Here is a 58,528-nt window from a genome sequence, read left to right as displayed (position 1 = left end):
TTGTCATGGTCTACGCTGGAGCAAGGAGTGAGGAGAACATTCAAAACTTCTTTTAATGAAGACTCCAAGGAGTAAACACATGGTGCATGGGGTAAGACAAACAATACCGGATGGGGAAACAATGCAAGACACAGGGCTTTTATAATAAACATAACAGGGGACTAAAGGGACACACCTGGAATCAAATCAAACTAAACGAGAACAGGAAACAGGAAAAACCAAATAAGGGCAAACAGGAACACATGCGACAAAGATTGAACAAAGGTCTAGTGATGATGTTTATGTGTGTTTTTCTGACATTGGTCAAATCTATTGATTGATTTTCAGTGTTATAGAACTATGAAAGATATTTCCACCTTTGAACAAATGTGGTGCAGTCATGGGGCTTTGTGTGTGTTATCTGAAGATATTTTGGTGTTCTGGTTTCTCTAATGTGTTCTTGTGGTATGCATTATCTTAAATCTTTTGTAAAGAGTCTTTGAGTATTTGTAAATAAAACTTTTTTCAAAATAAAAAAATCTCTCTCTCTCTCTCTCTCTCAAATTCAAATTCAATTGAGCTTTATTGGAATAACTTGCACAGTATTGCCAAAGCATTGTCCATTACATGAATAAGGAACAAACGATTATATAATACATAAAACAAGAATAGATCTGTGAAATAATTAAGTAAATAAGTACATGTATTTTTTCTTTCTTTTTTTTCCACAAACAACAAAAATATTTAAGACATTGTTTAAAAATAAGTAAATAAAAAACATTTGTACAGCATGTAAGAAATGATCTTGCTTCAGTTTTGTCCACTGGCTGATAGTCTTAGTTTGTGACAGGCTGATACATGTCTTGCTGCTGTTGTGTTCATTTTGGAATTTTCCCCTAAAATGTGACTTAATTTTTCTGCATTTGGTAATGCCATAAAATTTGGTTTAATTTGTTGGAATTTGGGGAAATATGCAGCTCTAATGTTGTGATAGTAATCACAGTCCAGTAAGAAATGTTCCTCTGTTTCCACCTCTTTCTGCGAGCACCGTGAACACAGTCTCTGTTCTCGTGGCTGCCATCTTTGTTTGTGTCGTCCTCTCTCTATAGCCAGACAGTGATCACTCAGTCTGTACTTCGTTAGTGTAATGACTCATCACTCAAAGTGGGATCCATTTGCAGTTTTATTGGTAACTGAATCAGACAAGCAGGAGTCAAGACACAAATAAGGCAGAATAATAGTGTGGTCAAAGAGGTAAACATTGAGCAGACCTAAGATCGGGGCAGGCGGCGGACAGACAGAAACTAAGACTGGCGTGGGTCAGGGCAGGCGGCAATCCAATAAGAAGAGTCCATGAAACAAGGCAAAAGTCAACAGGGCAGGCAGCAATCCGACGAGAAGACGATGAGCAGTCAAGTAATAAACACAAGGCAGTCCGAAGGAAACAGGAGTAACGCTTAGCACGGTTCACCAGGGCAAAACAATACTTCGCAAGGGACCTAGGTGACACAGTTCTATAAATAGTCCAGATAAGAACAGGTGGGGAAATTAGTATTCAGGTGATGGAGCCCTCTGAGGCCCGAAGAGGGAGTTACAGGAGCGCTCTCCATAACAGTTAGTGTCTTTCTTAATTTGTGATCTTTTATACAGCTCAGGTATTCTGCTGGTTTGTAGTCTCTTTTCAGGTGTAAATACAGCTCCATCTTCTTTTGTATTTTAGTGGCATTTTTCCAATAGGCAGTGTAGTTTTGTTTTTGTCACTGTGTGATTTGGTTTGGCCTGGTTGTGCTGTGCTGGTTTGGGTGTAGTTTGAGTACCAGCTGTAAAAGTGCGCTCTTCTGTTCCTGCCACTGCAGAGCTTCAGCGTGGTAAGAGCTTGGATCACTGCATTTCAGGTGCTGGTGGAATTTCACAGCTCTCTTTTGAATATTAATTAATAGAGGGTATTGTCTTAAGCTCTGCAAGACTTGTTCAGGGTTGCTCTGTTAACATTTAAGATATTTTTACAAATTTGGGTGTGCATTATTTCAATTTCTTCTTTTTCCCATTTAGAGAAATCTTGGGTTTTTAGAGGTCCCCATATCTCACTGCCATATAGTGCAATTGGTTCGATTTTTAGCCAGGATTGAATTGGAATTTCATCCTGAATTGTATTTTTGATCATGTAGAAGACTCTCAGTGTCTTTGCTTTCAGTGCATTCACAGCCAGATTAAAGTTTCCTGTTGAGCTGATTTTTAATCCCAGATAGGTGTATTCATGGGTGTGTTGGAGGACCTCTCTCTCTCTCTCTCTCTCTCTCTTGTAATCTTCCTCATGATCCCTTTAAGGTAAGATCTTCCGACCAGTGACAACATGCAAAATATTCTTCAATGAAAATGAGCTCTTTGAATATCAAAGCTGTCTTGTCATCAAAAATCAGCATATAATTTAAATTTAGACCTTTTGCATTTTTGCTTTGAGTGAATATAACATGCTATTGTGCAAACTGAAGCTCCTCATCTCATTCTGATAATCAATTCTTAAATTTAAATGCTAACAGAATTGTAATTTGGGGTGATGGAAATTGTGAAATTTTATTGGAGTAAAATGTGTTATATGATGCAGATTGCTTGGTAACTGGAAGCATCAACACATTTGCCAAATGGATTTGTTAGACTAAATGGCTATAAGTCTGGTCCAAATTGCAGCTTATTCTGTTCTGGCCAAGAACCACCCATTTAGAGGCATGTTTATGTGAAATCGGAGAGCGGAGAGTTTTGCAATATGGGGTGAGTAACATCATCAGTTTAACCAATGAGAAATTGACTACAGGAAATCACTCTTTAATGTCTCCACCACCCTCCTCAGGTGTAGGTCGAGGCTGAAAGTCTCAATGTAAAAATATAAAGGATTTACAGGCAAAAAGAAACAAAAAATTAGGTAAGACATAAAATTACATCTAAGAATTGATTTGATTTGTTTATGTTAGTGGGTGTTAAATAGCAGATCTAGAATAATATAATATAATAATAATGCACCTAATATTGATTTGACTTACTTGCTTTGCAGCATTTGTTTTTCATATGTGCCTAAACATTTATAGCACACTGATAGCACTGTAGTTTAAAAATATTGTTGGAGAACCACCACAGTGTTTCTTAGATGATCTCCTTTGCTTCTGTCTCTTTATGTAATCCAAGACTGAGATGGTGAGATCAAATTTGATTTCATGATCTCTTTGTGAGGCATACCATCTGTTGGGGTCGTCTTGTTCATACATAAACCTCTCAAAATAATTACAACATTCACAAAAAGGATGTTTGGATATTGATAATTGATATTTCCATCTGGCACACTAAAGCAACATACAGGTGCATCTCAATAAATTAGAATGTCATGAAAAAGTTGATTTATTTCATTTATTTAAATAAATTCAATGCACAGAGACTGAAGTAGTTTAAGTCTTTGGTTCTTTTAATTGTGATGATTTTGGCTCAAATTTAACAAAAACCCACCAATTCACTATCTCAACAAATTAGAATACTTCATAAGACCAATAAAAAAAATTTTTTTAGTGAATTGTTGGCCTTCTGCAAAGTATGTTCATTTACTGTATATGTACTCAATACTTGGTATGGGCTCATTTTGCTTTAATTACTGCCTCAATACGGCATGGCATGGAGGTGATCAGTTTCTGGCACTTGAGGTGGTATGGAAGCCCAGTTTTCTTTGACAGTGGCATCATTGTTTGCAATTTTTACGTTTACCATTTTAAATTAGAATGTTTATCATGAAGCGAGGGTTGCGTGGGTGTAGTTAGGAAGATGGCATAATAATTATACTGTAACGTTATGAAAGGTTTTATCCTTCATTTATAAATTTTAGCTTTAGGGAACCAAATCTTAGAAATTCGGTTTTGATCTGATTAATTGATATTAATCAAAACTGTATAATTTATACCTTATTAACAACTCGTCCAGCGAGTATTAATAAAGTATACATTCAGCAATGCTTCTTATTACTGATAAGAATACAGAATTAATTGGGAAATTTTGCTTCCTTAATCTTAGCACTCAGCATACCCGCTTAAAAAAGTCACCGCTCGCCACTGGATTAAGGTAATAAGAAAACTCTCTTACAATGTTCCTTTGCAAGTTTATAGTATTGTGGGAAGTTAAATAACTCTGGAGTGTGCTTTTTGATATCACTAACATTTACCTATCCAAAACAACTTGCACTGCTTTCAGAGTATACTAATACTAACTCAGAGCTACTAGCCCATGTATGTAGCCATCTCATGTTTACAGTGCTTTTATGCTTTTTTGTCATTCACCACACTCTACTTACCAAATTGTGATAAAGAAAATGGATGATGTGTTTGATCATCTCTTAGAATACACCAGTGAGGATCTGTGTGAGCAGTCATGGATGGGAGTCTGTTTTTGCTGCTGCTGTCAGGTTGGTGTGCTCATTTGGAATCTGTATTTATGATGATGTGTTTACATGGTTTTCTCAGGGAAAGCAAGAGCTGATAAAATGTAAAAACTGTAACTTGAATGCAATGTAAGTCGCTTTGGATAAAAGCGTCTGCTAAATGCATAAATGTAAATGTAAATGTAAATGGTTTAAAATGTTGATTTTAACAGGGCTCTTCTGGAACAGTTCTGCTGTTTCTCGTCCATACCACTATATAAATACAGCAATGTCATGGTCAGAGGCTCAGAGTTACTGCAGAGAGAGATTCACTGATCTGGCTACTGTAGACAGCATGGATGATGTGAACAGGCTGGTAAATGTAGTGGATGCTGGATACAGTGGATCAGTGTGGATTGGACTGAAGAGAGGGACACACAAACAATGGAGTTGGTCTAATGGAGAAAACACAACTTCTCAGTACTATAACTGGGCTTCAGGACAGCCAAATGCGGATGGAGATTGTGTAGCTATTTTTTATGGAGTTTGGCATGATACAGAATGTAGCAATATGCGATATTTTGTATGCTATAGTGAGTTCCCTGTTCTTTTAAATGTATTATTGTGCTATTTAGCTGAGAAAGAAGAGCTGAGAACAGATACCTTCTTTGTGTCCCTCAATAGAAAATGATGGATATATTTTAGTACAAAGTGCTAAAATCTGGACAGATGCTCGGAGCTACTGCAGACAGTATCACACAGACCTGGCCACCATCCACAACTCAGAGGAAAATAACCAGATAAATCAAATTATTTTTTCTGGATATTACATCTGGTTTGGTCTGTATCTGGACTCTTGGGAATGGTCTGATCAGTGGGATCTGAGGTTCAGACACTGGGTAGAAGGTCAACCATCCATGAGTTCAGAATCTGGTAACTGTGTTGGCATGTCAAGAAGCAACTCTGGCAGATGGTCTCAATACAGCTGTGATGTAAAGCAGCCTTTTATCTGCTATGGAGGTGAGTTTCTCTAGTTAACAGAATTAAATGATTCAAATGGTTTATAGATCACTCTTACAACAGACATCACAAACAAGTAAAATATGTTTCCTTCATTGATGTATCTTCCATGTTGAGCATAACTACATGTACAGTATTTTTTAGATGACAAGAGAAAACAAATTGTGAGATTGAAAGTGACCTGTAAGGGAAGATGCGCATTGAATGATCCTTCACTACAGTCGGCCATTCTGAATGAGGTTTGTATCTTTAATGAATGAGGTTTGTGCCTTAAACAGTGTTTAGTGTCAACTTCTGGTGCAACAACACAATTTTGCCAAGTATGTGCACTCGATGAAACAGCTCAAGAAGAATGCATTAAATTACCTTAAACCCAATAAGCACCACTCATATCATCATCATTATTATTGCTGGTTGGGTTGTTATTTAGGGCTATATATAATATGAAGCCTATATATGACGTGATTTGTCAGATTTAATTTGATTCTTTCTTGCTGGTCTTCCAGATAAGTGAAAAGCTGAAGAACATGAGGTTGGAAAGTGACAGCAAAATAAGCTGGAGAAAGGGGGAAGATGGAGAGGTGTTTCATCAGGAGAGCAACCATATGGTGCATTTAGATAATAAATGTAATAGGCATCTGTAATGTGTTTTTTAAAACTTAAACACAGTTTAAAAAATATATATATCAAGTAATGTTACTATATTGTTTTGAGGAACTGGAAAATAGTAGTAGTAGTGCAATACAATATTAACAAAATTGATGAATGTAGCCTAACATTAGCTAGAAATAGCCTACTCACATTCTTACAAGACTATAGGCTACTTTTCTTTCAACAAATTTAATTAAATTAATTTCCTACAATTCCATTAATTACATTTTCCTTTTAATAATGTAGTTTAAATTCACTGTGATTTTTTAACAGTACTCAGGTTCTAGTATATGCAGAGAAGATTGTGAGATATACTGTATGTATATGTCCTTTTTTAATAAGTAAAATATGACGATATAATTGACATAAATGTATAGTAAATTCAGCTGCAATAATGCAGTGCATATTTTTCCTGTTTTAAGATTACTCCTATATGTCAGAATTTAAATTGTAAAAATACAGTGCTCTCTTCTTTTAGATTTGTTACATTTAAAACAATAACTTATAGGGATTAAAGCCATTCTGTAGTTTATTTAATTGTGTGCTTTGTGTTCTTGCCTTGTTGCATCACCCAACCTCTCTAAAGCTAAAGACATAAAGTGCTGTCCTGACATTCTTCTGTAAATTGTCTTGATACACTTTAGAATTTGTTGTTTCTTCTGAATAAATACTGTACTGTACTTAAAAAGTAAAAAAATAAAAATATGTAAATAAAAATCATTTAAAAATATAATTTAGCCACCTTGCAAGCGTTTTAAAAGTGTTAACATTAACATCAATTTATATTTAATTCAGTGATTCCTCTACGTACCACTAGAGGGAGAATCAGTGTTCTACACTGCTTATTCATTCTCCTAAACACAGTTCCTGGTTCTATAAAGCCCCTCCCTCAGAAATACGCAATGGGCTCAGATTGGTTAGGTGGTCCAGTGTGTTGTGATTCGCCAACTGCCCAGTGCACATTGTCCGGAAACATCACACCCCTTACCTACTTTTTCCAGGGGTTTCAGAACAGCGTAATCGAAATTGCGTCATCAGGTAGGTGTGGCCTATTTGAGAATCTGCATAGGTCACCGATCATGCGCAGTTGGGGAAAAGCCATTTACTTCAAATACCTGTCCTGATCTCGGGTGTTTTGTGTCAGATTAAATTCATACTGTTATAACTTCAGATACCGTGTCAAATACCTTTTATATTATATACAGTAACTTCAGATACCTGTCCTGATCTCAGGGGTTTCGTGTCAAATACCTTTTATATTATATACAGTAACTTCAGATACCTGTCCTGATCTCAGGGTTTCGTGTCAAATACCTTTTATATTATATACAGTAACTTCAGATACCTGTCCTGATCTCAGGGTTTCGTGTCAAATACCTTTTATATTATATACAGTAACTTCAGATACCTGTCCTGATCTCAGGGGTTTCGTGTCAGATTACATTTATACTGTTATAACTTCAGATACTGTGTCAAATACCTTTTATATTATATACAGTAACTTCAGATACCTGTCCTGATCTCAGGGGTTTCGTGTTAAATACATTCTTTATTATATACAGTAACTTCAGATATCTGTCCTGATCTCAGGGGTTTCGTGTCACATACCTTTTATATTATATACAGTAACTTCAGATAACTGGGCAACTGTCTACTGTCCACTTAACTGATTAATTGATTGTGAAAGGACTGTTACAATTATGTGAATCGACTGTCTATTGTGTTTCTGCTTTTATTTTATTCTATATATTTACTCAGTTGAGGAAAAAATAAAAAATAATAATAATAATAAACACCAATTAATTCGTTCAGATTGGGTCAGTACTAAAATTAATCATGGTTTATTATAGTAAAAGTGTGGTAACCATGTTTTTATTTTTTACCGGATTTATTACCATTGTATAGGTTATCCAGTTTTACTACAAATAACATGTTTAATCTATGGCTAGTTTACCACAACCGTTATTATTTTGTGGTTGTAAAACCATGGTTAATTTTCGTAAGGAGACTGGCTACAACTAACGTTACAGTAAAAACGAAATTACTATTGACGGTTACTGCACGTTTTACATTTCTTCTGGTAGTTTGTTTTCGAAAATCATAAAAAAAAAAAAAACCTGTATGACTGTTTTGTTCTTCATTATCCATCATAGGTATACTCACAACCAGCGCAATGTCATAGAATGTCTCTGAACAGGTTCACGCCCACTTTTGGGGGAAAACAAACCGCCATACAGCATCGGATCGAGGAAGTGAACTAACCTTACAACATGCCAAAGAGTTGTTGTGTGGTTGGGTGCACCAATAATGTTTGTAAAAACCCAAATTTAGCCCAGGCTACCTGCCATCATCATCCATATCTTGCTGTTATGGAAATATCATGAATTAGGGATGATGCTATCGAAAGCTAAGCCAGGCTAGTTGTATGGCTGGACAGAAAAGTGCACTCAGTACTCTAAATATAAGGACATAATATATACATTTAAAGATGTTTACTTTCAAATACGAAGTAAAATCATTCACTGGTTTACCTGGTGATTAGATTAGGTACAAGTAAATGTCCCTGTTTTGATTGGAGGCTCCAAGATGGCAGCGTGTTAAGATCACTTTTAGTAGCTCTGCTGACAAAAATATTATAACTCACGTAAACCGTCTACTTTCAATTGGTTGCCTTACACATCCGTTGTGTGTTTTATTAAGGATGTAATTGTGGCGTAAATATGCCAAAAAGTGCTGAAAAACGTAAAGTACGGGCGAAAAGTCTGATGGATATATCTGTAGATATGCACGACTATGCACTTTCTGTTGTTGCTGATCCCGGGCCTGGGCCTACTCTGGATAGTCTTTGCTCAACTCATCTTCCCGACACTCCAACTAAGCCTGCTTCTAAGAAAGGGAAACTTTGGAAGATGTGGTCGTAATGTTATCATCCATTTCATCGCTGATCAACGAGCGCTCTGATTCTCTCGAGAAGTTGGTGAGTAACAACGCTATGAAAATTGAGGGCTTGAAAAAGACTGTGGACTTTGTCTCTGCTGAAGTCAAAGATGTGAAAGTCAAAGTTGACCAGCTAGCTTCTCGGTTGCAACTTGGGGAGCAGCGAATTGAGACGTGTGAAACTCGTTTAGCTGACCTGGAGAGATACTCGAGGCGCTGGAATCTTCGGCTGAGAGGGGTTCCAGAAAAGGAGAGGGAGAACATCAGGGATGAAGTCATTCGCATATGTGAACAAACATATCCTGAAGGGAAGGGCAAATTCTCTTTTGCTATAGACTCAGTTCACAGATTGGGGAAAAAGCCAAATGAAATTGGCAACAAGTCTGTCCCTCGTGCTATCATAGTGCAGTTTACCTCACGAATTATCAGGGATGCTGTGTGGAAGGCAGCGAAGTCTTCGGCTTATCTAAAAGACAATGAGATGCGGTTTATGGAAGACCTTACTCCACTGGACAGAGAAAGACGAAAGAAGTTGTGGCCTATGGTAGAAGAAGCACGTGCAGCTGGAAAAGCTGCCTACTACGTCGGTGCACGCGCCTTCATTAATGGTACTGAGATACGTCTGCCTGCGTCTGCTGAAAATAAATAAAAAAGAAAACTTAGACTTTCTTTTACGAACATAACTCCCTTTTGCGGACCAGTTTATCGTCAACGAACTTTACGATCTTTATCTAAGTTTTCGATTACCAGCTACCTTCACATCTACGGATGATGCTTCTGTATTATTACGGCCCGTGTTTTTATTAATGTACGTTACTTTCTTTCGGCAACCAGTTGTCATGTTTTGACGGTAGGACTTTTTCTCAGTATGTTCAGCTGAGCTACGTTTCTCAGGTTTATACTTAGTACTTATTGTGCTCTTTTTGCACTTACTGTAACTTTTTTTGTTCATCAACTTGTTCATTATTTCTATTTCTGTTATCTCTCTAAATGCCAGGGGTTTGAGAGATTCTGTGAAGCGTAAAGCTCTTTTTCTTTTTGGGAAAAAATACAATACCGACTTCTGTTTCTTTCAAGAGTCTCACTCAACTGTTAATGACTGTAACTTCTGGAAATCACAGTGGGGAAATGATGCATGGTTTTCTCATGGATCTGAACGTTCGGCAGGTGTTTTAACACTAAAGAATAAGTTTGCTGGTGATGTTCTACACTATTACTGTGACCCTTGCGGGCATTTTATTTTTTTGGTTCTTTACACTAATAACATTTTCATTTTTTTGATTAACATGTATGGTTACAATTCTTCGAATGAAAATAGGGCTCTGTTTGAGGTGATTGAAAACAAAATTTCCTCATGGCTAAACAAATATCCATCTGGTATAATTTGTATTGGAGGAGACTTTAATATTGCTCCAGATAATATGCTAGATCGTATACCACCAAAGAAAACTCCATGCAACTTGCTATTAAAAACCTTTATGGAGAAATATGACTTAATAGACATCTGGAGGCAAAAATATCCAAATAAAAAACATATACTTGGTGTAATACTGATTTATCCAGGCAATCAAGAATAGATTTTTGGCTTACATCTAGGAATGTTGACTTAAATAGTATTTCTGTTGATGTATTTCCAACCCCTCTTACTGACCACAAAGCAATTTTTCTCAATATGCAGATATCAACTTTTTATAATCCTGCAAAATCATCTTATTGGAAACTCAATAATTCTTTACTGAAAGTCGAATCAGTAAAACTAGAGATTACACGTTTCATTAAGTATTTTTTTTAAAAGGCTAATACAGAAAAATCATATTGTACTAATTGGGAACTTTTTAAATTTGATTCTTCTAAATATTTAAGACATGTTGGCAGTCATCTTGCTAAAGTTCATAAAGAACAGGAAGATAAAATTATATTTGGAATTACCTCACTCCTAAACAAAGGGTCTAATAACTTTTCAGATATAGATAAAACAAATATGGCAGAATTACAAAGCAAACTAGACAACATCTATAAAAAAGGCTGAAGGAGCCTTTATAAGGTCTAGGAAAAGATGGCTGGAGGAAGGTGAACAGAATACCTCCTACTTCTTTAGACTAGAAAAGAGTCACGCTACATTAAATACTATTCATCAATTAAAAACTAATGATAAAATATCAAAGGACCCTAAAGAGATTTCAGAGTATTGCTCCACCTTCTACTGTAATTTATATGCGTCACAATATGATGCTAAAACCTCAAATGATTTCTTAAATTCAGTGGGAGTGATTAAAAAAATTAATAATTTAGATAAAGCTATGTGTGAACCCAGAATACCAACCTATTAGTTTAGAAGAAATAACCAATTCAGTTCATAACTTAAAACATAATAAGTCTCCCGGAGCTGACGGTCTAACCTCAGAATTGTATAAGTTATTTGCGGAGCAGCTAGCCCCTTTTCTTCTTTCAGTTTTTTGTGAAAGTTTATCTAAGTCCAGCCTCCCATCTACCATGACTCAGGGGTTAAGTACCCTTATTCCTAAGCCTAAAAAAGATTTGACTATAATTGATAATTGGCGGCCAATTAGTCTTTTGAATAATGATTATAAATTAATTGCCTCTATATTTGCTAAAAGCATTAAGAATGTATTGGAATATATTATAGATGAAACTCAGTCAGGTTTTATGAAAAACAGGCACATTTCGAATAATGTAAGGTTGGTTTTAGATACATTAGATTATTCATACTTGATGAAAATAGTTTTATTTTATTTTTAGATTTTCACAAAGCTTTTGACACTGTGGAGCATAATTTTTTATTTTCTTCTTTAAAGGTTTTTGGGTTTGGTGAGTTCTTTTGTACAGCAGTTGAAACCCTGTATAATAAGGCAAATTGCTCAATCAAACTCAAACAGGGAACTACCTCTAGATTTGATTTAAAAAGAGGTATTAGACAGGGCTGTCCTATTTCTCCGTATCTTTTCCTGCTTGTAACCCAGTTATTATCTATGCACTTTAAAAAAAGTATTCTTAAAGGTATCTCAATTGCAAATAGAGAAATTATTATAAGCCAGTTAGCTGATGATACAACCCTTTTTTTTAAAAAAAATAGTGACCAAATTCCAATTGCAGTTAATGTTATTAATAAGTTTTCTAGAGCCTCTGGTCTCTATCTCAATATTAATAAGTGTGAGCTAATGGCTGTTAAAGACTGTGATTTAACAAGTATTAGTAACATTCCTGTCAAGGATAATGTTACATACTTGGGTATAATTATTGTTAAAGACCAACTGAAAAGATGTTCTCTGAATTTTAACCCGATAATTGATCAAACTAAAAATAAATTCAACTTCTGGCTTCAAAGAGATCTCTCCCTAAAGGGGAGAGTTCTCCTTACGAAGGCTGAAGGTATAGCCGACTGACATATGCCTCCTTATCTTTGTATCTTGATAACCTTACTAGTAAAAATATTGATAAAATGCTATTTGATTTCTTATGGAAAAATCGAACACACTATGTTAAAAAGACTGTAATTATGAATACATATGAGAATGGTGGCCTTAACTTCTTAGATTTCACCACAATAAACCATACCTTTAAGATTAATTGGATTAAGTATCACTTAAAAAAAACCACTTCTGTCTGGAATTTTATTCCTAAATATGCTTTTTCAAATATTGGTGGTCTTAGTTTTGTTTTGTTGTGTAATTATAATATAGATAAAATTCCATCTAAGTTATCCGCTTTCCACAAACAAGTGCTCCTATCTTGGTCATTAATATAGAAGCACAATTTTTCTCCGCATCGCTATTTCATCTGGAATAACAGAAATATGCCTTATAAACACAAATCTCTTTTTTTAAAGAACTGGTTTGACAACAATATTAAATTGGTTAGTCAGTTATATAATAAAGAAGGAACACTCTTTTTTTATGATGAATTTCTTTCTTATTATAAAATACCAGTTACTCAAAAAGAATTTGCAATGGTTTTTGGTTCAATTCCTTCAGGTACACAAATGCTATTTAGAGGTATTGATAAAGACCATTCTCCCGGTTCAGTGTCTTTTGACGTTACTAAATCTTATGTTGGTGAAATTTGTTTTTCATCATACCCCAAGAGTAATAATAGAGCTATTCGTACTCTTTTCCAAAGGGAAATTGTTACTGTACCTTATATTTTGTCTCACTGGGTCTCCTCATTGAATGGAAAACTGATTTGCTGGAGAAAAGTATGGTTGTTACCTCAGAAATATCATCTTAGAAACAAGATTAAAGAAATTTCTTATAAGCTCATTCACAGATTTTATCCAGCAAATCATTATTTACAAAAATTTAAAAAAGGAATAAATATAAATTGTACCTTTTGTAATGAATATGAGGAAACTGCCTTACACTTATTTTGGCACTGTACATTTGATTTTATATGTGTGTATATATATACATACAGTACATACATGTATATGCAGTGGTGGAAATGGCCATAATTCACTGGGGGGACTCGAGCTTTTTTTTTTTTTCGTTTGCATTTAGTTTTTAATATTACATTCGTGAGGACTCTATGCTTACATTTCTTTTCAGGAGCACTAGTGCTCCTACTTCAAAAAAAAAAAAAAAAATAAAAAATAGGAACAGACCTTCTGATCAATGGGATTCGGTAACATTTCAACTTTTTCAACTTCTAAATACCCCACATCATTAGGCACATATCAAACCTCCAAAAAATATTCATCATATTTTAATATATCATATTCAAAATATCATATTTTCCCACCTCGGGCATTAAAGACCTTTTATCAATTTGAGTTTTTTTCCAGCTTTTTTTTTCTCAACCCTGTAACGGACAAAATGGGATTGGTTTAAAAAGGATTTTACACAGAAATTGTTATAAAACAAACGTCTACCTACTGCTCTTGTGTCCCTGATAACAATTTAATGATAACATTTACCATCATTTTCACATTTTTATAGGACTGAAGCTAAAAATACACAAATTGTGTGTCTAAAGTCTCTTTATTTTTGTAAAAAATATTTTTAATTTAAAATTTTAACTAAAAACACAATTTTATTGTTTTAGCCCTTAACATGTCAGATGGTAATCAGCAAGAAATACTTTTGTTCTTAATTGTCTTCCCTATATTTTTCTAAAAATATTAATGTGACAAGGTATGATGGGGTTGAAGACTGTAACACATTTGAAGGGATACATTGCCTTAAATTAAAAATTTTGGTTTTGTTTCTCTCTCATATTGTCCCCTTGTTTCTGGGTCAACATATCTGCATGGCCAACATTGTCTTTCTGCTGCAAATGTGGGCACAATTTCTGATGTATGATGCTTGTCCACGTTTAAGTCTACATATTACATAAAAAATTCTATTTAAAACAAAAAATATGAGTTGTCATGATTTTGGAGTATATATATTTACTGAAACCATAACTATTTTATATTTTTTCATTAAAATGATTAATAAATGAAGCAAATAACTCAACCCTGTCACAAGTTTACAACCCTGTAACAATGAGAAATACATATATTTGTGACAGGGTTGTGGTTTTTCACACAAATTGGCCACTGCTGCTCATAGGAGAGTAGACCATATATGGCAGCAATAAAATAAACACATTGTATATACTTATGAATGAAAATAAAATGTTGTAAAAGTAATAATTTTCCATCTTAATTTTATATGACGGTGTTGAGTTGTTAAGCTTGCCCTCCCTGACCATAACATGCCTCAAAAATATGAATAAAAAGTATGATACCACTAACCATTTTCTGCACCACTATTAAAGAGACCTGAATGAAGTCACATATGAGTGGAGACTAAATTATTATGGGCAAAGAATGGTTAGTGTGACGGGGTTGAGTTCAGACTGAGAGACATATCTTTACAGTCTGTTTTTTAATCAAATATTTTGCATTTTTTTTAGAAAATATTTTTTACAAGAAAGGAACACAAGTAAATGCTTACATTGTTGCCAAAAATCACAGACACTATGGACATTTTGTTATTAATTTTCTAAGTACAAACTCTACAAAATGCTTGGTTCAAGATAGATATAAGACATTATTTTATGCTAAAAATATAAAAATGCAATAATTATTTTTATTAATTATAATGGGCATCCCAAAGTTTTGTGAAAAGCTTCTAACAATTCATTTTCGTGAACCACCACTTTAGAAACTCTGGGGGACTGAAATATGACCGAATCCCAGGAATGACCCAGAAATTAACCTTTCTATTGATATTTGACTCCTTAAAGTTTTTTATTTTTTGTTTTGTTTTTTTTAAAACCTTTGTAATGCCATTTTTCTAACTTTATTAAATGTATGTCATATTTTGTGCCAAAAAAATTTGATTTATAAACTTTTATCAAAAAATTTTAATTAAACAATAAATTAAATGAAAATAATAAGATATAACAGAAGAATATGTTTCCAGTCAAATGAAATCAGCATCAACAATTCATCTTTGCATGGCACAGAAGAGCACAAATGTGGCATTAAGCAATATTTACAGAATTTAAGAAATTTTTGACAAGACTCAGAGGTGGCATTAATGCATCTCATAATAACAATGTTATGAGATTAATGTTTTAAATATATAAATTTCAATGAATTAAATGACTATAAAAATGAAACAGAAACCGCCAGTAGGTGGCATTAAGTCACTGTCTTTGTCACTGAATCATTCATTCAATCGATTCGTTCAAACGGCTGATTCATTTAGGAACTAAGCAAGTGACTCTCTTTATGAATGGGTCATTGAATCATTGACTCACTAGATTTATTCAAAAGCAAAGATTAATTCATAAACGAAACAGCGCTGTGTCAAAGACTTGCGCAGAGGCTCAGCTGTGACTTTGTTTTGTTAACTATATTTTTGTCGACGAAATAGAGTAAAATAGACAACAGTGTTCCTAAAATGTAAGTCACTTAATATTAACTTTTGTATAAAATCAAAAGCTGTTGTATAAATTCAATTTCACATTTGCACTCTCATTAAAAAGCTGTTACCCTCCGTTCATTGCTATCTCACAAACTTCCATTTTAATGAATGAAGCTCTCTACACTGCACACTGAATATATTATTTACATCTCTCTACACTTTGTTTGTTACAATGAATGACAACAACTGCAGTCTGCTTTCACGCTCTGTGCTGCGAGGAGCAGGACGCGCAGCGATAGAGGAGCATTTCTATTGGCTGCAGTCTGCAGGTATTAAATAGCAAAAGACTGCATTGTGCAGCGAACCATAAACACAGCGCTACGTTTATATGCAGAACTGGGATCGCTTTCATCGTCTTTTGAATGAATAAAATGTAGAAATCACTTTATTTTCCAAATAGTTGGAAATGAAACGCCGTCCCCCCTCGAAATTCACTCCCCGGACTCCGTCCCCCCGTGTCTTGATAACATGTTGTTTGTTATTGTTCTTTGAATAAAAATAAATAAATAAATAAATAAAAAAGAGTAAATGTCAGGTAAAACACCTCTGGCCACTGGGTGGGGTTGTTACACCAATTTGACGCTGGGAGAATGAGTTTTTAAATTGACCAAATTAAGTTTGTGGATGTATCTTTCACTCTCTATGGCAGGCAGGGTGGACATATAATTACTTGACATGTTTAATCTGAGTGATTTCTTAAGTTATTCACGCCTGCCGGCTGTGTAAGGACGTTGCTTTGTGCCGCTATTTTGTATTGAAGTCTATGGGAAGTCTAGTTTATTTTCCCCAAAAGGGCGGTGACGAAATTGAAAGTTAAGTTTCCGGATGTGCCGGTAGTACGTATGCTTCTCCTTCATGATCCATCTGAGCTGATCCTGGATTGGAAATGCCTGCGCAAAAAAAAAATAATAATAACTGCATTCTGCGCATGATCGGTGACCTCTTGATTTCTTTTTTTTTTTTTGGAAAGGGGGCGTTTTCCCAACACCTCCAGAAACGCCCATTTTACGTCGTGGTAATGAAACCCCTGGAATTTAGTGAATCCCCCCCTTACCCTTAAACTTGACAGTTCTAAACTTACTCAGAGAGTGCAGAGTGGTTATATTACCTTTAAGTGAGCTGCGCCTGCATACTAATAACAAAAAGTGTATTTTTTCCTATAACCATATATATATATAATATAAAACATATATAATTTTTCCCTCATGGTGTTCCCCATGGTTCATCCATTGGTGCTTTGGTATGATCTGTCCTGAACACAGATTTGCATAAATACCACTACACATTAATCTACTTGAAAAATGATTTCTGAAGAGATCAGAATAAGTCAAATATAACATTTTATTATCAGTCAGGTAAATATGTATTAATTATGCCAATTGAATAGCCAATTCAAAGATGTCAAATCATATCAATACAAAACATAAAATTCTCAAAGAGTAAAAGATGCATACCAGACCTTAGTACTGTCCTCCTCCGAAAAACGACCCCATACAGCAGTGTTAATTTTGGCAGGCATTTTTGATTTAGTCTTATGCTGCGTCCCAATGTGCCTGCTTATACTACGCTCTTAAAGTATGTACTCTTTTGGTGAAGAAAAAGTACACACTTTTGAGTGTGTAGTAGAAGAGTAGGCAAGCTTTGGGACATACTATCACGTCACACAACTGCGTCTTTAATGGTCTCTGTCGCATCTGTTACACGCACCCTGTCACTGTAAACTGGCCTGTCAATCATCTTGTCACATTAACATCCTCCACATTTCATTTCATTTAACTTCCTACCGTATTGGAGAGAAAAGAAGCAGCTCATTGATCTGCCAGTCGCGGGTCTTTTATGCGGAGAACTCTATTTTCTGCATAATGATGCATTTAAAATTTAACGACCAAATGGATGTTTATAAAAGTTCACATTGCTGTTGCAGATTAAATATAATACGGATAATAATAAATAAATAGTTTTTACCAGTTTAAATGTTGATTATTAGTAACTCTCAGACCCCTTGTAAACCTCTCTAAGGTCGATCGCGCGCATCCGCCACGTTTGTAGTTTTCTAACGCGTTTTATTCGTGTTTGTAGTTCTGGACCGAATCCTTCGCCAAAGCGCAATGGATTGTGGGCAATTTTAGCCATTAGAGTGTGCACGAATCCACACTTCAAAAATCGACCTGAAATAGTAGACCATCCGGGGACTTTTGGCATACTCTTTTCAACATACATTTGGGACACACTTATTGCAGTCTCACATACTATTTAGGATGGATAGTATGAACATTGGGACGCAGGGTAAGTCTTAGTCTTAAGAGGAAAATGCTTAATAGTCTTAGTCACATTTTAGTCATTTGAGTCTTTCATAGTTTTAGTCGACGAAAAGTCATTGTATTTTTGTCAACTTTTAGTCAAAGTGCAGTTAACAACATTTATTTTGGTAGCTATATTATATGTAGTATTCAAACAAAAATAGGCATACATTCTTCTCTCTTTAGACCAAATCAATTACGCTTATGAGAAATTTGATTCAAGGATTGAATTTGGAAAAACTGGAATACATTTTCATTTTTTGGTAGAGATACAAATTAAACTCATTTTTCAGATACAGTAGCTTTACTCAAGTATACATTTATTTAACATATTTTGTTGGTTACATTTATGACACAGATAGGAATGCTGTACCTTTAAGACGGAAGGCATGCATGTAATACTGACACACATTCAGTTTTCACCCACCTGTTTAAGCTCACTTAAGCCATAACTGACTGTATTTATGTGAGATACTCTGACTCTACACGATAGACACAGGACTGCTGTGTGTATTTAAGCGCTGAGAACTGAGAACTGATCGCGCGCTGTACTGAAGAAGTGGAGCTTGCGCACGAGAGAGAGCGCTTCTATCAGCGCGACTCCGCCTATCCCGCCTTCACAAACTTTAAATTAATCGACAACGAACTGCGACTCCCGGGAAAAACGGAACGTCTGGTCACCCTATCCCCAACCCTTTGGGGTGCTGAGGCTATTGTTTCAGATCGCTAGTTGGCGTTTTGATCGCCTATCCGTCCATTGCGGCTGCCATACTGAGACTAGATACGCCCCTCATCTGATTGTAATCTAGTGACAGAGACGCACATTTTGAAAGACAAGACAGTTAACTTAGCCTAGGATGTATTTTGAATGTCCGGTAGTCCTCAAATAACATTTTAGTCCCGTCTCGTCTTGTTAATGAAGACGCGGCATAAATTTCGTCATAGTTTTTATCATCAGATATTAATTTTAGCTGGTCAACGTCTTAGTCACAGAAAAAAGGTTCGTTGACGAATATTTTTCGTCTTCGTCGACGAAATTAACACTGCCCCATAGGTCGTTTGTGCAAGCAGCGTATTACGACCAATTATTACGTTTTGAAATCAAGCGCCCTCTAGCAGCCTTAGAAATTACTACAGTCTCGTTTGTCTGGTGTGTCGTCATCAAATGACCTTTGACTGTCCTTACCATCCTTACTAATTAAAAAAGGAGGCGTGACCCAACAATTCAACGTACGTCGTTGTCCAGGTATGTATATTATGTTTTTTGTTTTTTAAGGTACCGTTCTGATTGTCTGCAATTAATGTGTAAGCAAGTGCAGTTTGACGTTTTCTTTACAAATCAGTTGTGAATGCCTCTGAACTAATGTAATCACAGTGCTGTTAAATGCCCAGTGGCCACAACACTTTTTACCATAGTAACTGTCGTTTTACTGTGGTATTTGTAGTTAACACAATTACAGTAAACACAATACTTACCATGGTTTTACCACAGTAGCTTTGGATAAAATAGTCTGCTATGTAAATTTTAACAATGTTTTTACTGCACACTATTTGAAAAGCACAACACTAACCATGATTTTACTATAATTACTGTGTTTATTGTGTACTCTTTGTAGTTAAAGCACAGTACACAACACTTAACATACTTTGAAAACTGTGTTTTTACTGTGTAATGTTACTATTTGTAGTTAAAGCACAGTAACACAACATTTACCATGTTTTTACCACAGTAACGTAGTTTTAATGTGGTATTTGTAGTTAAAACACGGTATCCACAACACTTACCTTGTTTTACCACAGTAACTGTGTTTTTACTGTGTATTATTTGTAGTTAAAGCACAAAAACACAACATTTACCATGTTTTTACCACAGTAACTGTTTTTACTGTGTACTATTTGTAGTTAATCACATAACTTGCCATGCCTTTAATACTTTTATGTAAAAAATAATATAATTCATCTCCTACAAAAACCTTTAGTGTCCAACAGCTGTTTATCAACAGCTCTCTCTCTCTCTCTCTCTCTCTCTCTCTCTCTGTCAGCTTTTCCTTGCCTATATTTCTGAACTGTTATTCATAATTAATTTACAAATTTTGCTCTCTTTCTTCCTTTCTCTTTTTCATCATGGCATATTTTCAAAGCTCAGAATCGAATTTTGATCTGTTATGTCAAAAGCTGCTAATATTAACAGGTAACTTGTACTCGAAGCTCCCAGTGCTGAACTTGAAGAAGCTGCCAGGGAGGCTAAAGTCCTTCAAAGGTTCAACATTGTCGGTTTTCTTTGTTTCAGCTAAAAAGGAAGACCAAAGGAAGGCCTTTGTCTTGTCTTGTTTGTGGAGAGGGATGAATTTGGCCATCTTGTGTGTTTATGGAGAAGACCAAAAGCTGCAAAGGCAAACATTTCCAATGGTACGTCTGTAACTTTAGGGCAGTTACATTTTGCACAGCATTTGATGTTTCTTAAACTTTGGTTTACATATCCCACGGCCCCATCAGGAAGAGCCCTCAACAAAGTCTTACGCTGTCCGTGTTGATTTTTATTGAACACATCTGTCTAAGCTAGAGTCTGGAAATGCTAGTTTAACTTGTCACGTGACAAATCAGATCTTCAATTAATTTGGCCAAATCAGATCACTATATATACTATAATGAGAACTACTGTATTTTAGCATCCACACCAACAAATGATAAAGTTCAGTTTATTATTATACACGCTGCAGTTAAGTTGTTGTCTGCCACTTTAAATGCTCAAGCTCTTTAAAGTCTTTAAAGAATTATGATTGGCTGTTTTTATTGTTCATCAGCCGGAAAATTAATTCCAATTATATTGTTCCTCTGTCTTTTTAAAAGTAAAAAAAATGAAAACTGATTCTGATGATATTGTTACTCTGTCATTAAATGTTAAATAGCTGCGGTATAGACTCGTTTTAAAATAATTCATATTAATATAGCTTGATACAGCTTTTTCTAAAAAAACCTTTTTCCTCTCATTTCGTTAAACTTAAACGCACAATTCTGCCTTTCTTTGCCTATTTCTCTTCATCTTAGTCCTTTACTCCCTCACTCACTCACACATTCTTTTTGCTCTGTTGTAAGGTAGAAACAGAGAGTTTGCATGATGGCCTTTTTCAGTTTTGTCAACTGAACGGCTGCTAGTGAGGGTCAGCAAGTTTTTGTGATGATGAGCTCTCGCCAGGTAAGGTTTGTAGAAAATTGTAATCAATATTTATTCATCAAATCCTCTGACCGGAATCTTTTGGTGAATGAACTTAAATATATCTGTCTTAATTTATATGTTTAACCAACAGCAGTAATTAAACATGAGGTCAATAGATATTTTCTTGTTTTACAGCCAAAATGGAAGACCAAAAACACAAAGAAAATCAATCACAGCAAGCCAGTCAAACCAGTCCTGTCATTTCCTTCCCTAATCTCTGGAATTTGGGCAGGAAATGACCGAATATGGTGAGTACTGACACCTGCACCTATTCACCAAATCTATTTCTCTGGAGTTATCATTGACTTATTGTTTTGTCTGTATGTTTGAAGGAGGATGAAGCCAGTTGATGAAGATATCAATTCAGTGGCCACCAAGTGCTGCACTGCTGCCTGAACCCATCAGATATCTGCTGTGAAGACTGCATTCACGAACAGCTCTACTGCGACAGCTGAGATGTTACGGCACATGAAAGAAACTTCACAACTGAACAACTGCAAGATAGTGGTGGAGGGATTTTTTTAGCCCATACCTCCAACAACATTCAACAGGAATCAATGGAAAGTCCAGTGCAATGATTCTAAATAATATTATATATTGTTTATTGATTTACAGCACCCTAAATGATTTTGTTCCTCCAGGACATCTGCACCAGGTGGTTTGTGAAGAAAGCACAGAGGACCATCAGACTCCAGCCACCCCAGCCATGGACTGCTTTCACCATTACCATCAACAGTACCCGCACCAACAGATTGCGAGACAAGTTCTTTCCACAAGCAATCAGACAGAACTGAACTCGTACCATTAGCACCACACACACCCCACCAACCTCTTATGCACTGCACTCTATCACTTACACTGACTGGACTCTGACTCGCTATTATTCTGCACCCTGACAATCTGTTTGCACTAATTCATACCGTACTGCACTGCAAAGGTATATGTGTACTGTGATTATTGTGTTTATTATTGTTTTCATTTTGTGCTCTCTGTACAGTATAATATTTACCATATATTGTTCTCTACATGTATTGTGTATATATATGTATATTTATATATAGCTTTAACTACATATGTTGAATATATATTCAATATGTGTCATCCATAACGTCATGCTGCAGTTTGCACAAAAGTCTTTCACCACCTGTACGTGTTCATGGTATTGTGACAATAAAGTGATTTGATTTGAATTGGTCACATTTCTTTTGTTCGTCAGTTGTACTGTAGGGTGATGGATAACAACTGCAAAATGTTCATGACATTGAAGAAGAAGATTATGATAGGGACATGGACAAGCAAGCAAGAGGAAGAAAACCAGGAGAGATCTGATGAGAAGGAAACTGAATGTGATTCTATGATGCTCAAGATATTTCACCATGCATGCATTTGGGGTGCTTCATCAGTTTATCTGATTAATATAATATGGTTTTAAATAACTATTTTTTATTTCTTTTGAATATGATTTATCTTTATATGCTACTTTAGCTGTTTTTATGCTGTATCCTCCAGTAAAGTATTGCACATGGTGTTGAATAATAAAGTATGGTGAATATTCTGTATTAAGGATGGTGTTTGGTACATACACCATTTAATTTTGTAAACAATACATATAATTACCATGATTGTTTTATTTAAGACATAATCATTAGATTATATTAATGACTCTGTTACATTAGGGGAAGGCTGAAAGATGCATTAGAAGAGACTGCATGGACTAAATTGCTACAAGCACTTCATGCATACCTGAGGATGATTTACCAGGGAAAGATCAACATGAATATTATAATGAAGATGAGCATGTACATTACTGATGTCCAACATTTGAGTAGGACAAAGATGCAATTTTTTTGACAAGAGTTTTACAAATTCAAGGTCTTGTATGCTATGATTCTTGGCAATGCACGAATTGTATGACTTTGCACATAAACTACACACTGTCTGTACCTTGTCTTACTGAATGACACATTGGCGTAATACTGTAATTGTACAATGAAGTGTCACAATATGTATTGGTTGTTTAATTTGGTGTCTTTGTTTACTGTCAGCACTGTATTCTTGTTCTTGATCTAATTAAATAAATGGAGCCCGTTCCAAATGGCGATTTTTGGGTCCATTCTTATTCTAACTATGACTTGCCACAACTTACATAATGGCAAGTTGTTGAAAAGACAATCTAAAATAATTTTTCAGACATAAATGCGACTCAACACAGTTTGTTGTCCATGATGAGAATAGATCTGTGTATGTTTTGCAGCCCTTCAATACCCAAGGGGCCCAGCAGAGACCCCTGGAAGAGCAAAAAATGTAACATTTCAAATGGCTGTAAATCAAAGTCTGATTATAGTATCAAACAGAAAATTGGCAAGACAACTACTTGTGCTATGTTTACTAAATAATGTTGGACACAGTTTTCAAACATATATGTAAAGGTGGTATAAAGGTGTTTAAAAAAGTGCTCTTAGTAAAATACCAAATTTAAGCCTGTCTCTTAAATATGTCATAGATGTTTGTACAGTGAACATGTTTAGATATCCCTTTGTTCAAAAAAGATTGTATTTTTCCTCATTTCATTATTAAACATTTTAAACTACTTTACCCATAAGCCTCTGGCATTCTATCCATTGAAAGCAAAAAAACCTATTTGTAGTTCAATGAAGTTATGCTTAGGGTTAGGATCTCGGTAAAGATCTCACGAAATAGCAACACTTAATTGTTAACTGAAGGTATTACTGACACATTAATAACAGCAAAACGTACTTTGCAACATTAAGCGTTTTTTTTAATTTGGGTTAAAAGATACTCCAATCACAGTGAGTTCTGCGAGTGCCAAGAGAAGTTCAAAGCCAATGGCAACCCAGTTGAGCAGAGGCGTCACACTTACTTGTCCATATATGGTCATTAGGGTGCATCAAATTTGAATGGGAAATTTTAATTTCAAAATATCAATTTGGCTGGCACTGCATTTTGTTCCAATTAACATAAAAATTATTTTTGCAAAGTTTTGAGGAATTCCACTGAGATTTAGGGGTGCCACCTAACACATGAACTTTGGCGAAATTTCGAAAAATGTGCAATTTTTTGTCTAATTGCCAAAAGGTTGACCTGGAAATGTTGAGTACAGTGAACTTTTATACAGTAACATGTTCTATAGGGTTATCAAAGTAAAAGTTGTTTGTTTGCCCTTTGTGCAACTTGGGCATTTCTCAGAATTCAACTTTCAAGATTCTCCATTAATTTGTCCTATAGACAAAATGAATGGAGGTCAATGGGACATGTTCACGTGGTCTTACCCTGAATTTTGTGCAGCAGTGATGGATGTCGGACACACATATAAAGTTTAATTGACTTCATTGTTAAACACAAGGGGCGATACTGACACACTTAAAAGAACAAACCCTCTCTAGTGGCTAACTCACTGGCAACTAACAGGGCCTAAATGGTAAGAGCTGACACTAACTAAACTTAAAACTTAATTGCTCAGTCTGTGCCAGAGTCTGCTCCAATGAGCAACATCATGTTAATTTACTGTAAGAAATACAATGCTACTCTCAATAAACATGAGACATCTACAGTGGGTACGGAAAGTATTCAGACCCCCTTAAATTTTTCACTCTTTGTTATATTGCAGCCATTTGCTAAAATCATTTAAGTTCATTTTTTTCCTCATTAAATGTACACACAGCACCCCATATTGACAGAAAAACACAATTGTTGACATTTTTGCAAATTTATTAAAAAAGAAAAACTGTAATATCACATGGTCCTAAGTATTCAGACCCTTTGCTCAGTATTTAGTAGAAGCACCCTTTTGATCTAATACAGCCATGAGTCTTTTTGGGAAAGATGCAACAAGTTTTTCACACCTGGATTTGGGAATCCTCTGCCATTCCTCCTTGCAGATCCTCTCCAGTTCTGTCAGGTTGGATGGTAAACGTTGGTGGACAGCCAATTTTAGGTCTCTCCAGAGATGCTCAATTGGGTTTAAGTCAGGGCTCTGGCTGGGCCATTCAAGAACAGTCATGGAGTTGTTGTGAAGCCACTCCTTCGTTATTTTAGCTGTGTGCTTAGGGTCATTGTCTAGTTAGAAGGTCCTGAGCACTCTGGAGAAGGTTTTTGTCCAGGATATCCCTGTACTTGGCCGCATTCATCTTTCCCTCGATTGCAACCAGTCGTCCTGTCCCTGCAGCTGAAAAACACCCCCACAGCATGATGCTGCCACCACCATGCTTCACTGTTGGGACTGTATTGGACAGGTGATGAGCAGTGCCTGGTTTTCTCCACACATACCGCTTAGAATTAAGGCCAAAAAGTTCTATCTTGGTCTCATCAGACCAGAGAATCTTATACAGGTGTTTTTTATCAAACTCCATGCGGGCTTTCATGTGTCTTGCACTGAGGAGAGGCTTCCGTCGGGCCACTCTGCCATAAAGCCCCGACTGGTGGAGGGCTGCAGTGATGGTTGACTTTCTACAACTTTCTCCCATCTCCCGACTGCATCTCTGGAGCTCAGCCACAGTGATCTTTGGGTTCTTCTTTACCTCTCTCACCAAGGCTCTTCTCCCCCGATAGCTCAGTTTGGCCAGACGGCCAGCTCTAGGAAGGGTTCTGGTCGTCCCGAACGTCTTCCATTTAAGGATTATGGAGGCCACTGTGCTCTTAGGAACCTTAAGTGCAGCAGAAATTTTTTTGTAACCTTGGCCAGATCTGTGCCTTGCCACAACTCTGTCTCTGAGCTCTTCAGGCAGTTCCTTTGACCTCATGATTCTCATTTGCTCTGACATGCACTGTGAGCTGTAAGGTCTTATATAGACAGGTGTGTGGCTTTCCTAATCAAGTCCAATCAGTATAATCAAACACAGCTGGACTCAAATTAAGGTGTAGAACCATCTCAAGGATGATCAGAAGAAATGGACAGCACCTGAATTAAATATATGAGTGTCACAGCAAAGGGTCTGAATACTTAGGACCATGTGATATTTCAGTTTTTCTTTTTTAATAAATCTGCAAAAATGTCAACAATTCTGTGTTTTTCTGTCAATATTATTCTGTCAAAGGTTGGCAAACTAACGTTAGCTAGATGTAATGAGCACCAAATACCTATAAATATGACTTAAATGACTTATGATAAATAAGTATACAAAGACACAACTACAGATATGATAGTAATATGTAATAATACATACCCAACACAGAAAGATCACCTCAAACAGAAAGATCACCTCAGTTTTCTTGAGCTGTAGTATTGTTTACCTCAGATCTCAATGGCGACCATTTAGCACTGTTAACCACTTTATCCAACAAAAACAGATGTGCAGTGGCACCCCTAAATCATCATGTACTGGAAAAATATTTTGCATGTGTTGTTTCTACATATACTGGAACACTTTTAGCACACAGCCATATCAAAATTCAAGAATTGTGTTTTTTGATGCACCCTAATGGTCATCTATGACAGGATCTTCCGGGTTCTTGTGGTAAATGGACCGACAATAAGATAAAGATTTATTTGTCTCCACTCAATATAAAACTGCAACAACAGATTGCATCGTGTGGTTAACCTAATTCAGCAATAGATTTGTTGATTACAGTGATTTTTTTTTTTTTTTTGTTTTTTCAACAAGGGTGTAATGGTTTCCATTGTATACATTGTTTACACTAACATTAATTAATATACAATATTTAAACTCAAAGGTTTGCATATACTTTCATTTGCTTACAAAAAAACTACAACTCTCATAGTTATTCAAACAACATCAATTTTGCTTCTGTAACACTTACAGTGTATTTATAGTGTATTAAAGGTATACAATTAATCACCTCTGTATTTCCTGGAAATGGACCCTACAATCTTGCCAATCTTAGATGTGTCAGTTGAACAATAGGAATAATAATAATAATAATAATAATAATAAAAATATGAATCACACACTTTGTAGTCATTTCCCAGTGTTTATTGATATGTCAAACATTTCCAAGACAAACATAGTGCCCAGAACAGCATTCTCTCTCTAGTTTGTCACTATGAAAACAAAAATGAAAACAAAAAAAAGTAGTTGATTATGAAAATGTATCTGCAAAGACATAATCAATTATAGTGAAATATAACAACTTAAATCAATGACTGATTGATAAAGTAATTAATGGGTACATGGAGTTTGTTTACAGAAAAACATTATAAGATGCCAAATAATATTTTACAAACTGGAAGTTTTGAGCCTCCAATTGTAAATTTCTTCCCTTTAATGAACAAATAGGCTAAAAATATATCTCCTGTAATCATTGTTTCCTTCAACTGTGACTATATGCAAGACAAATTAAAATGGTTGATAACAATTATAATTGTATAATTATAAAAGTCATAGTGATAGCGACAGAAGTGCTCACAGTAGAGATGGGAGTGTTGACTGTAGAGGAAAAATTAATACACGTAGACATGCTAAGACTGGAAGTTGGTAGTAAAGGATTGAGAGCAGATGTGAGAGCAGAGAGAGAGACAGAGATGTGGAAGCTTTTGAAAGGGCTGATATTGTGGAGAGCTGATGGAGTAGTATGTGAGAAATCCTGCAACACAGAAAGAAAGAGAATTTATCACATGACGAACAATGAAAATATTGACAACAACAAATGGCAGACAACAACACAACTATAGAGCGTGCTTATAATAAATAGAATGTTATTGTCTGTTGGTGTGGATGCTTAATTGTTCTCAATTGTGAACAGCTTTAAGAGATCTGATTTGGCCAAATTAATTGAAAATCTGATTTGTCACGTGACAAGTTAAACTAGCATTTCCAGACTCTTGCTTAGACAGATGTGTTCAATAAAAATCAACACGGACAGCGTAAGACTTTGTTGAGGGCTCTTCCTGATGGGGCCGTGGGATATGTAAACCAAAGTTTAAGAAACATCAAATGCTGTGCAAAATGTAACTGCCCTAAAGTTCAGTCAAAGGGTTAAGACCAACACAGACGTACCATTGGAAATGTTTGCCTTTGCAGCTTTTGGTCTTCTCCATAAACACACAAGATGGCCAAATTCATCCCTCTCCACAAACAAGACAAGACAAAGGCCTTCCTTTGGTCTTCCTTTTTAGCTGAAACAAAGAAAACCGACAATGTTGAACCTTTGAAGGACTTTAGCCTCCCTGGCAGCTTCTTCAAGTTCAGCACTGGGAGCTTCGAGTACAAGTTACCTGTTAATATTAGCAGCTTTTTGACATAGCTTCTCGACACTATAGATCATGACATACTTATATATCGATTACAAAACGGTTTAGATCCTACCTGTCAGATCGCTACCACTTTGTTTATTTAAACAGGGAGTAATGTATGGAGTACCACAAGGATCTGTCCTAGGTCCTCTGCTATTCCCAGGTGGAAAAGACGTGGGATTAAATGTATTAAAATTATACTTGAAATTCAAGTAGTATGTTTATAATACATTTGTATTCCCAACATACTTATTTGAAGTGCATTAAAAATATATTGAATTGCATTTTAATATATTTCTAAAAAGTATACTTGAAATACTTTGGTAATAAATATATGCTTAGTTACACTTTTAAGGAATATACTAAACTTAAGCATACTTTTAGTGATATTTTAGTGTATTTACAGAAAACACACTTATGTTACTCTTACTTAAAGTATATTTTAAGACGTGAGTGAGGGACACCAGACTTTTGTATTAATTTGTTTTGGGTAAACTGGTGTCAGAGTGAGGTACACCTGTAATGTTAAGTTACCTTGTGTATGTAGAAAAGGTGTACGGGTGCACACTTATAGGTCTTAGAAGTAGACTTGGAGTTGAGAGGTGTGCACCACAATTTGAAGTACTTTCCGTGAGGGGAAAATGTACAGTCCGGGGGCTGGACAAAACGCATTCTCTATTTGTGTAGCACTGAGAGCCATAAAGGCCAGATAGTGCATTTTGTGGCACTGAGAGCCATAAAAGCATTTGTGTGAAGGTATATGAAATACCGAGAGAATGTTAGATGCTAGAATGGGGGTTCTAGTCGTAAATCGCTCGACCAATTCTCTATTCCTTCCGTCTTAGACAGGGGCGCCCCGAGTTTAGCGATCAGGTCAGGTCAGTTGGTTAGGGAAAAGAGTAACCGAAATTAGTGTTAAAAAATAATAATAGTTGAAAAATTAAATACTCATATCCATATATATATATATATATATATATATATATAAGTTACGGGAAAGATTGATTGATCAGGATGCATCAGGAACGACCCGAAAGAGCAAAAATTTTGTTTTCATGACCCTAATTGGATTGGACAGGTATATGGAAATTCTGGAATATACTTTGGAGTTTCATCACGAAGAAGTCAAGTGCTGTTGGTAAAATCACCGCCTCAATCTCTTGCTGCTATAATCTGTTTTGCTTTTCAACTGTGCTAGAATTATGGCTGAAAAATTAGGTAACTTGCTTAGCCCTGATAGAAATAATGAAACGGAAGAGAGCAAATGCTGTAAATGTAGAGGTTAAAAAGATCAAAGATCAAAATGATCATACAAATGATGGAATCAATGTGATTCAACTGTAATAGAAAAATAAAAAAAGAGTTAAAATCAATATGATTTTAAGTGTACTTTTTGGAGTGTCCACTAGGGGGAGATCGAAGGTTGCAGGTTTTTTTTTTTTTTTATTAAATCTCAAACGTAAACAACAGAATACATAATATACAAAGTATACATCTTAATATTACTCTTGCCAGAGGGATAGAGACATCACATACATTCAAACAAATCGTAAGTTATACAAATATTCCTAGTTTTCATAGCCTTTTTGTTCAATGAACCACTAATTAATTTTATATATGATAACATATCACAATAAAAATGTTTAAAGGCCGGTTTTTGTTTTATATATTTGCATTTGTGGATATAAAATTTAGCTTGCACAATTAACAAATTTATAATAAAAAATATATCTTCTTTACTTTGTTTTCTAAAAAAACAAAACACAACATTTTCCCATTTCAAAGTAAAGTCCTTGTAAAATTCTTTCATAACAAAGCTGCAGAAGTCCTTCCAAATCGAAGGTTGCAGGTTGTGGCTGACTCGAGCTGTGCTGTGCATCACAGCTAATACAGACTGACGCAGAGACAACAGCACGAGTCCGTGTCTTCATTTATTAATGTCTATTTTCCCCCTTTATCAGGGTGTAACATAAACAGCTTGGCTTTGAAGCTCTGACCTTAAAAATATTCTCTGAATTCATTGAGAGAATGGTGAGTCTTTGATTCTGATTGGAAAGTTAAAACAAAAACTTGATTGGCTTTAAACAAAGAAAGAACCAGAAAGATACAAATTTCTAAATTCACGTGCCTATCTTCAGATGTGTAAAATGGCTATTTGTTAAAAATAATCCCAGAAGTAACTGATTGATCATTTAATCTGATTCTTTGTGCATAGAAGGTTTAAATGACAAAGAATGATATCTTAAATCTGTTGCAAGCTCTAATAATATACTGAACAGAATTCTGGGTTGATTAAAAGACTGTGTAGGCACAAAAATTGGCAGTAGCATTTAGGCAGGGCCGGATTATCCATTGACGGGATTGGGCGAGTGCCCTGGGCCACCAGCCAATAGGGGGACACCAAGTGATTACGATAATGACAAGACCTTTAAAATATTTTTCATGTTTTGTTTATATTATTTTGCTGGAAGAGATACAGATGCATAGAAAATGAACAGTTAATGATACAGAGAGAGAATATCAAATATATGCATATACAACAGTTAATACAACAGTTCAATGAACTTATAATATAAAGTGATGTACATTGTATGATTTTAACAATATTGCCTGATTTTGCTCTATTTAGTCAAGGAAAATAGTTTCAAACAGTCACAGCTGAGCCGCTGCGCATCTCCATTCAAACACAGCGATGTTTCATTTATGAATGAACCTGCTTTTTAAATGAATCTAGTGAGTCAGTGATTCAATTACCCATTCATAAAGACGGTCACTTGCTTTGTTCCTGAATGAATCAGCCGTTCAAACGAATCAGTTGAATGAATGATTCAGTGAAAAAAAAAATCTGTCACTTACCGCCACCTACTGGCAGTTTTATTTTTATGTTTAAAGTATCATTTAAGTTATTTAAATCATTTCAATCAAATAATAGTTCTATATTCAAAATGTTATATTTAAAACATTAATCTCACAACATTGTTATGAATTTAAAACATCCATGCCACCTCTGAGCCTCTGTAAATGTCTGTAAATTTACCTACATGCCACTTTTATGTTCTTCTGTGCCAGCTTTGTAGTGGAAACTAATTTTGTTAATATTGATTAAATAACTTATTCTTATTATTCTACCTGTTCTTATTCTATTTTTTTTTTTTTTTAGAAATTTTGGGAAAATATACATTTTTGAATTTGACAATCACATAGCCTACCTTTAATAAAATTAAGGGAAACAAATGGCATTACAAAAAATGCCCCTGTAAATCACTTTAAGGAGTCAAATATTACCTTGTAATGGGAAGGCATTCAGGTGCTCCTGATACACTACACTGTGTTAATCCGGGCCTGCATTTAGGAAAAGCTTAGAAGCTTATGTTTTGCTTTAGAAGATAAGATTGCGTTTGACTGCAATGAAACAGTTGTTTTTATCTCATGCTGGCCCCGACCATGACTCTGGTTCAAGCTGTAAAAGTAACAGAGACATGTTCTGAATGGAAAATTTGTAATTTCTATATTTACTGATGTTTGGGCAAAAGAGTATTTTTACTGTTGGATTGTAAATATTTTGCCACTCAGCATCATAGCCAAATGACAATTTCTAGTGAAAATTTATTGTTTATATATGATATGATAATGTTGTAAACAAGTAACATAAACGGGGGTTTCAAAGTTAACTTTGAAGAAAGCATACTAGCATGACCCGAAGTAACATATCTGGGTCAGATAACCCCTGATATATTTAAAACCATTGTTTAAATTCCAAAGCCATGGCCAGAATTAAGTGAATGAATAAATACATGTTGATGTACAATGTAACTAACTTTGAAGAAACCTTTGAGTTGCAAAAATAAAGTAAAAAGAAAATGAACGTCATTTCTGACAAGTTTTAAGATGGGCTAGAGTAAAATGATACTACAATGAAATTATGTTAAAAGTTAATAAATGCATTGCTACCAGTCCTGAATCCCTTAGAGTTCTCTCTCTCATTCAAAGTCAGCTAAATGCTGTTATCTGAGCCTGTGTCATAAGTGGTAACAAGCTATTTATAGTAAAGCAGTGTTTCAGTTGAAAATCATAGACCCCAAGATGTTAAAGGACATGTTTCAAGAAATTCAGATTTTATGCATTAAGAGGGCAATTGGTAGTTAATTGGCAATTGGTAGTTAAATGTTTCAACTGCCCAATGTATTTAAGAAAAAAAAAGATTGTAAAAAGACTTAATAACAATCGTCTCCAGGTTACGCATGTAACCATGGTTCCTTGAGGGAACGAGACGCTGCGTCACAACGCTTTGGGAAAGCCCCTGCGTGACCGGCTCTGAATCTGCTGTGTAATCTGTCCAATGGAAGGGCGCGACGTCATAGGCGGGTGACGTCAGAGACCAGGAAGCATAAAAGCACGTGCGGCAAAGCCGGCGTCAGCCTCAAGTCATGAAGAACTGCGCTGGCAGGGATGCGGAAGTATGGCAGCGTGGCGCGGCGTCTCGTTCCCTCAAGGAACCATGGTTACATGCGTAACCTGGAGACGTTCCTCTTCGGCAACTCGAGCTGCGTCACAACGCTTTGGGAACGAGATGCCTATGCCGCCAGACTTACAAGTCCCTGCCCTGTGTGTATGTCTCAACATAAACGACTAGGACGAGAGGACTGAAGAACCTGGGGTCGCATCGATGTCAGGCCGTAAAACCGGACAAAGGTAGAAGGGTGGACCAACCGCAGCGTTGCAGATGTCTGATATAGGGACACCTGCCGAGAAGGCCTTGGAGGCCGCCATACCTCTAGTGGAGTGTGCCTTAACCCCCAAAGGCGAGGGGAGGCCAGAAGACTCGTAACAGGCCGTGATTGTCTCGACAATCCACCGGCTGATAGTCTGCTTGGTAGCTGGGAGACCTCTCCTGGGCGGACCAATGCATACAAGCAGTTGGTCCGACCTTCTCCACAGGGCAGCTCTGTGGACGTATGTATCAAGTGCTCGCACAGGACACATACAATTAAGCTTCGTCTGGTCTGGGTCCCGAAAGGGAGGAGGATGGAAGGCCTGCAGTACTATTGGCCGTGGTGCAGTAGTGGGGACCTTAGGGGTGTAGCCCGCTCGAGGGTACAGAAATGCTTTCGCCAGTCCGGTCGCAAAGTCGAGATAAGAAGGGGCCACTGATAGGGCCTGAAGGTCACCCACTCTCTTTAGAGAAGTGATCGCTAACAAGAACGTAGTCTTGAGGGTAAGATGACGATCTGAAATTTCCTCAATGGGCTCGAAAGGTGGTCTACACAGAGCCTCTAGCACCACCGGCAGGTCCCACGTGGGGATACGAGAACGCACTGGCGGCCTCATCCTCAGTGCACCGCGGAGGAAGCGTGTCACCAGGGGGTGTTTGCCCACTGTGTTTCCATCGAACGGTGAGTGGTAAGCCGATAATGCCGCCACATGCACCTTCAATGTGGAGTGGGATACCCCTGCAGAGAGTCTAGCCTGCAGATACTCGAGAACTGTACCAACTGGGCAGTTAACAGGGTCTTGCTGGCGAACTCTGCACCATGAAGTGAAGAATTTCCACTTCAGGGCGTACACTTTCCTCGTAGAGGAGCTCTGGATTGGAGAATGGTCTCTACTACCTCAGCTGGGAGACCAGAAGCTATGAGCTGTGCCCCCTCAGGGGCCACACCCACAGTTTCCACAACTCCGGGCGGGGGTGCAGAATGGCGCCCCCTGCTTGTGAGAGGAGATCCCTCCTGATGGGAATCTCCCATGGAGAGCCGTCTAGGAGGGAAATCAGGTCTGAGAACCATACTCGGCCCGGCCAGAACGGGGCTACTAACAGCAGGCGAACACCGTCTCGGCGCACTCTCGTCAGAACTCCCGGGAGCAGAGCGATCGGGGGAAAGGCGTACAGACGAAGCCTCGGCCATGCCTGTACCATAGCATCCAGTCCCAGGGGAGCTGGAGGAGCTAGAGAGAACCAGAGGGGACATTGCGCATTCACTCGAGTCGCGAAGAGGTCCACTTCTGCCTGATAAAACATTCTCCATATCTGCTTCACTACCTCGGGGTGAAGCATCCATTCCCCGGGCCTCGGCCCCTGTCTCGACAGTACGTCTGCTCCCACATTCAGATACCCAGGAATATACAGTGCTCTCAGTGAGAGGAACTTGTCCTGGGACCACGAGAGGATCTGGTGTGCCAGTTTGTACAATGGGCGCGAACGCAGACCCCCCTGGTGGTTGATGTAAGAGACCAATGCTGTGTTGTCGGTGCGCACCAACACATGGTGACCTCTCAGGTCTGAGAGGAAATATTTCAGTGCTCGATAGACTGCCAGCATCTTCAGACAATTGATGTGCCATAGGAGATGGTGGCCACTCCACAGACCGCGGGCTGAGCGGCCACTCATGACTGCTCCCCAATCGGTGAGAGACGCATCCGTCGCTAACGGCAACTGGCGACACGGAGCTCCCAGCACCGGGCCCTGATTTAAGAACCAAGGTTTCCTCCACATGTCTAGGGCTCGCACACATCGTCGAGACACGCTGATCGTGCGAAGTGGGTTTCCCCTCGGGGAAAATCCCTTTGTTTTGAGCCACCACTGTAGGGGTCTCATGTATAGCAGGCCAAATGGTAACACATTGGACGCAGCTGCCATCAGACCCAGCAATCTCTGAAACTGCTTGACAGTGAGTGACTGGCCTTCTCTCACTCTCTTGACTGACGCGAGGATCGACTCGATCCGAGCAGGAGACATTCGTGCCTGCATCGTGGTCGAATCCCACACCACGCCTAAATAAGTGGTCCTCTGTACCGGAGAAAGCACACTTTTTTGGCGTTTAGTCTCAACCCCAACTGTTTCATGTGAGCGAGGACGACATCTCGATGTCTCGCCGCTTCTGTCTCCGACTGAGCTAGCATCAGCCAGTCGTCGATATAATTTAGTATGCGGATGCCCTGAAGCCGCAATAGAGCTAGTGCTGCATCCACTACCTTTGTAAACGTGCGGGGTGAGAGTGCTAGACCGAAGGGAAGAACCCGATATTGGTATGCTTTGCCCCCAAAAGCGAACCTTAGGAACTTCCTGTGACATGGAAGGATGGATACGTGGAAGTATGCGTCTTTTAGATCTATTGTGACAAACCAGTCCTCGGACCTGATTTGTGACACGACTTGCCTCAGCGTGAGCATCTTGAACCTCAGCTGACTGGCTGAGAGGTTCAGTTGACGCAGATCTATTATCGGACGCAACCCTCCATCCTTTTTGGGAACTATGAAATACCGGCTGTAAAACCCGGATTCCCTCTCGTGAGGAGGAACCACCTCGATGGCCTCCTTCTTTAATAGGGTTTTCACTTCTTGTTCCATAACCAGAGCCTGCTCGGGGCCTACCAGCGTGGGAGTCACGCCGCTGAAGCGCGGCGGTGAAAAAGCGAACTGAATTCAATACCCCTTTTCTATAGTCTGCAGGACCCTTTGAGATACATTTGGCAGTCGTTTCCATGCTGCTAAATAATCTACTAAGGGAACCAGCCTCTCGAGGCTGGCCTCTGGTGTTAGAGGCGGCAGCTCGGACTCCTGTGATGGCGCACCGCCAAGCGGGGCCCGAACTATCCGTTTATAGACCCCTCAGGGTGACGCATGTCTCAGTCCCCTTGTGTCGGACTGAGCGCAGCGTCGAGGGCACTGGGGAGAGATGGGCACCATGTAGTGTCTCTCTTCCCCAGAGGGGTCTGCCCTCCGAAGTCCTGCACCCCCATGTGTCAGGACTTTTTCTTTTGGGACCTCCTGGCCGTAAGTACGGACCTCAGATCCGGCTTCGACTTCGAGGCCCCAGATGAGTAGCGCTGTTTCTGGCCCCGCCACGGGGGGGCACGAGAGGCAACGCTCTCTTTTTGAGCCTCTCTGTATGAGGAGCCGGTACTCGTTGAGGGCTGCTCCCACCCAGCAGTCCCCTGAGCCCGAGAGCGACGAGGGAGGAACCGCTGGAACGCCGCCGCTTGCTTCCTCGCCTCCTGAAACCTGTCGACAACCGAGTTGACAGCATCGCCGAACAGGCCAGAAGGCGAGAGCGGGGCGTCCAGTAGGCAGACCCTGTCCTTGTCTTTCATATCCGACAGGGTCAGCCACAGATGTCTCTCCGCTGCCACCATCGCAGCCATTTGAGCGCCCAATGGCACGGGCGGTCTCCTTAGTGGCGCGGAGAAACAAATCAGCGGTCCTCCTGAGCTCCGCGATATCATCGGAGCTCACCTGCTCGCGCTCATCGAGCTCTTTCAGCAGATCAGCTTGGTACGCCTGTAACACAGACATTGTGTGCAGACACGCACCAGCTTGACCCGCTGCCGAGTACCCCCTGTGGGCAGGGCCGGAGCCTTCAAGGACGATGCCACATCTGGAGACAGATAGCTCGCGAGCGTCTGTTCTACCTTTGGCATCGCCCTATAGCCGCGCTCATTCAAACCCGCGACATTCCCATAATAGTCAGACGCGGGAATGAAGAGGCGGGCCGAGTACGGTCTTCCCCACGATCTACACACCTCAGTATGCAGATCGGGAAAAAAAGGCAGGCTCCGATGCGGAGGTGGCGGCCGAGCGCGCAAGAAACGTTCATCAAGTCTGCTCTTGCGCGGCTCGGTCTGCTGCTCGGCTGGCCAATCAATCTTAAGCTTATCAACAGCGCGAGTCAACACCTCCAGCAGCTCCTCATACTGTAGGGATTGGGGCGGCTCATCGACGCTCTCCATCTCTCCCTCCTCGGAGGAAGACCGGTCGAGCGTCGAGCCCGCTCCGCGGGAGGAAGCCGCCTTCTTTTCTCTGCGACCTCTCCCGGAGCGGGCGCTCGATCTGGAGGCGGTGGACGGAGATAGGGACTCGCCCGTCTCCATTTCCACGTCCAGATCGAGCTGTGAGCCCCACGAGTGCAGACGCCGCACTGCCTCGGCAGCAGCGGGACCCGAACATGGGCTCACTCGTGAAAATCCCGCCCACAAACAAGGATTTTCGGGAGCGGAGTGTACGCAGCGGCAAGCGCTCACAGTGAGGGCAATCAGCCCCCCCACTTAGCGCAGCCGCTGCATGCTCCGCTCCCAGGCAAGCCACGCAAAGCTCGTGTGTGTCTCCCGCCATGATGAAGCGATTGCAGGGAGACACACACGGCTTGAACAAGCGTGACTTGCCCTCGCCCTTAATGCCACTCATAGACATTATGTGTGTGCAGATCAGTGTAGTGTCTTATCGAGTGCAGTTTTGTGTATTTCTGTGAAAGTGCTTGTTTTGCATACAACAGAGAAACAGACACACAGAGAGCGCGGTTCTGAATGACAGAAGGCTGACGCCGGCTTTGCCGCACGTGCTTTTATGCTTCCTGGTCTCTGACGTCACCCGCCTATGACGTCGCGCCCTTCCATTGGACAGATTACACAGCAGATTCAGAGCCGGTCACGCAGGGGCGTTCCCAAAGCGTTGTGATGCAGCTCGAGTTCCCGAAGAGGAACTAGGGGCTATTGTTGAAGAGACATTAAGCCTCTAAAATCATATTACACCCTGAGCAATAGAAGTAATGATTTTGAATAAATCGGGCCCACCATCATACAGGGCCCGATGGCTGCAGCTATATAAGTAACAGAAAATTTAATTAAAAAGTTAAAAACTGTCGAGGATGTTGCAGCAGGAAAGAGCGGTTACCAGTGTGCATGAGGTGATTTCTCAATGACGGGTAAGATCCTCTTCTGGCCAATAGGGGACAACCTAAGGCACGTGGTCACCACCACTGGGCACCTGCCCAGAAGGGAGGTGTTATATGTGAGATGGTAGTGGAGTTGAGCGGATGCTTGATAGGCCTAGAGCATCGTTAAGAGGGGAACTGTAAGAAGTTACAGTAATCTGCCTCAAAAATGTGAACTCCTCCAGACCTGATCACCAACAACCGCATTCCTTCATGGCTTGTTTTTCATTGTGACAAGCATCCACAACTTGATGCAACTATGCCAGGGGATCACACCCTGAGGAAAAGGAGTTTATAAAGAGTTAATGGCAATGGACTTTCAAGAACCATCTGAGACCATGTGATGAAAGCCATTATTTTGAGACAAAATTTCTTGTGAGGCTGAGATGATATTGAACTAATATGTCTATATCGTTGTGTTTACTCATGCAGGTCATTAGGCATTGAATAAGATGATTACAAGACTTGGTGGTGGCTAAAAATGAAGACTGCTTTTGCTGATTCAAGAGATGGTTTGGATAACAAAGGTTAAGGAAATTAAGCATTTAAGATAAAAATAATATTAAGAAATGCTCCTAGCATTATGTATTTTAAACTAAATACATAAGTCTAAATTGAGCTTTGAGATATAGAAACTTTGACATTTTTAACCTATTTGAATGATTAAGGGTTATGTGTTGTAATGAATTTGATATTATAGTCTAAGTTAAAGTTTGGTGAAACTGTCAAATGATAATTTGCACAGTAAGAAAGAGAGACTGCTTGAGTGGAGGCAGGGACAGTGCTCTGCTTCTCTTATCGGTCTGCTAAGCAAGAGTAACCAAAACAAAGCAATGATTTTAAGACCAAAAACAAAAAAACAGCAGATTTTTCTCAAAATAAAAATCATTAATGAACAGGCAAACTTTGAGAGATAAGAGACTAGCTACAATTTATAGGTAAAACTAACAGAAAAATGTTAAGTTTAAATCCTTCCGATTTAACACCAAAAGCAAACCTTAAATATATAAGCTGCTTCGATATTCATGTGTATAGTATGTGCAAGCATGAGGATGACTACTCTATATTTTGGGGGACAATTCTGTTTGTGTTTTGCATATATTGTGTCACTAACCTCTGGAATGAGTGTTTTATCATTACAGATGGGTTAAGTGAAATGACAAACTTTACAGAAGTCGATAATTCTGATAGGATCTGATGAAAAGAGGATACAGAATGGGACGAGCTTTAACTGGATTGGTTATCCAGCTCTGTTTGCTACTGGTAATAAAGACTTCTTTTGGCCTTAATAATGCTGATTTGAATCACTCTCTGGATTAATACGTTTAAGAGTGTTTATGATTCGGATTTGTGAAATTTAAGATTGGGCACATGATGGGTTAAAAATCCATGTCTAAATTCAACTGAGGGTCTAAATTTAAACAAGTTAACACTTTGTTATTCAAATGGTAAAGGTAAATATTTTAGACTTGACGGCAGAGAAACAGTGACACATTGGCTAAATCACTAACCAAATTATCCAGAGAGCACCCTCACATAAAGAAAGGCTGGTGGGAAGACAAAGGAGTGAATACAGTTCATGTGATATGGGTTAAAGGCAAAGCAGCTATAAGGCTGTCTGTGTGTGTCCAAGGTTTGAGTGACGCAATATTTTAGGTTATGTAGAATAGAGATAATTTAACAAAAACGTTTGGATCTGCTGGCTAACCTGCTGATGGAGGAAGACAATATCAAAAGGTTTTAATTAAAGGAAATATAGCAGCTGAAATTAATGTTTAAAATAACAAAATTGGAATATGATCTACGGAGCTGTTTATGAACACCTGTCAAGTCAAATTAAATTAATATTATTGTGAACACTGACAGGGCTTTTTGATTATTTATACTGTTTCAAAACAGATTTATAGAAACTGAGGATGTCTCTTTAATGAATATTTGACAGTTTAGATTTGAGCAATAGTAAATTGTGATAGGATTGTGACATCAGTCGGCTATTGTTCAGTTTATAACATTTTTTATTTGATAAGTATCACTGCCAAAAGACATATGATTGAAATGTTTTAAGACTTTGATCAGATAGCTGACCTGTAAGCATTTCTAACTGACAAGACAGTGAGAACTAAATTGACTTTACACAAGGTCTTGAGGATTTGCTTCTTAATGTGCCGTTAATTTAGTCTGAGAACAGTAATATGGTATGATAATTGAGAAGATTTACATAAAAAAAAAAAATAATAATAATAAGGCACTGAGTATGATTAACAGTAATGTCATGTACATGAATGACAATAAGTGAACAAGTAAGTTGCATTTTTGAAGTTATACACTTCAATACTTCAAATGTCATTTCGACCAAATGTTCTTAACACTGACAATTTTAGGTTTATGTAATTTATGTTTAAATAGCATGTGGACTGTGATGACTGCAAATGGATCCGTGGTGAAAGTAAAACTTAATAAAAGGGCTATTAAGTAATAAACTAGGAACTAGGAAATAATGATTTTGATTACTTTTATTTCTATTTTTAAAGATGGCTCAATCTTGGCCTTACTTATTTTTGGTTTGTTTATTTTTAGTTAGACTACCATTTTGTTTTGAACCACAACATGGTTTCAAATGGGGGAATGAATGAGTGGAGCTACAATCCCTCTTCTTGCACTGGATTAGAATTAATAGTTTTTGTAAAACGAGTGTATTTATCCTAGTATTTAGGTTATAAGCAATGTCTGTATAAGACATGTAAAAACAAACAAGGCAAATTTCAATCTGAAGGGTCGTAAGAATGAATTACTTATTGTGCATGTGGTTTTTCTATATTAATGATTTGTTAAATCTGGTTAACGAATATGCAATTTAATTTTAAGGCTGTTGTCTAAATGTTTTGTCTAAAAAGTAAGTGTGAAGTAGCTGTAGTAGGAAGAGAGGTATTTACAAAGGGGTGTTGATGAAAGCATATATTGATGGAGGACACTTTTCCAGTTAGAGGGACACACAGAATGATTCACTGGAAAGGACATAACTTTTTATGTGAAGAAAGACTAGTGCAAGTAGAAATAGTGGGATTAAGTAAGTAGATGAACGTATAAGGGAAGTATTTGTACGAAAGAATGTGTTTATTACTAGAAATGTCAGAAATGTACTTTCCATAGTGACTTAACTTGGAAGACCAGACGTTGGGTATGGGACCCCACACCGGTCTAAAACGGGGGACTGAAGGAATGGATTGCAGATCTACAATGGCCCTCATAATAATGTTAATTATAATATTTCTTGAATAATTATTTATCAAAGTTACATTTATGCATGTTAGAAAATAAGTTGAATATGGCTTTAATCTGCCTTTTTACTCTCTAAGAAGCTGATCTCATTGTGTGTGTGTGTGTAGTTAACCATATTTTATAATATTCAGGGCAGAGCCCGGCAACCTTGAAGTAGATAAGTGTTCTCTGCGTGTGTGTGTGTGAATGTCTATCTTTGCAGCTGGATGCAGAGAGAGAGCTCTAGGAGGAAATCATCATTTGCCGTCACCCTGCTGTCCAGGGTAACAGTTATACGTCTCTGGAGAGACCTATTGCGTCTAACCTCTGATCAATTGTTATCAAAATAATCACTAGAAGATATGCTTCGAGTTTTACGTCCATGTGTGGAGATTTTCTAAGTTTATCTACCAACCAGAATCTTGCTTACCTATGTAGTGACGTAATTAGTGACCGCTGTTAGAGTATAACTATTCATGTCTAGAACATGTACGCAGAGTGGCATACAAACTCGATTGCGAGTCTTGAAGCTGACTTCTGCTGATGAAACTGCAAACTATCTTCAGTAAATTTTCTTCATTTTTATTGAATCTTTGACTTCTGGCCTTCATTCAACACACCTGGTCCGAGGGTCTTTACTGTAAATTCCCCTACAGTACTCAAAGAAGTGACCTCGTCCCACCGGCTCCCCCTTGGTCAGTCGTCACTCTACTTCTGCCACATACTTACAAGCCATCTGCTGTGCTCCAACGCTCCACCTCTTTGGCTGTAGTGGGTTTTTCACGTCAGGTACACCGCGGTCCTCAGTCACACCGGCATCACTCCAGTCCTCGGGTACTCTGGCTCCACCAACGATGTTCGTCGCTGTGGCTGTGCCCAGGTCTCCAGAACCTGCGACGACACTCAGCTCCATCGGCCCTCTGTCTGCGCCTTCGGATCCACCAGCTCTGTCTCCATCGGTCGGCAGTCACACCATCTACATCTTGGCTCCTCCCTCCCTCGACTCCGCCTTGGGTTGTCAACACTGGGATGCTCTGGGTCTGTGCCATGTGCCAAACACCATCTAAGCCACCAGGGCATCATCGTCATCCTCTCATCACCATCCCTTCGCCACACCCTGCCATCATCCCGCACCTTTGCCTCTCACCATCCCTATCCCATACACCCAACAAATTCTGAAACCACAGACAACACAATTATTTTGGTATGTCCATCACATTAAAAAAAAAAAAAAAAAAGGTTTAAAACCTTAGGCTGGGGCCATGAAAAATAATTAAAATTCTCTCTTGAATTGCACCTTCACTTCCATTTTCCTGTTCAGCCTCTTCATTTTCCATAACTTCTCTCTGCATCTCACTCTGCTTTACTTTTTTCACTTTCTTTCTGTACCTGTTACTTTTCCCATCAGCTATCTATTGTTATGAACAGAACTGTCTCCATCTTATTACAAAACGGTCACTTCATTGTATTCTGTTTGCAATAACATAACTTTTAGTTCAATTTAAAGTATCACATTATGACCATGTGGTGTTGTTTTCAAGTTCAAGTTCAGTTTTATTTCTAGAGAAACATTTAATCACAAAACAAGGCCGACCAAAGTGCTGCACAACAAACAATAACATTTAACGAGAAGAAAATCAGTAAACAAATTAAAGCCATTCAGAAACCAATACAACAACAAAAAGCAGATAAAACCATTCAAAAGCACACATTACTACAAGTTAAAAGCCAGAGAGAAAAGATATGACTTGAACTCAGATAAAGTGGAAGCCATTCTAATATGAACTGGTAGGTTGTTCCAGAGGGTGGGACCAGCCACTTCAAAGACTCTAGATACCCTGGTTTTTAAGCGGGTTCTAAGGGTCTGGAGAAGAAGTTTGCCCTCTGATCTTAGTACCCTTGGCGGAGTGTAGGGGTGGAGTAAATCAGACAAATAAGACGGAGCTTGACTGTTAAGTGATTTATAGACAAGCAGTAAGATTTTAAACTCAATTCGATAGTGAACTGGCAGCCAATGCAATGATCACACTTTTTACAACCCTTCAAGAATCTAGCTGCTGCATTTTGAACTATTGTAACCAAGAGATTTGAGACTTTGATATGCCAAAATAGAGGGAGTTGCAATAATCCAGCCGAGAAATACTGTAAGAAAGGCATGGATAGCAACCTCTTGAGAACTTTTTTAAAGAAATGACTTGATTTTAGAAAGAGAACGAATAAGGAAGAAGCTAGAGCCTACTACAGCACTAATTTGTTTATTAAATTTTAAGGAATTATCAAACACCACCCCCAGATTCCAAACAGAGATGAAGGAATTTAAGGTCCTGAGATTGAGTTGAATACTTATCCTCTTTTCGGAGGGACTTAAAACATTAACTTCAGTTTTATGTGGGTTCAAGAACAGAACATTTTTAGAAAGCCATTATTTGACATCAGCAAGACAATATTCCTTAAAGTATCCTCTTTTGGAAGTAGATCACAGTTCAGTTCCAATCTCTCCAAAATGTTCTGATATCAGATAAAGTTCAGATTCTCAATCACTTATCTCAACTCCAACGATGTAGCAGTAATTCACTGTGTATATACAGTCGTGGTCAGAATTATTGGAACCCTTGGTCAATATGATCAAAGAAGGTTCTGAAAATAAACCTGCATTATTAATCCTTTTGATCTTTTATTTTTTTTAAATCACACAAATCTAACCTTTCATTGAACTAAAACTATTGAAAATGGGGAAAAATCTCATTATGAAATAAATGTGTTTTTTCTCAAATACACGTTGGACACAATTATTGGTACCCCAAAAAATTCTTATGAGTACAATATCTCTGAAGTATATTCCAATTCATATTTACAATTTTGAGCTCTCCAGGGGGATTATGAACATGAAATTATCCAGCCATGGCTTCCTGTTTCACAGAAATATAAATAGGAGGGAAAACAAAGTCCAAGTTCCCTTAATCATCCATCACAATGAGAAAAACCAAAGAACATATTTCTGATGTGCAGCAAAAGATAAATGAGCTTCACAAATTAGTGAAGTGGCTTTAAGAAAAGAGCTAGAGCAGTGAACATTCCCATTTCCACATCAGGGCAATAATTAAGAATTTCCAATCAACAGAAAATGTTATGAATCAGCCTGGAAGAGGACGTGTGTCTATATCATCCTAATGCACAGTGAGGGGGTGAATTTGAGTCTCCAAAGACTCTTCAAGGACCACAGCTGGAGAATTGTAGAGAAAGGTTGAGTTTCAGGGTCAGAAAACCTTTTTCAAATAGCCCCTACATCACAATGTTGTTCGGGAGGCTTTCAAGAAAAATTCTCTTAGCTCTTCCAAAAACAATCTCCGGCATATTCAGTTATCAGACATGACTGGGACTTCAAATGGGACTGGCTTCTATGGTCAGATGAAAAATTTTAACAGCAAACACTCAAGATGGGTTTGGTGTAGGACAGGGATAAAAAAGTACCCCATGTGTACAATGAAATATACTGCTGTATTTTTAATGTTGTGGGCCTATATTTCTGTTGAAGGTCCTGGACATCTTGTTTAGACACATGGCATCATGGATTCTAACAAATACCAACAGATAAAAAATCAATAAATGACTGACTCTGTTAGAAATCTTATTATGGGCCATGTTTGGATCTTCCAACCGTACAATAATCCAAACACAAACCTCAAAAACAACACAAAAATGGGTCACTGGGCACAAAACCAAGCTTCTGCTATGGCCATTCCAGTCCTCTGACCCTGAACCCTATAGAAAATGAGTGGGGTGAACTGAAGAGAAGAAGCACTGTCATGGAGCTGTAAATCTGAAGGATCTGGAGAGATTCTGGATGAAGGAATGGTCTCTGATCTCTTGTCAGGTGTTCTCTAACCTCATCAGGTATTATAGGAGAAAATTTAGAGCTGTTTAACTGGCAAATGGAGGTTTCAAAAAGTATTGAATAAAAGGGTGCCATTAATTGTGACCAATGTGTATTAGAGAAAAACATTTATTTCATAATGATATTTCCCCCCATTTTAAATTCTTATTCTCCAATGAAAGGTTAGATTTTTGTGAATTTTTTTTAACCCTCTGGGGTCTGAGATCATTGTGGGGCAATTGAGATGTTTTGACATGCCCTGATATTTGTGCTTATTTCAGCTACTTAAAACATACTATTGACCAACATGTAATTATTTTTTGTATTCAGCACAAACTGTGCTACAATAATATGTGACCAAGATGGATGTACATGTTTGCATTTTTTAGAAAAAAAATATTATGCGTGGTTAGTAAGTTTTGGGGTCCAATCCCACAAAGAGCCTCTGATATATCTCAAAAGTATTCACCAGTTTTGAGGGATACTTGAGGTCGAGGGCATAGGTAAATCCAAACAGGAGGTAGCATGCTTTCGACAGGTTTGCCACACCTCTGACCATGGGCTGTCCTTCTATGATAATCCCAATTGTGTCGGGCTGATGGCACATGTACATTTTCAGTGGGCAACTGCCAAGCTCAGCGTGCACCTCTGTTTCATCACGGCTCTATTGGTGGAGACAAAAAAAGAAGAGTTTGTTCAGACAAACAGGTAATGAGATGAATATAGCAGACAGGTAGAAGACAGATAAGACACAAAGTCAAAATTGTACTTTTGTTGCTAAAGGTGGTGGATACTAGACGGATACTGTGACTAGAGCATGTGACCAGAGTGAGGTCTACCATGAAAATGCCATAGAGTGTGGGTACTATACTATCATGATCTACTGTAGCATGAGTATTGTCTTTTTCTGGTTCAAAGGATGCATTACAATAAAACAATGCAATTGTCCTTGCCTGTACCTGATTGGACATCATATTACTATTTATTAAGCTACAGAGTTTGATGTAATTAATAAAGAGCAAATGTAATTACCCCATATCATCACAATATTAATACATTCAGACAGAAAAAAAGACAAACAGCTTTAAGCCCAATACATACGTGGACACTGATGAGGTCTTCTTGTCTCTCCCCCATGTACTCAATCAGGCATCTCAGGACCACTTCTCTCCTTTTCTCCATAGGCAGATGGATCTTGTCAAAAAGTAAAATCTGATCAAAATTCACAGCCTGATGACAGTAGCACAAACCACAGAACATCTGTATTTCAACCATTCAATTGCTGTAAAAGGTCCTACTATACATATACCACTGTACTACAAGATCTCACACTATCATCAGCATTTTAGAAAAAGAAAAAAAAAAACATGTGCATGTTGTTTACACAAAAAAGTCAAGGGGGACGGTTCACAAAATTGAGATTTAACCGTTCAAGTAGGCTGACATACATCAATATGAATCAAGCTTCTATTAGTACATTGTCTATTTCTCACCTCATAGGGGGTTCTAACAATGTAGGGTAACTAACTGGCTCGGTAGATTTCAACATATGCTTCAGATACACAGACACCACCATCCTTCCCATTAGGAACACGGTGAAATATTGATGACTAAGTACATGATAGAGAATACATTTTGGATGGAAAATGTTTTACAAAAGACCATTTTTTCCTCTTACCTGGATGGGTGTCATCATTTGGGACTTGGTTCTTTGACCGACGGCTCCTCGTTTTGCGTTGAAAAGTGACAACAGCTTTGGAGTTTGCCTGTCCAACTGTGACATAAATGTCGACTCAAGTGATATGCCACTGATTCACAGGAACTCTTCACAGATCTGTAAAGAGAAGTATACCATCTTAGTTACATACCCAAATTGATATGTTTTTTCTGTGATTTAAACAATATGAGAGTTTTGGATACAAATTAGGTTTCAATCAAATGAAAATGATGGACAGTGTCAAGCAGTAAAGGAACATATTCACTATATAGTTATTTTTAAGTATGAAAAATGCAAGAATGAAACTTAATCTTTAGTCAAGTTTGTTGCCTTATGTGCCCCGTCTTCACAACTATGGGCCATTTACCATAATTGAGCAATGTGAAATTCAACTGAATGTGGCACAGCATAAAAGAAACAGAGTCTGATGGTGAAGAAAGTTTTGTGAATTATAATTTGAAAAAGATACTGTTGACTTGGTGCATATACTGCACTGTATTTTTTAGCCATACCAGTAGATGACAAAGAATTGGGTTTTAGCTAGTCAACTTTGCTGAGTTTACCTTACCTGTGATGGTTCAAAGAGGGCAGGCCATCTCTCTAGATCTGCAACACTTGCGTTAACTTAAACTAGCGTAGTACTAATGTTAACGTGTTTTGTCTAGGACTTTTACCTTACTGTTTAATGTCAAATATTAGTTTAAGTTAACACTAACTAACGTTTAAAAGTGATATTATTGGTAAAATTAAAGCCAAAGTAACCTTAAAACACATATTAGGCATGACTACAGCACTTATTTAATTGCATATTAACAACACGGTCTCAACCGCCGTTATCTGCCGATCGTTGCCAACAAGACCACACTGCTTAGCACTGTGCAGCCAACTTAGCTTGCTATGTGTGCAGGACAGCTAGCTATACAGTACAATTTGCAAACCTAACCTCAGCTCCCTAGTGGAGTAAGCGATTTCGCGTGATTTTATATCACCAATCATTCGGCTTCAACTTATCAGTCCCTGAAATTCCGATCCACTGCAGCGAACAAACAGTTGAAGCGCCGAGGAAGATGCTGCATCTGCCTGGGAAAGTCCCCGCCGGTGAAAAAGGGATAATGCCAACATCTAAAAAATTTTTAATATTTACGTTTGATGAACACACCTGCCACATCGACAGCTGCTCTAATAAATTGTGTATGTCAACTCATTTTATAACATTTCTTGTACACAACAACCACATACAAATAACTACCCAAATAAATTGCAATAGTTTTATTTAAAATATATTGTTATATAAAAACTGATATATTTTAAGTAAAGATGAAGTATATTGATACTTTTTAGTATAAAACAAATAAAATAAACTAGATTACAACTATTTAAAGTATATAAAACCTACTTTGTGAGTGTAGCACTTTTTACAGTGAATATATATACTATGTGTATATATATATACATAAACAAACATACCAAAAAATGTGCCTTATTCTGCTGTGTATGTTGTGTAACTAATGGAGTGTTTTGATTAAGTGTCAAAACACCTTCCACATGATCCCTTTAGGATAAGATCTACTGACCAGTGACAACATGCAAAAATGAAGTCAAATGAAAATTAGCACTTTGAATATCAAAGTTGTCCTGTCATCAAAAAATAAAATCATATAATTTTACTTTAGGCATTTTACATTTTTGTTTTGAGAGAATATAATATGTTATTGTGCAGACTGAGTGTCCTGATTCTGATACTCAATTTTGAAATTTAAATGTAAGAAGTGTAATTTGGTGTGGGGGAAAACCTATGACATTTTTATGTCAAAACATTTTCCAAAACATTGAATAAACAAATCTGCTAGGGGTAGGGAATTTGTTAGACTAAATGGCTAAATGTCTGGTCCACATTTCAGCTTATTCTGTTCTGGCCAAGAACCGCCCATCTAGACTATTTAGAGGCGTGTTTATGTGAAATGGACCTGAGAGAACAGGGAGTGTTAAAATATGGGGTGAGTTATTATCAGTTTAACCAATAAGAAATGAGCTACAGGGGTGAAATCACCACCAGCCTCCTCAGGTGTCAGTCGAAGCTGAAAGTCTCAGTGTAAAAATATAAAGGATTTACAGGACAAGAAACTGTTTTTCGGGTAAGAAATTAAAAGATTACATCTACCCATAATTTGATTTGTGTTGTGTATGTTAGTGGATCACAAATTACAGATCTAGAAGAATCTGAACCTGCAGGTTTCCTTGCTCTGTTCAAAAGGAAAAAGCTGTTTTAAAGGAAAATAGTAGTTGAACCTGATATTGATTTAATTTTTTCGTCTTGTTCATACAAAAATCTCTGAATAATTGTAGTATTCACAAAGAAATTGTTTGGTAATCTCAAATTTCTCTCTGGCACACTACAGCAATATATAAATATCCATCAAATGTGCCCATATTTTTGCACAGTACACATTTATTTCCATTATTATTTTTTATTGTATTAATTAAGAAAAAATGTCTTATATCTATTTGCCATTTTTACATCTTTTCCATTTTAAATAACATTAAGTGAGGATTCTGTGGGTGCTTTTAGGACGATGGCATAATATCTATATTGAACAATACATTTCTGGGTTTCTGTTAGTGGAGTCATAGCAACTGCATCCATTACTTGATAATAATTTGCAGTGTATTAATATAAAAGTGTTTTTGATTGTTCCCAGCAATTGACTAACGAGGAACATAAAATATTTTGCTACACTTAAGACATGGATCGCGGAAGCGGGGGGCCGCCCGGGCCTGTAATGTCACAGCATTTTATTTAAAAAAAATGGATCGGTTCCTTGTGCCGAGTAGGCTAGGCCAGCCCCCGAATATGGATTTTTCTAGTAAACTAGTCGAACGTTTATATTAAATATATTAATATAATAACCTACTAAACCATCTTTTAATAAGCATTTAGGCATAATATAGCCTACATTCCGTGCTCAAGCGCGCATAAAGCTTGCTGCAAAGCACCAGCAAAAGTAGCTAATAATTATGAATGCATCGGGGAAAAAGAAGACATTTTAATTATTTATTACTAAATTGCTTTCTCAGGTAGTGTCGGCTGCAAACGCCGGCGCTGACTCTCCATCTCAACAGTAGGCTAATTGACGTGCACATTTTCATACAGACTACATAATTAGAGAATATTTGTTTTTTTATTTGAATTAGTACGTAGACATTTCAAGCTTTCTATAGATTTGTTTCAGTTTAGTTTATGTCTGTGAGCTGGTTCATTGTTGCGACGCGTTCCATCCACAGAGACTGCATGAGACGACAGAAAGCACATCCAAAGATGAATAAGTATTTTATGTTCTTTCCGCAGGAAAAAATAAAAAATAAAATAAAAAGATTGCTAATACTAACTGTTTCTAATATTAAAATGTAGACTAGGATGTAAAAGGTACAATCTTACACTCTTTACTTAGTACAATAACAAGGATTTGGTACATTTATAATGCATTATAATGCTACTTGTAATCCATCGTGCCAGTGTGCGAAGTCCCCCGTTCGGCTCCACCCTCTTTTGGTACGTTCCGCGATCCATGACTTAAGATGATTTTGTATTTTAAGTATACAAATTTTTTAGTAAAATATCAGTCAAAATATCTTCAAGATGAGCCTTTTGTTACTGGTGTTGATGTGATACAATATGCAAAAACATCTTGATATTAAGCTATTTGAATATCAAAGCTCCTCATGTCTTCCATGTAAATCAACACAAAATCAGCCTGTGCAGCATTTACTGCTGCAGTGTTACAGTTTTGCTTTCAGTGAGTTTAACACATTTTTGTACTCGCTGTATAGGTTTAAATAGCTTTGTTTTTGTCACATAATTTGTTTTGTATTTTCCTGCCCAGGGACAGCAGATGAAATTTAGCTCTGTAGCTAATTCTGGGGCAGTTTTCTGACTTCTCTATTGTCCCTGTCAAATAATGAATTAAAAAAAAAAAAAATGCTACAAAAACTTAATGCTAAAATCAAGGCTACATAGCCTCATACTGTGTGTAGCCACCTCATGTTTGCAGTGTAAGCTTTTATGTCATTCACCACTCTACTTACAAAACTGTGATACAGTAAATGGATGTGTTTGATCATCTCTTAGAATACACCAGTGAGGATCTGTGTGAGCAGTCATGGACGGGAGTCTGTTTGTGCTGCTGCTGCTGTCAGGTTGGTGTCACTGTTGCCAACTCTCACGAGACAAATAAGCAACCGCAGATTCAAAAACAAGCCCAAAACAAGCCCAATATTGTTTTTGATGATTTATTATCATCAATATTATTTATTAACAATTATTTATGACCGATAAATGAGCCTGCAACATATTAAACTGAAACCACTCTTTTATCTGAAAAGCAAAAACAGAAGCTTTAGCCACATATTTATAGCCTAAAATATATAGGGGTCATTCTATGGAAATGTCAATTTTTCTGTCTCTTGCAGAAATATTACACTTGAAAAACACTTGGTTACAATTTTTTATATATATATATATATAAAAATATTAAAATGAAACAATGTGTTATTTGAACAATTGCACCTTCTTGAGCCATCAATGTGGCAATATTTGTTTTTAATTAATTATAAAGCATTCCAAGCACCACAAAACGGCTCGTCCCCACAGCCATGTATAGAGGGAAAGTGCTTTATTTTGAGGTCAAAAACAGGTTTTTCTACCATTTAAAATAAAGTATGCATAACTATCAAATAAATGACATAAAAAACTAAATGCCAAATAAATATTATAGAAAAATATATTAAAAATATCATATTAAATTATAATATATATTATATCTAAAAAGAACATATTATATTATAAAATTACGCTACAGCACTTATGTTATTGCACTGGTTGGCTATTAACTGTGACAGAGTGTCAATCAATGCATTGGAGAATACGGCAAACATAAATAAAATTAAAAAACGAAGTTGCTTGTCAGATTTCCCTAACAAGCAACCATATTTTTTCAAATAAGCCAAAAAAAACGCAACCACAGATTTTTTCACGCAACTTTACAAAAAAAGAAGCCCAAAGTCGCGTATAATACGCGGACTTGGCAACTGTGGTTGGTGTGCTCATTTGTAATCTGTATTTATGATTATGTGTTTAGTGCTGTCAAACGATTAATCGCATCCAAGATAAAAGGTTTTGTTTACATAATGTGTGTGTGTGTGTACTGTGTATATTTATTATGTGTATATAAAGACACACACATTCAGCTTATACTTTGAAAGTATGTACATGTTTTTACATGTATACATTTATAGTCATATAATATCATATATATTTAATATATAAACGTAACATACATGCATGTGTATGTAATTATATATACATAATAAATATACACAGTACACGGTCCCACTTTATATTAGGTGGCCTTAACTAGTATGTACTTACAATAAAATTAATAATTTGATACAATGAACTTATTGTGTACATACTTGTTTTTACATTGTATTTATATTTTTAAAAATACCTATATGTAAGTACATCTGTAAGTAATTTCTGTAATTACATTTATAAATACATTTATACGGTAATTACACTGTTGACCAATCCCTTAATTACACCTTAATTCACCTTTAAACCTACCCATACCACCAAACCTGTCCCTAACCTTACCCATATCCCACCTCAATAGCAGCAAAAGTGTTTTGCAATACAATATGATCACAATAAGTACATTGTACTTATTTTTTGATGTAATTACATAGTAGTTAAGGCCACCTAATATAAAGTGTGACCCAGTACACAAACATATGTAAACAAAAACTTTTATTTTGGATGTGATTAATCGTTTGACATCACTAGTTTACATGGTTTAAAATGTTGATTTTAACAGGCCTCTTCTGGAACAGTTCTGCTCTTTATCGTCCGTACCACTATATAAATACAGCGATGTCGTGGCCAGAGGCTCAGAGTTACTGCAGAGAGAGATTCACTGATCTGGCTACTGTAGACAGCATGGATGATGTGAACAGGCTGCTGAATGTAGTGGATGCTGGATACAGTGGATCAGTGTGGATTGGACTGAAGAATGGGACACAGAAACGCTGGGTTTGGTCTAATGGAGAAAACACAATTTCTCAAAACTATAACTTTGCTTCAGGACAGCCAAATGGAGATGGAGATTGTGCTGCTATATATTACGGGGTTTGGCATGATGCGCCATGTCACTTGAATCATTATTTTTTGTGCTATGGTGAATATATCATTATTTAAAATGTGTCATTGTGCAGTTTAATTGGAAAAGAAGTGCTGAGAACTGATACTTTTTTTGCGTCTCTCAATAGGAAATTCCGGATACATCTTGGTACAAAGCAGAAAAACGTGGAGTGATGCTCAGAGCTACTGCAGACAGCATTATACAGACCTGCCCACCATCCACAATTTTACAGAAAATAACCAGATAAATAACAAGATAAATCAACTTATTTTATCTGGATATTACATCTGGATTGGTCTGTTTGTGGACTCTTGGGGATGGTCTGATCAGTGGGATCTCACATTCAGACACTGGGTAGAAGGTCAATCATCTCTGAGTTCAGGAACTGGTAACTGTGCTGGTATGTCAAGAAGCAACTCTGGCAGATGGTCTCAATACAGCTGTAATCTACAGAAGCCGTTTATCTGCTATGGAGGTGAGTTTCCCCAGTTAACAGAATTAAATTATTCAAATGTAGACCACTCTTACAACAGATGTCACAAACAACTGAAATATGTTTCTTTCATTGATGTATCTTCTATGTTGAGCATAACTTTATGTATTTCTCTAGATGGCATGAGAAAACAAATTGTGAGATTGAAAGTGACCTGTAAGGGAAAATGCGCATTGAATGATCATTCACTACAGACGGCCATTCTGAATGAGGTTTGTATCTGCCTTAAACAGCGTTTACTGTCAAAATCTGGTGCAACAACACAATTTGTCAAGTATACACACATGATGAAACGGCTGAAGAAGAAATTGTTAAATTACATTAAACCCAAAAAGCACCACTCATATCATCATCATCATCTTTAATGCTGGTTTTCGTTGTTATTTAGGGCTAAATATGATATGTAGCCTATATATGATTATATATCACTATATATGAGATATTTTATTTGATTCTTTCTTGCTGGTCTTCCAGATAAGTGAAAAGCTGAAGAACATGAGGTTGGAGAGTGACAGCAAAATAAGCTGGAGAAAGGGGGAAGATGGAGAGGTGTTTCATCAGGAGAACAACCATATGGTGAATTTAGATAATAAATGCAATAGGCATCTGTAATTTTTTTTTTACATTTACATTACATTTAGTCATTTACCAGATGCGTTTATCCAAAGTGACTTACAAATGTGGACAATGGAAGCAATCAAAATCAACAAAAGAGCAATGATATGCAAGTGCTATAACAAGTCTCAGTTAGCTTAAGCAAGTACACGTAGCAAGGTTTTTTTATTATTATTATTATTATTATATAACAAATATAAAGAATACAGATAGAACAGAAAAAGAATAGAGCAAGCTAGTGTTGGATGCCTTTTTTGCTTTTGTTAATTGTATAATAAAAAGAAAACAAATAGAATACAAAAAGATTAGAAAAGGTAGTGTTAGTTATTTTTATTTTTATTTTTCAGAATATAATTAGAATAGAGAGTGCTAGAGTTAGAGGGTCAAATAAAGATGGAAGAGATGTGTTTTAGCCAATTTTTGAAGATGGCTAAGAACTCAGCTGCACTTAAAAGTAAAGCACCTTTCTAATCAGGGGAGACTTCCGCGTTCAGAATGAGAATGTGACGTAACGCCGCGTAGAATTCTGGGAAACTGCTTTGTTTATCCGCCATATTTGCAGGATAGCGCTGCCTTTCCGCTATTGAGTTTAGGGCAATATTTGATGTTTTTGTCGTGATTGTGAAAAATGTCACCATTGTATGTCATTCATGCTGCATCGAGAATTGCAATAATAACTCAGATCATCGTTCTGAGAGAAAACTGGATAAAACAGTATGTTTTTTTGCCTTTTTTCTATATGTAAACACATCAAAGGAAGCAGGTCGCAGAGAAGACGCCGAATAATAAATCTGTTAATGTCACTGATTAAACCCACTGCCTTTCACTCAATAAAATAATCACATTTCTGTGTGTTTTTGAAAGATTTGATTTTGTTGGTTTAATAATTAACGCTACCTTCTTTGCGAGTATGACTCGCTTGTGAATTAGCAGAAATTGAACGGGGGACTTTCTAAACTGCTTAAAGTGGCTTAATGTACCAAGACAGTGATGAAGACACAATTGTAAAGCAGATACGCGTTAAGCATTTTCCTCTCATAAGAACAAATGCACCGAGACAGTGATAGTAAAAGAAAACATTCTGTACACACCTTACTAATAAATCATAATATGTGCAGAAAAACAGATGAGCCCCAAAATATGAACATTAAATATCACTGTCTTAATCCATAAGCGCTTTCTACATTACGGTTTTCTGAGGGAAACGCTTAATGTTTAAACATGTCGCGTTAATATTCTGACTCACCTGCTTGTGTTTTTGCATCACTGTCTTAGTACATTAAACCAGCATTTAAAAATGCTACAAAACTGTTCACAAGCTCCTAGGGATTTGATTTTGCTTGTCATTTGCTGAAATATATATAAAAAGTACAGTGAGTTCGTGACTGTTCGCTGAATGTGATCCACAATCTCTGATTCTCCTCCAGCTTCTATAATTGTTTCAACAAAAAAAAACATGTGGACATCACAACTCTTACAAAAATGATTGTAGTATGGTTTTATTGTAGTAAAACTGCTTAGTTTTCTTTTGCGTGATTTCTGAACACTTGAGACCATAAAATCAATCAGACAACTATTAATAAAATAATAGCCATAGGAACTGTCTAGAGCTACAATTGTAATTTGTAAATAATAAAATTTAATTGGAATTAATTTTTTTATTTTTATATTTTATTAAAGTTCTATTTTGACCCCTATAGTTGTTGTTTTTTGTGATTGTATTGACGGGGCACAACAATACAATGTCAAGATGTCAATAAATGGCTCAAAACTCTTTATTAATGTTGTGTTGTGTTTTCTACATATCTATATCCATGCTTATGTTTGTATTTTATATTTTCAGAACCACACACCTATACACATTCAATAAAGACAATTTGGATTATCTGAGTGAGACGTCATTGTTCTGACCAGACAAACTGTAGCCTTCACCCAAACCCGGACTAGCAATAGAGTGCATATTCACAAGATTTTTCACTATTTGTTAATACTGTGTTGTTAAAGAATTAATACATGATGTCACAATTCATATAGGCTATTACTTGATATATTAATCAGACAGACTTTTTCTTTTTTGTAGTAATCAGTAATGAATGGTTTAGTTCTTTGTGAGTCATGGATTAATTTATCTGTGCATTAGTTAAGAATTAATTAATGATTATTAGTGTGCCCCTATTGTAAAGTGTTACTGATTTTTGTATATTGTTTGTTAAGCCTTATTAAAACAATTTTTCAAAGTTGTGTCACTTATTATAAGTGACTTTAGGCTTGTTATTTACTAAGTTACTGCTTTATTTTATAGAGAGAGAGAGGGAGAGCGAGAGCGAGCAAGCATATTTTAGAATAGTGATGTCAAATTTGTAGTGATTCAGAGTAAATTTCGTTGTTATTGTTTAGTTTTTTTTTCTTTTTCCCATTTTGTTTCTTTATTTTCCCTCTAGTTTTTTGGCCTAATAACATCTGGCTAGGGCTGCTGGCCAAATGGGTGCCCTAAGCAGGATTGTATTGTTGTGCCCCCCTCAGGCCCCTCCCTCAAATATTATGGAAGTAAAAAAAGGAAAAAAAAACACTAGGGTTCAAAATAGAACTTTAATCAAATATACAAGTAAATAAATTGTATTATTTACAAATTACAACTGTAGCTCCAGACAGTTACCTATATGGCTATGACTTTATTAATACAGTTGTCTGATTGATTTTATAGTCTCAAGCATTCAGAAATCACGCAAAAGAAAATTAAGCAGTTTTACTACGATAAAACCATGGTTAATTTTTGTGAGGGCTGTGATGTCCACATGTTTTTGTTGAAGAAATTATAGAGGCTGTGTCATCTATAGCAAAAAGGTGGCCAAAAATGAAAGATTAAGTGGATATTTTAATTAAATGTTTGGTGAATAGCCTAAACAAGGATTTGATCGTCCTGTAGGTTAACTATAACAGCAGCAATTACCAGGCCTTTGGCTCCCTTTGCAGGCATTTGTATAACATGTAATGTACATAAATTGTTTATTTTGTATTAGCCTACATTATGTATTTTAACAGTGTTATTCAATGAAACCACAGCCATATCACCCTGTAGCCCAAGACTGGTTTCCCTCTGAATCTAAGCAGGGTTGAGCCTGGTCAGTACCTGGATGGGAGACCTCCAGGGAAAACCAGGTTGCTGTTGGAAGAGGTCTTAGTGAGGCCAGCAGGGGGTGCTCACCCTGTGGTCTGTGTGGGTCCTAATGCCCCAGTATAGTGACAGGGACACTATACTGTCAAAAAGCACTGTCTTTCGGATGAGACGTTAAACTGAGGTCCTGACTTCATGTGGTCATTAAAAATCCCATGGAACTTCTCGTAAGGAGTAGGGGTGTAATTGCCACCACTGGCCTTTGTCAATCATGGCCTCCTAATAATCCCCATCCACTGAATTGGCTCTATCTCTCTCTCTCCTCTCCACCTGTAGCTGGTGTGTGATGAGTGCACTGGCGCTGTTGTACTGTGGCTGCTGTCGCACCATCCAAGTGGATGCTGCACACTGGTGGTGGTTGAGGAGAACTGTTTAGAAGCAGATCTCTTAGAAATGGTGAACGCCTCACTTCTTGATAACACCATATTGAGCAACTATAGACCAATATCAAATCTTCCTTTCATGATTTTAAAGTATTTTTACTAATTTATAAATCACTCAATGGCCTACGACCTAAATACATTGCAGATATGCTCACTGAATATAAACCTTGTATAATTTATTCATTAAATAAGCTGTCACAGAGTATGAAATAAACACCGGCCAAACCCGCGTTAGTTCCAGGAGGAATGCCTTGCCTAGACACAATTAATATTGATATTTTCACAATATTTATGCTTGCAGAAATAAAGGCTACATTTGTTTACATTTTGCAGAACAGACGGAAGAAGATCCATCAATGTGCATTTGTTTCGTTATGTTCAGATGTTCTGTAGCAGACATGTGAGGAGTTTTCACTCTTCTCCGTGTCAGAGGTTATATACATTTATAATGCATAATTAAACTTTAAAATATAATTT

General features: G+C 37.3%; 1 protein-coding gene and 1 long non-coding RNA gene across 2 annotated transcripts; one reads left to right on the top strand and one right to left on the bottom strand.

Moving 5' to 3' along the window:
• Positions 1-4,589: 4,589 nt before the first annotated feature.
• Positions 4,590-55,287, top strand: LOC131533268 (macrophage mannose receptor 1-like). The gene is made up of 7 exons (XM_058765490.1): positions 4,590-4,965; positions 5,057-5,396; positions 53,078-53,421; positions 53,513-53,860; positions 53,996-54,090; positions 54,353-54,454; positions 55,250-55,287. The coding sequence occupies exons 1-7, from the start codon at positions 4,590-4,592 to the stop codon at positions 55,277-55,279; spliced, it is 1,635 nt and encodes a 544-aa protein (XP_058621473.1). The 3' UTR covers positions 55,280-55,287.
• LOC131533283 (uncharacterized) lies at positions 43,062-48,278 on the bottom strand. Its single transcript, XR_009269073.1, has 4 exons — positions 47,760-48,278; positions 47,153-47,308; positions 46,576-46,668; positions 43,062-46,138 (listed from the first exon to the last, which is right to left on the bottom strand). It is a non-coding gene; the product is annotated as an uncharacterized LOC131533283 (long non-coding RNA).
• Positions 55,288-58,528: the final 3,241 nt, after the last annotated feature.

This window comes from Onychostoma macrolepis, chromosome 02, assembly GCF_012432095.1.
Source record: "Onychostoma macrolepis isolate SWU-2019 chromosome 02, ASM1243209v1, whole genome shotgun sequence".
NCBI lineage: Eukaryota > Metazoa > Chordata > Actinopteri > Cypriniformes > Cyprinidae > Onychostoma > Onychostoma macrolepis.
Note: the sequence above shows the minus strand (reverse complement) of the source record. Positions and strands in the feature narration are given on the sequence as shown.

Coding starts and splice junctions, on each gene's coding strand:
- LOC131533268 (XM_058765490.1), top strand. CDS start 4,590: ATGTTGATTTTAACAGGGCTCTTCTGGAACAGTTCTGCTGTTTCTCGT. Junction 4,966..5,056: donor GCGATATTTTGTATGCTATA/GTGAGTTCCCTG, acceptor GTCCCTCAATAG/AAAATGATGGATATATTTTA. Junction 54,091..54,352: donor AGACGGCCATTCTGAATGAG/GTTTGTATCTGC, acceptor CTGGTCTTCCAG/ATAAGTGAAAAGCTGAAGAA.